The sequence below is a fragment of the Pinus tabuliformis genome, chromosome X, assembly GCF_031772625.1.
Source record: "Pinus tabuliformis cultivar Carrire ecotype Pingquan chromosome X, CPIR1, whole genome shotgun sequence".
Lineage (NCBI taxonomy): Eukaryota > Viridiplantae > Streptophyta > Pinopsida > Pinales > Pinaceae > Pinus > Pinus tabuliformis.
In genome coordinates, this window is record NC_142308.1 from 1,026,071,085 (window position 1) to 1,026,143,173 (window position 72,089).

At 36.6% G+C, this 72,089-nt stretch overlaps 1 protein-coding gene across 8 annotated transcripts; it reads left to right on the top strand.

Moving 5' to 3' along the window:
- Positions 1-39,863: 39,863 nt before the first annotated feature.
- Positions 39,864-47,190, top strand: LOC149143255 (uncharacterized). Of its 8 annotated transcripts, none has more exons than XM_089446630.1 (10): positions 39,864-40,085; positions 40,189-40,289; positions 40,587-40,644; positions 41,734-41,968; positions 44,563-44,796; positions 44,892-44,954; positions 45,154-45,244; positions 45,380-45,514; positions 45,868-45,983; positions 46,122-47,190. In XM_089446630.1, the coding sequence occupies exons 4-5, from the start codon at positions 41,779-41,781 to the stop codon at positions 44,739-44,741; spliced, it is 369 nt and encodes a 122-aa protein (XP_089302756.1). In that variant the 5' UTR covers positions 39,864-40,085; positions 40,189-40,289; positions 40,587-40,644; positions 41,734-41,778; the 3' UTR covers positions 44,742-44,796; positions 44,892-44,954; positions 45,154-45,244; positions 45,380-45,514; positions 45,868-45,983; positions 46,122-47,190. The 8 variants fall into 8 exon arrangements, 6 of the variants coding, with proteins under 6 accessions (XP_089302756.1, XP_089302757.1, XP_089302754.1 ...); XM_089446631.1 differs by having other exon boundaries at positions 45,163-45,244; XR_016264073.1 differs by lacking the exon at positions 45,154-45,244 and adding an exon at positions 42,189-42,253 and having other exon boundaries at positions 39,870-40,085; positions 46,122-47,176.
- Positions 47,191-72,089: the final 24,899 nt, after the last annotated feature.

Here is a 72,089-nt window from a genome sequence, read left to right on the forward strand (position 1 = left end):
TTTTCCTCTCTCTGTTTGTGTTTTGTCTCATTTATTTTTGGTCACCTCACTAGTGATTGACTCTATCTAGGGCATTGTATTGAGTAGGGCCTGACTCAATGTAACTTCTTCCTAGATCATACTAGTCACCATGAAATTTTCTAGTTATCTCTTCTTAAAAACATTGGTATTGGTTGTTGCATCCTCTAGACTGCAACTAGGGGATTGCTTCCTCAACCATGTATCCAATGTAGTCTTCTCTAAAATACTTATTCTTTACTTTGCTAATACTTCTTTGGTGTGATCGCTACCATTCTTTCCTCCTTCTCTTTCTATGTTTCTTCCTTTTTTCATTCTTCTTTTCTCATTCTCTCACTAACTACGTGTTGATTTCCAAGATTTCCATGTTCATTTGTACCTCAAAAGAATTGTTGTCACTCATCCCCCATCTTGTTCCATGCCAGTGTTGTCTGATGTAGCATTTGCTGATGCCTCTTAAAGTCTTTGTCTCTTGTGCAATAACTACATTTGTGCTAGTATTTCTAGATCTTTCTTTCATGGATGCTCCACCAATCTTCACATTTCTTGCAACCTTGCTTGCATTGCCAGCCATTACCTTCATAGGTATTTCAGTTAAATGCATATTGGTTATTTCATTTTTTAGATCTTTCTTTACAATAACCATGTCTAACTTTTTATCATCATGAAGTGGAATCTCATTTTTAATATGGTGTGTCCTCAAGATACCTTGCATTGTATCTCAATAACTTGGGTAAGTGTAGGTTTTGTTCTCTTAAAATGTCCATCTTACATTGTATTTCAACATTTATTTTCATAGACTAGCTATTGTTCTATCCCCATGGTAGTTATGTTTGCTATTTCTTGTTTTAGTTCAACACTTACATATGATAGTTCAGTTGTTGTCTTAATATTGTTGTCCTTAAACTTATTTCTTTACTCTCCTACCATTCTAAGCTTCAAATAAATCTTTGCTAATTCCATTTCTTTTTCTTTGCCTCTATTTTGCATCTTATTGTTTACATTACAAATAATCTTGTAGCTTCCCCTTATATTGACTACTAGGGTGAGGAAGGTGTGGTAGTGGTACCACTTCATAGCTTTGTTGTTGTTTTGCTAGCATTGAGACCGCTCATTTCCCTTTCTAGCGGCAGGTTGGCATGGTTGGTTCTTGCCTTAATTGGTTCTTCACAGATGTAGTGACATCCTTTCACTTCTACACTCACCTTCACTCATTTCTTGTGCTTTCTAAGGAGGCGGTGTTGCCTCCTCCTATACTCTAGCTAAAACAATAACTTTATCATCGCCGATATATTGATTAGACAATGAAATTACAATGTTCACAATTCTGCGTGCTTCAAAAACTTTTGTGCATAGGTAAGCACATGTATCATTTTTCTAAATCTTTTCCCTTCTTTTTCACATCTTGTCGATGGATGTTATTGTATTTTTCTCACATATCTGTCACCAACATGTGAAATTATAGGGTCTCATTTTTTGAATGGCGTGTCTTTAATTGGCTCTTGCATTGCATTGCTCCCATTTGGGTAAAGTGTAGGTATCATTTTCTTACATTCTCCCTCTAATGTTGTGTTTTAAATTTTAATTTCATAGTATGACTAAGATTCTAACTCTATGATAGTTATGTTTGTTGGTCCTTGCCTTGTTTAAGCAGTTGTGCATATCATAGTTTGACTATTGTATTAGAATTGAAGTAGTGAGTTATTTGTGTTAGTGAGTCACTTTAATGGTCATTTTTGGACATTTATTGAAGTAGGTGTGCATATCATGGTTTGGTTATTGTATTAGAATTGAAGTAGTGAGAGTTATTTGTCCTAGTGACCTATTTCAATGGTTGTTTTTGGGCACTAACACATTTAATTTATTTTTTCTACTCTATCCTCATTTTCAACTTCACATAACGTACTGGCTTCTTCCCATTTCTTATTTCTTTGCTTATACTTTCTTATCGTCATATTGCTTACAATCAATCCTTGAAACTTTGTTTTCCATCAATGATTAAGTATAAAGTTTCAAAATGAGATTTGGTGATCTAGAGCTAACCTATAAAGTTTTCCTTGTAATGATGGCATTATTATTTTCCATTTCTTCCATTTTTCCTCTCTCTGTTTGTGTTTTGTCTCATTTATTTTTGGTCACCTCGCCAATGATTGATTCTATCTAGGTCATTGTATTGAGTAGGGCCTGACTCAATATAACTTATTCCTAGATCATACTAGTCACCATGCAATTTTCTAGTTATCTCTTCTTAAAAACATTGGTTTTGGTTGTTGCATCCTCTAGACTGCAGCTAGGGAATTGCTTCCTCAACCATGTATCCAGTGTAGTCTTCTCTAAAATACTTCTTCTTGACTTTGCTAATACTTCTTTGGTGTGATCGCTACCATTCTTTCCTCCTTCTCTTTCTATGTTTCTTCCTTTTTTCATTATTCTTTCCTCATTCTCTCATTAGCTATGTGTTGATTTCCAAGATTTCCGTATTCATTTGTACCTCAAAAGCATTGCTGTCACTCATCCCCTATCTTGTTCCATGTCAGTGTTACCTGATGTAGGATTTGTTGATGCCTCTTAAAGTCTTTGTCTCTTGTGCAATAACTACATTTGTGCTAGTATTTCTAGATCTTGCCTTCATTGATGCTCCACCAATCTTCACATTTCTTGCAACCTTGCTTGCATTGCTAGCCATTACCTTCATAGATATTTCATGAAATTTGCCACCTTTTGATGCATTTTCTTGACTTGCATGTGCATTTCCGCCTGTCATCTTCGTTTGCACTTCACCACTATTACTACCTCTAATGTTTTCTTCTTTCTTTTGATTGCCTCTTGTCATTCCTAGTGAGTTGGTCTGACCTTCGGTCCTCCACATACACTCTTAATGTTGTTATCATCGGAACATAGCATAGTTTGGTAAAAAGATTACAATGCTCACATATTTCACATGCTTCTACAATCTTAGATTGGTACTGCATCTTTGTATATACAATGAATGTATGAGGACAAAGTGATGTAATATGTAAACACGTAAATTTAAAAATAAAATACATCATCATTGCAAAGAAGAAGGAAAAGTACATGGGGGCTATGATTCTGTAAGAGAAGGAAGCAATTTGGCATGCGGTTCTGAAAGTGACCAAACATAAATTATAATATTTTATTCCTAGTTAAAGTCCCAACTTATGTCATTCTATGTCATACCCAACCTTAGTTTTAGTGGGGAAAGCAAGTTATGTGGGTTTCTTTGGGAGCCATGTGGTTAGTTGTGGACATGCATACATATTACATGGATATTGGATATTGTGCGAGAACTCTTGATCCTTTCCATGGGTTGTAGGAGAGCTCTCTGAATGCTAAGTCAACATGTCGCAATTGAAATAAATTATGTCAGAGTAACCCATGTGAAAATTATGCCCATGTGCTATGAGAAATTACTGGCATTGATAAGAATTTGTGATAGATAAGTATCGCTATAATTCCTAGGAAAGAGTTTTCTAGATCAATTTATGTTGGAGTTAGAGACTTGTGAGTAGCTAGGATAGCCATAGTTATTGTATTGTAGGGAAGGGAATCCTTTTCTTTGAAAGTTGACATTAAAGAGGAAAGAGAGTTTTTGCGTTGAGATTGTTTTTAAAGTGAACAAGCCACAACAGTTTCAGTTTCGAAGTTGGGATGTGTTTCTCAAATTTAGAGAAAACAATAGGTTTTTGTCCTTATGGCCTAATAGCCCCATCTCAAGGGTGGCCTATTGTAAAAATATTAAGTGCAAGAGTGCCTATGGTTGGGTTGAACATTCAATGTTTATATGCATTCGATACCTCATTTTTAAAAGGATAAGTGTTATAGTTCATTTCCTTTGTTACTGTAAAATTTAACAAACTAATGGAAAGTCTTAGTAGACACTCTGGAGCTAGTGAAACAATGAGATCACCTACCACTTTCACTATAGTGGATGTTTTTCAACTCTTTTGTTGATGGATGTTATCCCCCCAATGGTGACTCCTCAACAAGCCGTAGAGATTAAGTGACCCAAAGATTCCTAGGCTAAATACCCTCTAAGGAATTTGTAATAGCCAAGAAATATATTCTATAATGTAAGGAACTAGGTCAAAATGAGGAGTGTAAGGAACCAATTGCCTAAGTCTTGAGGGCTAGTATAATTCTTGGTGATGTTCAAAATAGTTTCCAAACACATCACCATTAATTGAGGGATTGCTATTACAAAATAGGGTTTGAAACCAAGACATTTTAAAGCATGCAAAATTTATGACAACAATGATAGATATCTCACAAATGATAATTATCAACAAAGTGATTAAAGCTATTGAATATGTAAACAAGAGAAAGGATAAAACATATTTTCAATAGCTGAAAATACACAAAACAATTACGAAACTAGTTGTCAACCCTAGAATTATGGTTTTCTATGGTTGAAAAATGCATAAGATGATAATTTTTCGCTTTTCAACAAAACAATTACCAAACCTTAGACGTTAGCCCTAGAATTATGGTTGAAAAATGCATAATTTGATCATTTTTCCCTTTTCAATTTAGAAGATGCAAACCCTGGCTCTAGGACAATAACATATAATGTGAGTTAAGCTAATAAATATAGATTTTTCCAAAACCTAACCATAGTTTACCATATAAGTATAAGAAGAAAATAAGTTTTATAAGATCCACATATATAGACTAGTGCCTTTCATTGATTGGGTATACGGAGTCAGAAATGGTGAGGTCAAAAGTGGAAGACATGGAAGACCTTGGATGGAGAGGGAGAGGGAGAGGGAGAGGGAGAAGAGAACTTCTCAGCCAAACCCTAGAGACTTTCAGTAGGAGTCTTAAGGTCAAGGAATGCAACTTTGGTTTCCTTTATGGATACTTGGTGACAAATGTTGTTAAAAGAAGTTGACATTGATGTCAAAGGTTGTCCAAGGAAAAGAGACTTTGATACCCTTTCTTTGAATGCATTTCTACTCCATTTATCTAGCTCAAATTGAAGCATAACATAGATGGTTGGAAAGCTTATTCCGAAACCCTTCCAAACAGTATATGGGACTCCCTCTAACTCCTCACTATTTAGGAGATATGAACTTTTGATGTTTGTTAATTATGCTGCCTTTGACAAGTCGACCCCATAGTGACTATTTGGACCCCAAAGAATGCTATATATAGGCATGAGGAGGTGGTATTTTAGCAATTTGCTCAAGGAAAATTTGGATTTGTTTAAGAAAGCGAAGAACAAAAGCTTTTATGGGGTTCATATCTCATGAACCAAAAGTAAGGAGAGGCTAGATTGGAGAGGCTATCTATGGAAGGGCTTTTTGATACATTTTAAAGGGTTTTGGCACAGTTTTTGAAGTTTGTTTTGGCGCATTTTTAAAAACAGTTTTGACACACTATTTGAAGGTTGTTATAGGCCCACACCTTGGACAACATGTACAACTGTAGCTTTTCTTGTGTAGTTTATGTGAGAGGGCCAATATCCTTGGTACGAGAGCCCTTATTTCTCTTTATTAAAGAAAGGGTGGCAAGGTGGAGCAAGGCAAGGGAGTTATAGCTTCCTTTAGGTTGAAAGCCTATAAATTAGGGGGATGGTGCCTCCTTCTAGCTGTTGGTAAATTAAGGGGGGGATGGTGCCTCCTTCTAGCTGTTGGTAAACTAAGGGGTTGTTGCCTCCTTCAAGTTGGTACTTATAAACATTGATAAGTTTCATGCATAAATTAATGTGTCGTTGATAAGTATTATTTGCATGTTGTCTTTAAAGTTTTAAACAATTGTTAAAAGTGTCCAATATTGATTCACCCCCCTGCCCCTATCCCCCTCTTAGTATAGGTAATATTTCCAACAAATATTGCATATGGATATGTTAGAGTCCATATGGATATGAGAGTCCAGAAAAGATATAACATATTATGAATAATTAATAAAAACCCAAATTTCAGTACATTAGAAAAATGCAAGAAAATACTCACAATAAACCTGCACCATTCATCAAAAGCATTACTTCATTAATCTAAAAAAGTTCATCCATGCAATTTTATTTCCCCAACACAATTTACTATTGACAGAGAGAGAGAACTAGTGTGCACCCCTACAAAAGAGAAATGAGAATTGAGTGTGTGACAAAGATCTTCCTAATTAATGAGGGAAACCAAGTCAAATTTGGGAAATAATACTTTCACATTCCTTTCTGCACCTTGTTTATGAATCTTATTGTATACTACTGACATCTTTGCCCCTAGGATGTGTAAACAAGGATTCACTTTTCAGGGGTCATTCCTTGAATTGACTCTTACATTACATTGGTCATGTTTGGGTAAGTGCAAGTATCATTCTCTTACATTCTCACTCCAAGATAGTGTTTTAGCATTTAATTTTGTAGTATAACTAAGATTCTACTTCTATGAGGGTTAGATTCGTTGTCTCTTCCCTTATTTCAATAGTTGCATATCATAGCTTAGCTATTGTATTAGAATTGAAGTAGTTAGACTTGTTTGTCCCATGATTTACATCAATGATAATTTGTTGGAAATTGATACATTTATCTTCTTAGAGCCAACCATAGGTGTTTGTTCTCATTGACTAATAGCCCTAGCTTGTGGGTGGCCTATTGCGAAAATATTGAGTGCAACAATGCCTATGGTGGGGTGGAATGTTCAATGGTTGTAGTCATTCAATACTACCTTTTTCATAAAAGATAAGTGTTATTGATACATTTATCTTTTTAGAGCCAGCCATACATGTTTGTTCTCATCAACTCATAGCCCTAGCTCGAGGGTGGCCTATTGTGAAAATATTGAGTGCAACAATGCCTATGGTGGGGTGGAATGGTCAATGTTTGTAGCCATTCGGTACTTCTTTTTCATAAAAGATAAGTGTTATGGTCCAATGTCCTTACGATGAGCTCATACGGTATAAAATGTGGATTTAAATGTTGTTATGTTCAATAAAGAATCTACATTTATAGTTTTGAATGCTTAAGTTATAATTACATGAGCCCTCTTGTGGTATTGCATGTATTAATTTGTTGTAAACCAGGGTAATGTATTATTAACTTTCTTTCTTTCTTTCCTCTTTTGATATTTTTTTCTCTTCTAATTTATGGTTATTTCTTTATGGCCTTCAAATCTAGTTGATTATGCCATCCAAGTAAAGTCTCATCTTTCATATGGCACACTCTAAACAAGGTTTTTCATTGCATCGCCTTGCGCTTGGGTACATGCAGGTATCTATCTCCTAATGTTTCCTTTTTACATATTGTTTTGCATTCTTGCTTACTTCCATGCTAGTTAAGGTTTGTACTTTGTGCCTTATTTCAATAATTACATTTCATAATTTAGTTTTTATTTTTATTTTTGACTTGCATCTTTGCTAGATGGTTGGTGTAGTGAAGTCTTTAAGATCATGACCACATGTACATATCTTGCTTCAACAATAAGACTATCACACTTGCATTTTTTGCACATATCAGTAGGATTCTAAATAGACAATGCTTGTTCTTAAGTACATGTAAAGTATTCTTAGATATTCTCCATTTCTTTTCTGCATTTTGTTTAATTCATTTTCGGATATTGTTTTACAATAACCACACCTAGCTTGTTGTCATCATGAAGTGGACTCTCATTTTTAATATGTCATGGAATGAAGAGGCCTTGAATTGTATCTCAAACATTTGGGTAAGTGTAGGTTTTGTTACTTTAAAATCTCCATCTAACATTGCATTTCAACATTTATTTTCATAGACTAGCTAATATTGTATCCCCATGGTAGTTAGATTTGTTATTACTTGTTTTAGTTCAATATCTACATATGACCATTCGGTTTTTGTTTTAATATTGTTGTTGTTAAACTTGTTTCTCTACTCTCCCATCATTCTAAGCTTGAGATACATCTTTGCTTCTTCCATTTCCTTTCCCCCCTCTCGTAACTCTCTTATATTGATTATTTGGGGGAGAAAGGTGTGGTAGTGTTACCACTTGATAAGCTTATGGGTGTTTCACTAGCGTTGAGACCACTCATTTCCATTTCTAGCTACAGGTATGGTTTCTTCTTGGCTTAATTGGTGCTTCACTAATGCAGCTACATCCTTTCCTTTTATTCTCACCTTTGCTCATTTCTTGTACTTTCTAAGGAGACGATGTTGCTTTTGCCTCTACTCTAGCCAAAACTTTATCATTGTAGATATGTTGATTAGACAATGAGATTACATTGTTCACATTTTTTCCATGCTTCAACAACTAGATATCTAGTTTTGGTGCATAGGTAAGCACATGTATCATTTTTCTAAATCTTTTTATTTTCCTTTTCGTATGTTTTTTAAGAGACTTCAAGACCCCATCTGGATCATATGCCTCTGACCCACTCAACACGAGGGTTTTCTTTAGCCAAAACTTTATCATTGCAGATATGTTGATTAGGCAACGAGATTATAATGTTCACATTTTTTTGCATGCTTCAACAACTAGATATCTAGTTTGGTGCAGACGTAAGCACAAGTATCATTTTTCTAAATCTTTTCACTTTCATTTTTGTATGTTTTTATGGATCTTATTGTATTCTACACATATCTCTGTCCCTAGCATGTGAAAGTGAAAATAGGGTCTCATTTTTTGAATGGCATGCTTTTAATTGGCTTTTGCATTGCATTGCTCGCATTTGAGAAAATGTAGGTGTCATTTTCTTATATTCTTCCTCTAGTATAGTGTTTTAGCGTTTAATTTCATAGTATAGCTAAATTTTTTCCTCTATGATAGATATGTTTGTTGCTCCTTGCCTTATTTATGATATATTTGTTGCTTCTTGCCTTATTTAAGTAGTTCCATATCATAGTTTGGCTATTGTAGTAGAATGACATATTTGTCCTAGTGACCTACTTCAATGGTCATTTTCTGGACATTGATACATTTATCTTATTTTTTCTACTCTCCTCATTTTCAACTTCACATAACCTATTGCATTCTTCCTATTTCTTTTTCTTTGCTTATACTTGCTTGTTGTATATTGCTTACATTTCAATCATTGTAACTTTGTTTCGCATCAATGATTAGGTATAAAGTTTTTTATATGAGATTTGGGAATCCAAACCTTCCAAACCTAACCTATAAAGTTGTCTTCATAATGATGGAATTATTATTTTCCATATCTTCCATTTTACCTCTCTTTATTGGCCTTTTGTCTCATTTATTTTTGTTCACCTCGCTAGTGATTGGTTCTGTCTAGTCATTGTATTGAGTAGGGCCCGACTTAATATAAGTTCTTCCTAGATCGTATTAGTCACCGTGCTATTTGTGACTCGTCTCTTCACAAAAACATTGGTATTGGTTGTTGAATCCTCTAGACTGCAGCTAGGTGATTGCTTCCTAAATCATTTATCGAATGTGTTCTTCTCTAAACCCTTGCATCTTGACTTCGCTAGTACTTCCTTAGTGTCGTCGCTACCTTTCTTTCCTTTCCTTTATCTATATTTCTTCTTTTTTTCATTCTCTCATTAGCTACAGATTGATGTCTAAGATTTATATCTTCCTTTGTACCTTAGAAGCATTGTTGTCACTCTCCCCCAATCTTGTTCCATGCCACTGTTTCCTATTGTAGCATTTGTTGATGCCTCTCTAAAGTCATCGCCTCTTGTGCTATAACTACATTTGTGCTAGTACTTCTAAATATTTCCTTCATTGATGTTTCACCAATCTTTTCATTTCTTGCAGCCTAGCCAGCATTGCCATCGATTACCTTCATAGGTATTTCATGAAATTTGAAATCGTTGATGCACTTTCTTAACTTGCATGCACATTTCCGCCTTTTGTATTCGATTGCACCTTACCACTATTATTACCTCCAATGTTTTATTCTCTCTTTTGTTTGCCTCTTGTGCTTCCTAGTGCGTTGGTGTAACCTACGATTCTTCACAACACACTCTTAACATTGTTATGGTTGAAACATACCATATTTTGTTAAGGAGATTACAATACTCACATATTTCACACGTTGCAAGAAGCTCCAACTTTGATTCTTGGATTCACAATGCATATTTGTATATATGATGAATGGATGAGGGAGAAGTGATGTAATATGTAAACTCATAAATTGGAAGTAATCATAATTAAATACATCATTGGTTGCAAATAAGAAGGACAAGAACATGGGGCTCTGATTCCATGAGAGAAAGGAGCAAGGGGGCTCGAAGTAACCATGCACAAGTTATAATATTTTATTCCTAATTAAGTCCTGTTGACCACTCCATGTCGACTACCCCATAGCTATACATCTTTTCACGCATGGATTTCCATTGTGTCTGAGCACTCAAATGATCCACAAATTCATCATTATCAGCTATATGTACACTGGAGTTTCGTAAACCCATTCTGCTTTTGTAATGTAAATGATCCTAGTAAGACAAATGTATGTAACAACTTAGGTAAATTTATTTTTCTGATGATGATTTCTATCCTAGGAGGTTTCTAGTCTCACCGATTCATGTGTGTTTCTAAACACGGATGATTGACAGAGTTTATCGAGTCTTTGTAAAAGTGATTTGGGAACAATTCTAACTATTTGGTTAGATTATTTTATTACAAGTCACTTAGTCTACTAGATCATATTTTGTGTCGCAGAAATGGGTAATTATTGAGGGTTTATAACGAATGAGTGTTCCCCCGTCATGGGTTAGAAATGTAATATTTCATATAAAAAATATTTAGTGCATGGTCCCTCATAGTTAGACACCATGGCTAAATATTAGAGGGTTGGGAAAATCAATAATCCCCTCATGAATCAATTAATTAAAATTTCTGGCTAAAATAAACTAAAATGTTAAAGTCAGAAATTTAATTAATTTAGGTTCTAGGAAAAATTAATTTCTCCAACATTTAAAATTCGTGCGTTTTAAAGTTTTTAATTTTTGGAGGTCCTCGACCAAGGGAATACTGAAAATTTAAGATATTTTGAACCATTGGGCCATAGTAGTTAAGTCAAAGTCAACTTTTTGCGGCAATTAACTCAAAATAATCATTTTTGAGTTAATTAAAAGGAAATTAAAAGTGAAATTCGAATTTCCTCAAAAAGTAACTTTATTTCAACGGTGATGATTAAAAGATCATTTGATCTTCATCAACGGTTGAGATTGCTTTGATAGGGATCAAGCCAACTAGCCATTGGGGAATTTTCATATAAATGAGAGGCCTCTCTCCATTATTTGGATTCGATTTTTGAATCTTGTACTTACTCTAAGAAAGCTCTTGTAACTTTTTCTGGTTAATAAAATGCAAAGACTTTGGAGTTTCAGATCGTGGTGTTCCTCTTTCAGATTTATGTGGTAATATTGTTCTTAATACTTTGTTGTTTTTATTTGTATTTGTTGGTTAATAGCCTTTGAGGATTGATCTGTGTACAGGTATCTTGCACAGATTTCTGGGTTTTTTAGAATATCATTTTAATTTGATAGAAGTAGCAAGCATCTTTATTTCTTGATAATTTTATGATCATTTTTTAAATCTCTATTAATCTAGCAAGCAGATTTAAGTGTGCAAAAGTTATCATTTAGAATTTGGGTGTTTGGGAAAGTCCTCAGTTGGACCAATTGACTCTCAGTTTACAAAATCTAAAAGAGCCCACTATCTTTCTAATTTCTGAAGTCATTTTATAAAATATTTTACTTGTACGGTTTTTCTTGGGCTTGTGCCTCTTTAAAAGTTCAAATTTATTTCTAAATATTGTGCAAAAAATTGTTTAAATTTGGCTAATAGAGGACTTTGATTTGCATATCTGTTAGATCCGTAGAATATTATTGTAGATTTGTAAATATCAATTTTTTTAATTCATTGGGGTTTTGGGTATTTCATATTTTTGTATATACATGCTTTGGGGTTTTTTCTATCTTTTATTTGTACAGGAACAGATTTGAAAATTGCAGGTGATTTTTGTGGATTCCGGAGAGAGATCTAAGCCCCAGAGGGCATCTCCATTTTGTTTGCAGGTTGAAGATAAATTTCAAGAAGATCGTGGGCAATTTTTTTTTAGGGCCTTGAGGCCCTGCGCTGGCCATCTCTAGCCTCTTTCTCGGCCTCCCTTTCAGCCTTATGGCCTCCCTCTTTCACCAAAATTCTCTCACTAATTTTTCCTAAATTTTTTCCTAAAAATTTCCCAAAAAAAAATTAACAAAGTTTTTCACAAAAAAAAAATAAAAAATTGAGTTGAGGATTTTCAGTGATTCGGGCAACATATCTTCAGGTGTCTTCAAGCCCCTAAGGGATGACTGGTGCACACTCTCTAACCTTTCCTCATTTCATTTTGAAAACAAGGTTAAGACTATCATAGATTTGCAATTAGCTGGAGTTTAGCAACATATTTAATTTATATTTTTATTGTTGTATAATAGCAGAAATAGAGGGTAGCTTTAGTAACTTTTGCAAACAAATTTTTGAAAGTTGTTTTACTGCTGTTCATTAGTTTATTTCTAAGTTTTTAGATCAAATACATCAACAGATCAGAAAGAATTAAACTCAGAAATTTTCTGAATTGTAATTATCAGTTTGTCATTTAAATTTTTATGCTGTTATACATAGAAATTTTTGAATATTGCATGGTTACAGGGCTGTTGTTTTAGAATATATTGTTGGTTTTAACATTTTATGTAAGAGTAGATTACTAGACTGATATTTCATTAATGTGATCTGAGTTTAAAATAATTTGTTTTAATTTATGAAGTTCATTTGTTTTTTACATGCTTATGCAAGTAGGACTAATCTAGTTTTACTTATGCATCTAATGATCTTGATTGAGTATTTCATACAAATGAATTTTTTGAATTTAAAGGTGTTTTATTCCAACATTTTACATTTCAGTCCATTGTGCATTTCAATGATTATTTGTGCAAATTTTACATTTTGCAGTGTTGGTATAAGTACCTGCTTTCACATTTAGATCACCACCTTTCTGAGCCTTAAGTTAAGTAACATTTAAGATATATTTCAGAAATAATTTTAGGCTCTCATTTAACTAAAATTAACCAAGTCCTTGCATTTCACATAGTTTTAATTTTGCATTTGCATATGAGACAGTCGAGTCTTTTCAGCAACAATTTCTCATCCTTTACTTGAGTCTTATTTTCTTCACAAGATAGTTGACTCCATAAGGCACTGGTATCACTTTCTTCAAATCATTTTGAATCCTTAAAATCTTGCGCAATCTAAAACAAGTATTGGTTGCTTAGCTGTGTCTCCTAGGTTGGTTGGTTCCCAACTAATCTTTCATTTTTCCATTTCCATAGGGTCTACCCCCCTTAGTCTGCTATTGGGAGACAACTCAAATGGAGTGATTGGGGATCAGTGTGACAACCCCCAATCTGAGTCGTTGTTGCGGTGCTTAGACATTCTGTGTGAAATCTTTTTTTGGCGCTGTTGCCGGGGATAGAGTTTTTCTGTCCTTGGTCCTCACGACATTTTTTCTAATCTTCTAATCTCTTTTGCCATTCATTAGCCCGTCAAGCGGCACAACATTTTTTGGCACCGTTGTCGGGGACCAATTTATTGGACCTTGGCTTTATGACATTCATCTTCATATTTTCAGTCTTTTAATCATTTCTTATCCCATCAACGCCACATTTTCTGGCGCCATTATATTTCTTCATCTTTTCATCACCTTATCTTTCATCTACACTTTTAGCACCTGGACATTTCGGTTGGTTTCCTGTTTGGGTGGCGACTCCACTTATTCATCCATTATTTCTCATACAAGAAAACTTCCCTTATATCCATCTGCTTCTCCTTGACTGACCTTTCGGTTTTTTCCTTTTGGATCTTAGAGATAGATTCATGTTCAAGTGGCGACTCCACTTCTTTCATTTCTTACAAGAATTTCTGCTAGAAGCTCGCTTCTTGGGGATCTCTTGATTTTCTTGAGTAGGGGTTTATCTCTGGCATTCATTTGGTCCATCCTTATCCGTTTAAGAAAGTCATGATGGATGGTTTGTTTGCCCCGTGTCATTTTACTAACTTTCTTCATGATATGCCGGAAGATGCCATTCATAAATTGCCTTTGTTCTCAGGTGGTGATTCAACCACTGCTAGAAAGCATCTCTCCAGGGTTACTCATATAATAACTAGATATTGTCTTCCTTCACAATATAATCATGAAGATGTCAAGATGTGTCTATTTGTCTTTTCTTTAGAAGGTGATGCTTTGGATTGGTTTTGTAATTGTCCTGAGGATTCTTTCGCTTCTTTAAAATACATCATCAATGCTTTTAAAGATAGATATGGAAATCAAGGTGGCTTGCCTTGTGACCCTAGTATTATGCAAAACGATGAGAGCGATCTTATAAAGAACCCAACTATCAACAAAATATTTCAAAACAATTCTCCATATCAAAATATGCCATATTGCAGGCATTGTGAATGTTCTCATGATGAATCCAATTGTACCGTTGCAAGACAAATCCATGATAATGGAAAAGCATAAACAAGTTGTCAAATCAGTATCGACAATGAAAGGGAAAATGATAAGCATATTATTAAAGAACTAAAGTAGTTGGTAAAAAACATGGAGCTTAATCAAGAAAAAATTATAGCTGATTACACCAAGGATATGAGAACTTTGTACACCCAAATAGAAAAACGTGATGAGGAGATAGAAATCATGAAAATTAATCACTCTGATCACATAGCCACTGTAGTAAAAAAGTGTGCTCAGAAGATGGAGGCTATGAGGAATGACATGCAGAATCATCATGAGAAAGAAATGAGTACTATACAAGTAAATCATAACATAATGATGAAGGACATGGAAGCTGGTCAGATTTCTCTTCAGAACAGATTGTTAGCCATGGAGGAAAAGCAAGTGCAATTAATGAAAGATATGGAAGCTTGTCAGATATGTTTTCAGAATAAATTATTGACCATGGAGGAAGGCCATGCCAAGGAAATCAATGCTATGAAGGTTGAACACTCTAACCAGATTGATGCCATCAAAATCGAAAATACCACTCTTCAAGATAAGCTGCAAATGATGAAAAATGCACAAGTTCCAAGATTTCAGGTTAGACCAAAGCACAAAGGGTTTGTCACGACTCACAGATCTCCCGGTCCACCGAATCATTTCCCATCTCATCGCAAGGAGGTTACTTTTCCCATTAAGGACAAGTCGACTTTGGTTAAGGAAGACCGAGCTTATGTATCACCATTAACAGAGTATATTCAGAATAAGATTGGGCATACTTCAGATTCTTCAGATCTTTCGTCCAAACATCTTCAAGATCAGGACAAGAAATCTATAGTGGTCTCATTGTTGACATCACAACCCACCCAGAAGAAGAGAAAAAAGTAGAAAAGCAGAAGGAAGCGATTTGATGCATCTGATGGCCGAGAGCAACTCGATTTTCGGATAAGACATAGTCCTACAATATGCAGGATCGGGCATGGCACATCCGAAAAACAACCAACAGATTTGCCAGAAAGTAGGCAAATGCTCAATATGCGTTATATTGAACACATCTGATGCCATGGGGCATCCTTTGTATTGTATTTCTAACCCTACACCTTGTCATTTTAGCATTTTATTTATGTTCTTAGACTAAGTTTACATTTCATGTTTGTAGAATTGTTACAGAGCTTCTATTTTATATAATGTTATATGATGATTTTTGGATTATATTTGGATGGACGCTACTTATGTCATTTTGTGTTTTCTTTGGGTGTAGATTCTGGATTCTCAAATTCCTTCGATGAAGCAACATGTCCCAAAGTAAAGCCAGATGTTGACCACTCCATGTGAACTACCCCATAGCTATACATCTTTTCATGCATGGATTTCCATTGTGTTCGAGCACTCAGATGATCCACAGATTCATCATTATCAGCTATATGTACACTGGAGTTTTGTAAACCCATTCTGCATTTTGTAATGTAAATGATCCTAGTAAGACAAATGTATGTAACAACCTAGGTAAATTTATTTTTCTGATGATGATTTCTATCCTATGAGGTTTTTAGTCTCACCGATTCATGTGTGTTTCTAAACATGGATGATCAACAGAGTTTTTCCCTCCAGCCTCACCCCAAAGCTAGGGTGGATTTTGTCGTAGAGATTTTAAATGAGTCGTAGTGTTATTTATTGAGTCTCTATCAAATTTTGGGAACAATTCTAACTATTTGGTTAGATTATTTTATTATAAGTCACTTAGTCTACTAGATCATATTTTGTGTCGCAGAAATGGGTAATTATTGAGGGTCTATAACGAACGGGTGTTCCCCCTTCATGGGTTAGAAATGTAATATTTCATATAAAAAATATTTAGTGCATGGTCCCTCATAGTTAGACACCATGACTAAATATTAGAGGGTTGAAAAAATTAATAATCCTCTCATGAGTCAATTAATTAAAATTTCTGGCTAAACTAAATTAAAATGCTAAAACCATAAATTTAATTAATTTAGGTCCTAGGAAAAATTAAATTCTCCAACATTTAAAATTCGTGGATTTTCAAATTTTAAATTTTTGGAGGTTTCCGACCAAGGGAATATTGAAAATTTCAAGATATCTTGAACCCTTGGGCCATAGTAGTTAAGTCAAAGTCAACTTTTTGCGGCAATTAACTCAAAATAATCATTTTGAGTTAATTAGAAGGAAATTAAAAGTGAAATTCGAATTTCTTCAAAAAGTAACTTTATTTCAACGGTGATGATTAAAAGATCATTTGATCTTCATCAACGGTTGAGATTGCTTTGACATGGATCAAGCCAACTAGCCGTTAGAGAATTTTCCTATAAATGAGAGGCCTCCCTCCATTATTTGGATCCGATTTTTGAATCGTGTACTTGCTTCAGATCATGGTGTTCCTCTTTTAGATTTATGTGGTAATATTGTTCTTAATACTTTGCTGTTTTTATTTGCATTTGCTGATTAATAGGCTTTGATGATTGATCTGTGTACAAGTATCTTGCACAAATTTATGGGTTTTTTAGAATATCATTTTAATTTTATAGAAGTTGCAGGTATCTCTATTTCTTGATAATTTTATGATCATTTTTAAAATCTCTATTAATCTAACAAGTAGATTTAAGTGTGCAGAAGTTATCATTCAGAATTTGGGCATTTGGGGAAGTCCTCAACTAGACCAACTGACTCTCAGTGTACAGAATCTAAAAGAGCCCACTATCTTTTTAATTTCTGAAGTCATTTTATAAAATATTTTACTTACATATTTTTCTTGGGCTTGTGCCTCTTTAAAATTTCAAATTTGTTTATAAATATTGTGCAAAAAATTGTTTAGATTTGGCTAATAGAGGACTTTGATCTGCAGATCTATTAGATCTGTAGAATATTATTATAGATTTGTAAATATCAATTTTTTTTAATTCATTGGGGTTTTTGGTATTTCATATTTTTGTATATACATGCTTTGGGGTTTTTTCTATCTTTTATTTGTACAAGAACAAATCTAAAAATTGTAGGTGATTTTTGTGGATTTCGGAGAGAGATCTAAGCCCCAAAAGGAATCTCTATCTTGTTTGCAGGTTGAAGATAAATTTCAAGAAGATCGTGGGCAATTTTTTTAGGGCCTTGAGGCCCTGTGTTGGTCATCTCCAACGTCTTTCTCGACCTCCCTTTCGACGTTATGGCCTCCCTTCTTTCTTTTTTTTCTCGGCAATACTAACTACTAATATATTGATATGTACAGAAAAGACTTTACATCCAAGGAAGCTGGCTGCCCAGGGCCATAAGTGGCTCCCTGGGTGGCATTGACCGACTCATGAAATTGCCTCGCAGGGTGATTTTAGCAAAAAGAGCAAAATGCATGACACTGAGAGTTTTCCGAGTAACATCATGATAACCCACGCAGGGGCACCTCAAAACATACTTGTGACATAAACCATCTGAATGGCCTGAAGACATAGCCATGAGTAAACAAAAAACGAACAGCGACATAAACCAAGTACCAAACACACAACTTCGCGCCCACTGCGACTGTGATGTCCGCGAGCAAGACTTAGCTACATGAAGAACACATACCATAATAAAAAACAGGAAATTGACATTAACCAGACCCCAGAACCCGACATGAGAGGACCCAACCTGGAAAACGGAAGCAAAAGCACGAGAGCGTCGATGGGAGCTAGTCCTCTGACTCTTCCTCCATACTTCTGCTCCCGCCCTCTCCTTCTGGAGCGCCTTCCCACGAAGCCAATGGACTCTGCGTAGGGGATGGCTGATCAGGGCCTCGAAATTGGGGGGGAGGCTGAAGATGCTCTCCTCCGGAAGTGCCCGCAACAGTAGACGGCTCCCCCATATGGAGCTTACCCTTGCCTCTCTCGGAGCTGGCCACTGAATTCGACGGCTCCCCCATTGGGAGCTTCCCCTTGCCATGCTCTGTGCTGTCCTCCGCCAGAACCAGTGACGACCCCTCATCATCCTCCGCTGGAATTTTGGTGAAAAGCACAGAGATATGTGCATTGATTCCTTCATTGTCCCCTGAGCTGCCCAGTGAGAAGATAACCGAGCCAAATGCTGGAAGCCTGGGCTCCCCCTCAACAGAACTGCCAACTTCCATGACTTGGCTTGCTGGGATTGGGTTAGCTCCCATTCTTCTGTAACAATAAACACAGCAACAATGGTGATGAATGTCCGCTGCAGGGGGGCGGGAGGATTCGCCACGCCCAGGACCTCTCCTGCAAGGCATTCTTTCGCGCACCATGATAACCACCCGTTCCTTGAACTGTACACCGGAGCACCTGCAGAGTATGCGAATCCCTCCCGCAGCTTGCTGCCTCCTAAATGCAACCAGACAGAGCTCCAAAGAGTGTGGACACAGGCCAAGAGGCGCAGGAATGAAGCTAACCTCACCCCAGCTCTCCACCACCCAGTCGAGACATAGACAATTAACATTCCCTGAATTTCCCTCACCGCATTGTGCTTCCATCGCCAGCCAACGCTCGTTCTTATGCTCATTACCAATCCTTGTGAAGTGACCCGCATTGAATGCGTAACGCAGGCTTGCCATCATCTCCAGCGGCTCCATTAAGGCTGCCCTGAAGCCTCCTCTATTCCTACGTTTCGACGGCCTGGGGCATTAAAAGCCCATTCCTCTTCACGTGGCAGCCCGTGCTTGTCATGTGGCACTGCCTTGTCCACTCCGAAGACACCCGCATCCGGGAGCCTCCCTTCTTTCACCAAAATTCTCTCGCTAATTTTTCCTATAAATTTCCCAAATTTTTTTTAACAAAGTTTTTCACAAAAAAAATAAAATTGAGTTGAGGATTTTCAGTGATTCGGGTAGCATATCTTCAGGTGTCTTCAAGTCCATAAGGGATGACTGGTGCACACTCTCTAATCTTTCCTCATTTCATTTTGAAAGCAAGGTTAATACTGGCACAGATTTGCAATTAGCTGGAGTTTAACAACATATTTAATTTACATTTTTACTGCTATATAATTGTAGAAATAGAGGTTAGCTTTAGTAAATTTTGCAAACAAATTTCTGAAAGTTGTTTTATCGCTGTTCATTAGTTTATTTTTGAGTTTTTAGATCAAATACATCAATAGATTATAAAGAATTAAACTTCGAAATTTTCTGAATTGTAGTTATCAGTTTGTCATTTAAAATTTTATGCTGTTATACATAGAAATTTCTGAATATTGCATGGTTACAGGACTGCTGTTTTAGAATATATTGTTGGTTTTAACATTTGATGTAAGAACAAATTACTAGACTGATATTTCATTAATGTGATCTTAGTTTAAAACATTAAGTTTAATTTCTGAAGTTCATTTGTTTTTTACATGTTTACGCAAGTATAACTAATCTAGTTTTACTTATGCATCTAATGATCTTGGTTGAGTATTTCATACAAATGAATTTTTGAATTTAAAGATGTTTTATTCCAACATTTTACATTTTAGTCCATTGTGCATTTCAATAATTATTTGTACAGATTTTACATTTTGCAGTTTTGGTATAAGTATTCGCTTTTACATTTAGATCACCACCTTTCTAAGCCTTAAGTTAAGTAACATTTAAGATATATTTCAGAAATAATTTTAGGCTCTCATTTAATTAAAATTAACCAAGTCCTTACATTTCACATAGTTTTAATATTGCATATGCATATGAGACAGTCAAGTCTTTTCAGCAGCAGTTTCCCATCTTTTACTTGATCCTTATTTTCTTCGCAAGATAGTTGACTCCACAAGGCAGTGGTATCACTTTCTTCAAATCATTTTGAATCCTTAAAACCTTGCACAATCTAAAACAAGTATTGGTTACTTAGCTATGTCTCTTCGGTTGGTTGGTTCCTAACTAATCTTTAATTTTTTCATTTCCATAGGGTCTACCCCCCTTAGTCTGCTATTGGAAGACAACTCAAATGGAGTGATTGGAGATCGGTGTGACAACCCCCAATCTGAGTCGTTGTCACGGTGCTTAGGCATTCTGTGTGACAACAAGTCCCAACTTATGTCATTTTGTGTCATACGGTATACCCACCTTGGTTTTAGTGGGGAAAATGAGTTATGTGGACCTCTTTGAGAGTCATGTGGTTAGTTGTGGATATGCATACAGATTCCAAGGATTTAGTGAGTTATGTGGAGCTCTTTGAGAGTCATGTGGTTAGTTGTGGATATGTATACAGATTCCAAGGATTTTGGTTGTTGTTCGGGGACTCTCAATCATTTTCCATGGATTGTAGTAGAGTACCTCTCTGAATGCTAAGCCACCATGCCATGATTGTAATAAATTATAGGTGTGTAACCCATGTGAAAATTATGCCCATGTGCTTGAGAAATCTATGGCATTGAGAAGAATCCATGATTGCTAAGAATCCATTTAACTCCTAAGAATGATTTTTCTAGGCCAATTTATGTGGGAGCCTTGTAATTAGTTGGGAGAAGCTAGAGTGATCGCACTGCAGTTAAGGGAATCCCCTTATTTGGATAGTTGGCATTAAAGAGGGAAGAGCGCTGCTGAGTTGAGATTGTTGTTACAGTGAATAGACTATAATAAATTTGAAATTGAGATGTGTGTGCCAAAGCTAGTTCCAACAACAAGTGTGTCCTTATGGCCTCATAGCACTAGTACATATGGACAGAAAATCCGAAATTGTATTCCGATAATTCTACCATACTATCAAATTTCACTTACATTTTTTTTCTTTTTTTTCAAGCCCAAACATTTCTTTGATATTTAAAGAGCACAACTATCATTGGATATGCGAAGAGCACAACTATCGTTGGATATCCAACGATACGTTCGCCGGATACCTGATGACAAATCAACTAATCGACATCCATAAATATATACACTATCATTATGTAACTCAACTGCATGCATTATTTATGATTCAAGAGACATGAACCTTGATAAGATGATTTCCATATGCCGCATTCACCAAACGTACGATCTGCTGTTGACATTTCTCCAAATACTTTGTAACAGCTTGATAAATTTTGTAATCTTTTCCTAAAGTAAGGAAAAGGGAGGTTGTATTTCGGGAATGAAGGTGTTCCCGAGAAAAGCAACCAATATAACCCTAGCCTTACAAAAATTGCAAGGCATCAAATTCTTTTTGTTCTGCAAGATATAGACTAATGCAAGGGTTTGAGATTCCAAGGGTATTGGAAGGACGACTTGAAGTTTGAAGGAATCCATGGCCTTGAGACAATTCTACAACGAAATAAGGGGTTTGAAGCTGAAGCGTGTTCTTGAATATATAAAGCCAATGCTGTCCAAGGACTTAATCAAGACGAAGGTCACCCAAGATATGGACAATTTCAATGCCAAATACATCCAGACAGGCTTGATCAAGCTACTAAACCATGTTGTTTACGATGGTCTGGCTTTTTCTTATTTGGTTGTGCTGCTCGTAGAGCGTCATCATCTCGAGCACGAGAAGCACAAGAAGGAGCATGATTGCTATTAATTTCAATTTCAGGTCCTTACTCTTGCCTCCTGTACATTCCTTAAAAGTGTTCCTGCCGAAAGAAAACTTATTCATTGTAGATCGGAGAGAATGATAAACGTATGTAATGGGTAATGGATCTTTGAAAAGGTTTAAGAAAAAATGAACCCATTCATTGTAGATCGGAGATAATGATAAACATATGTAATGGATCTTTGAAAAGGTATAAGAAAAAATGAACCCTAGGCGGAAACCCTTTATTTACTTATACAATTCCTCCCATAAATAAGAAAAATAGATAACTTAGGGTATGATTTGAATCGGGTTGTTAAAACCAATGGTCCCAACCTAACCCCAACTAATTTTATGGGTCTTTTTGTTTGCAATGCTTCAACTGGAGTAGTGAGAACAAAGAACGTAGTCGATGCCCTTGATTAACTCTTAAATTAAAGGTCCAGTACAGGAGAATGCACCTGCACATCTCGTTTCAGATATTTTCTGTTTAGTGTTAGTTCTGAAACTGATGCCATCTATAGACTAAAACATGCCTTTTACTACACCAAGAATTTCTTATTCTGTTAGGAAATCCAGTTATTACTTTTGCGTTCTGTATAGTTTTGACATGGTGCCATTTTTTGCAGTCGGTTGCTTCAGTTCGGCCTATGTAAGCACATGTTAAATCCATTAGGATAGAGTACAAGTGGTTCTTTTCCGGCTTGTCAGAATTTGCGTTTCGCATGCTCATGGTTTCTTTTTGTGTGATTAGATATTAGTTAGCTGTGTTTCATGTGAAATTCTGGAATGATTGGTTGACTTAGCACATTGACATTTCCTGTGATTGTTGTAATGATATAGTTAATATAACACCTGTTAACTTCTTGGTTTATAGCAGTAGCGTAATTGTCTCTTAGTGTACTTCTTGATAGTTCAGAGTATTAAGTAGGGTGTTGATGAGTGAACCCACAGTGCTGTAATATTGTCCACAACATTTCCAAAAAATGAACAAGGGTGTTGTAACGTATGTCTAACTCAAATTAGGACAAGAAATTTGTTTTTTAAATCAGGTTTTTAATGACATGTTTCCCCTTCAACCTTCTCGAAATGGTCAAGGGTTGTTGTCTAAATATATCTGTCTGTTCAAACTTCATTGTGCAATTCCTTTGCTTCTTTTGTGTGCCTGTTAGTTACATGATTCCAAATCTTGTCAACATGTTGTATGTAGACGTCCTCAAAAGTATTCATATTTCACAATCTGCCATGTCTTGTTCAATAAGTCAACCAGTCTTGGTTGGCAAAGAGTTAATATCCCGGTCCAATAAGTCAACGAGTCTTGGTTGGCAAGGAGCTAATATCACAGTGCAATATGTCAATCAGTCTTGGTTGGAAAGGAGCTAATATCTTGCCAAAAAGATTAAAATTTAATTTGAGTCTCCATAAATGTCAACCTTGTAAATGCCATGGTCTAGTGTCCTTCTCAATCTATGCAAAGCTGTAGAGAGTCCCACAATCGTCACGGTGATATGACAATGCCTAATTGAAATGAGCTTTTAAAGTAAGTAGGCTTAAAATTGACAAAAAGTGAGGCAAAAGAGCCAAGAATTTGAATTACATCGAGAAGATATTGGGAAAGATTTGGCAAGTACAAAATATAAGTACACACACTCATTTTGACATGCCAAGAAGAGGTTGAGTAGCGTGAGTCTAACGTGGTCCAACCAAGCTATACTCGTAATTAAGTGCCATCAAATAAGTATGGGGCTTTGTCACTTTCGAGGATGGTTGGGAGAAAGGAAATTTTCTCTACAAGATTTTCTAGATTTATCTAATTCACTAATTCTTATTAATTGAGCCATTCTTTCTTCATTGTAATTGATTGATTTCTATTCTCTCCTCATAGTTTCTATCGATTCAATTAGTAAGGCTTTGACCTTGTTGGTTGCCCTTTACTCATTCTTTCCCGTCTCATTAAAAGTATTCATTTAATTATCAGGGCTTTGACCTTGTTGGCTATCCTCCACTCTCTTTCCCTTCTTGTTAAAAGTATTGATTCAATTATTAGAGCTTTGACCTTGTTGCCTATCCTCTGCTCATTCTTTCTCGTCTCATCAAAAGTAACTATGTTTATGTCATTATAGATAGTCCTCCAAACAAGATTAGCCAATTGAGACCAATTGTTAAAATCTATAAGTCTATCTGTTAGAAATTTTATCTGTATTCTTCTGGTTTATTTCTCTTACTTGTTAATTCCGAACAAGTTATTTAAAACATATAAACATCGATATAAACACAATACAATCTCAAACATCTACAGATCAACAACTGAGAGAAATAGCAAACACATAAGTGACACCATTATTTTCGGACAACTCGTCCCCGGAAAAACCCAATGCGGGAAAACAGGTGCAACAATTATGAGGGTTATATTATTATGCAATATATCTTTGAGTACAACTCAGTGCCAAACTGGCTGACCCGACAGAGAAAAAATAACCTGCAGTAATACCTCTTTATTCGGAAGTAGGTATTCAGAAAACCTGCCCCACGAAACCCTCTCTAGCAACATTGAAGCCCTGCGTCAGCCCTATTGGCCTTTGCGTCAGCCTCAGAACCCTCTGCGTCAACCCTTTGAGGCACTGCGCAGCCTCTGGGACCCTTTGCATCACTCCTGTTGCCCTCTGTGTGGATGACGCAGACCCTCTGACCTCTGCGTTGTTTCTGTTGGGCTCTGCGTGGCCTGCTTTGGCTTCTATGTTTGCCTCTCTCCCTGTGCACTGGTCTCTCAGCACTATCTATGCCTCTTTGTCTAGTACTCACTGCCCCTCGCTGCTGATCATTGGTTCAACTTTACTTAGCAACCCCACTTTAGTAAATCGAATGACTGATCACTTTGGTGTATTCTCCAATTGGCCCTCATGCCTCTTCTTATACTTTTCCTGTTGGTCCTTCAACGACCGAGATTACATCTCTAATCAACGGCTAAGATTAGATTTGGCTTGATCCATGACTTTTGGAACGTTCTAACCCAATTTTACATTAATACCCATTAATATTTTATTTTTCCTAAGTTTAGACTTAGGAACTCCATCAAAAATATTAATTATTTTAATATCTCCCAAACCGGGTACAATCTGCCCAAACCATTTATGGGTCTTGGAGATCTCATGTGCTTTAGCCTCTCCACCAATTTTCATGGCTAGAGCACATCCAATGCTACCCCAAATCAACACTCCCTCTTAGTGAGGACTATGCTGTAATAATATTCCTCTTTGAGCATTACTCTGATTATATGGCACCGATACCTGTGTTGATGCTAGGCATCCTCGCCCAACATTCTCTGCACTGTTGCATCCTGTACTGCTGCCCATGGCCCTGCCATTGCCACTGCTGCATCCGTACGACAACTCCCTCTGCATTCGTGCTACTGTTGGTCCTTTCTCCCAACACTACATCTGCACTGCAACCCCCTCTCATCATGCTACATCGTGTTATTGCATACTGCTACTGCACTACAACTCAGTTACTGAGAAGTAAGCAACTAATCCACCCAAAATTGACATCCTTGTCAAGCTAGCATCACTCCCTATGCTGAAGCTCTCTCTGCCGCTAACAAGTGCTCTCTCTACTGCCTCTACGTTGTTGCAACAACTCCATGCATCTTGCACCACTGCAAACCTCTCTGTGCCATCCTGCACTGTTGCAACACTCTCTGTGCCTCACGCACTACTGCAGCCTGCTAGCCTCGTGTTGCCCAGGGACTCCTGCACTGAAGCACTCTCCGTCGCTTCATCCGCATCCGTTTCTATCAACATCCACCATTCTTGCTACTCTCTCTTTGGGGCTCTCGTAGCAAGGTATAATCCAAGAGTATGGGTACCTCAAGGATTCTGTCCCTCATCGCCTGTAGTCTTCTTGAGTACCGCTTGATGTCTCCCCACCTCTTCTCTAGAGGCATATGAGCACTCATGGCACAATCATCATCCTCCTCTACCTCCTTTTCTGTCTTCGCTGGCGGTGCCTTAGATTTAGATGCCTTTCCCTTGTTCTTCTTCCTCGAACACTGGTTCGCATAATGATCTAGTTCCCCATAGTTGAAGCACCTGACCTTAGAGAGGTCCTTTTTCTTCCTCTTCTCTTGTGTTGGGTCCCTAAAATACTAGTGATTACCCCATTACTATTGTATTTATACCCCTTATTTATATTGTTGTGCCCCTATTACCCCCATGTTGTTATTTCTGTGCCCCATAGAATCCCTCTATTGTTATTTTTGTGGCTTTATATTATTATTGTTAGGTCGGCTGGATTATATTGTGACTCCTTAGACTCCTATATATAGAAAGGAGGTTTTGTCATTTGTATCATCCAAGAATTGTTCATTTATGTAATGTAAAGGAGGTTGCCCCTCGAAGAGGCTGAATTTTAAGGCGTTGATCTATCTTTTCTATCTTTTCTTGAGCTGGTTTCATAACATTTGGTATCAGAGCTTTGGATTCTAGGGTTTCGCTGCTCCAAACAGGTCATCGTGGCATTTTCGCTATAACTTTTTTTCTGTGACGTTTCAGAAGTCGCAAAAAAAACCCATTTGAGAAGAAATCGCGCTGAACCTTGGGTCTGAATTTCAGAGCTTTTCGCGCGATATTTGCGGAGATATGATCTGAGGAAGTTGGTCTTTTTGCAGACTCCTGAATTACATTCAAAACAGGTGACCTGGGGAAAATCGTCATAACTCTCTCTGGGGATCAGATTGAAATTTCGTAAGAAGGTAAAGAAAGAGGACGGACTGTAGTTTCTTGTATGCGTGTTTCAGATTCAAAGGTTGAAACAGTGACTCGTGGCACGTCGTACAAGTTCGCTCTACTGAACTAGTCTAAAAGCAAGTCACTGTGGGAGATTTCACATAACTCTTCCTTGGAGAATCCAATTTGGGTCAGACTTGTGGCATTGGAAAGAGGACACAGAAGGCTACTACAGGTCACAATTTCAGAACTTGATGATCTGAAATTACAGAGATACATCAGATTCAATATCAGGCTTCTATAAAGTGAAAAAAGGTGTGTAGTTTTTTTTTAAATTTTTGTGTAAGCTTGGTTTAACGGAATTCAAAGGGCATAGTAAAGCATTATTATCGGTAACTGATGCCCCGAGGAAAGAAAATGCAAACACCTAGTAAGGAACCTGAAAGCTCTAGCATGACTCATGAAGAAGAGGAAGAAATGCTACATGATATATCAAAATTACAAGAACAAGTGCAACAAATGTCACGCTCACAAAAGCTAACAGAAGCTAAGATAAGTGGCGTGGAATCTAAGATAAATGGCGTGGAATCTAAGATAAAGGGCATGGAAGCTAAGATGGATGATTTGAAGACAGATTTGAGGACAGATTTGAAGACAGACATGGCAGATTTGAAGACAGATTTGACAATTTTTCTACAAGAAATACTTACTAATGGTGAAAAGGTTGTAAAGGAAACTCATGATGTGAACAAAAGTAATGTTAATCATGATTCCATAGACGCTAATGTTGGATCGAAGATCCACCATATTCCAAAAATCGATATGAGGAAGTTTGATGGCAAGGATCCCGCCACATGGATATTACAGATGGAGCAGTTCTTCGATCTCAATAATGTGCAAAACACACAAAAGGTACGTATGGCAACTGTATATTTGGAACCAAATCAGTTTGTATGGTATCAATGGCTTTGCTCTCGTAAAAAATTTATCACTTGGGCAATTTTTACGGAAGAATTGATAGCACATTATGAAGATACAAAAAGCAACACTTTTTTTAGCCAATTGATAAGTCTCAAACAAAAGGGTTCAATAATGGAGCACATTGAGGAGTTCCAAAAATTGAACATAAGGGTAAAAGATATTCCAGAGGAGCATAGGATTGATGTGTTCATAGGGTCTTTAAAGGATAATATCCAACATGATGTTCGCCTTTGGGAACCTGATTCATTAGAGAAGGCATTCAGGTTAGCAAGAAAAATGGAAAGCAAAATTATGGCAACCAGGAAGCATACCACTCACAACTATAAAGACGGAAGTGTTGTTGCCCCTAGTCTTCCACAACCTATAAGGTTGACACCACAACAATTGGAAGAAAAAAGAGCAAAAGGGCTTTGTTACAGTTGTGATAGCAAATACACTAAAGGTCATAAGTGTGCTGAGAAGAAATTATTCTACATAGATTGTGAAGAGGAAGAAGAAAAGGAGCAAGAAAGGTCAAAAGAAGAAGATATACTCCAGGAACAAAGCCTAGATGAAGAACAAATAAATCCGACCATATCTTGTAATGCATTGGCGGGAATTACCACTCCTCAAACCATCAAGATAGAAGGACAAATCAAGAAGAAAAAGGTAATAGTGTTGATTGATTCAGGAAGCACCCACAATTTTATTCATTGTAGGGTAGCAAAAGAATTGAATTGCTTCCTATATCCAGCACCAGAGTGTCAAGTGATGATTGCAAATGGAGGAACAATAAATTGCTCTGGAAAGTGCCATAATATCAAGCTATCCATGGGAGAATATGTATTGACTAGCCCAATGCTTTCCATTCCAATGGGAGGTGCTGATGTTGTACTAGGAGTCCAATGGCTACAATCCTTGGGTACAATAGCTTTTAATTTTCAAGAACTTTTCATCAAATTTTCTACGGAAGGAAAGGAAGTTGAATTAAGGGGTATTGCAGGGAAACCAGGAAAGATAATCAGCTCTAATGGTATGACAAAGCTTCTAAAAAAGGAGCAAAGAGGTGTAATTGCACAATTATGTTCGCTAGATGTTTCCACATTGGAATCATCTATTTCTCCAGATCTCCAAAAAGTCCTGGACAATCATTCCAAGGTATTTGAGACTCCCAAAGGTCTCCCACCTATGCGTGATCATGATCATGCTATTCATCTGATTCCAGGAAGTGTTCCTCCAAACATCAGGCCGTACAGATATCCCTATGTCCAAAAAAGTGAAATTGAACGTATGGTTGCAGAAATGCTAGAGGCTGGTATAATTCAACCAGTCAAAGTTCTTTCTCTGCTCCAGTAGTATTGGTGCACAAGAAGGATGGATCATGGCGCATGTGTCCGAATTATAGGGAGCTCAACAAGCTCACTATTAAAGATAAGTTCCCCATTCCTGTCATTGATGAATTACTGGATGAATTGCATGGATCAATTTACTTCACCAAGTTGGATCTTCGTTCGGGATATCATCAAATCAGAATGAAGATTGAAGACATTCCGAAAACGGCATTTAGAACTCATGAGGGTCATTATGAATTTTTGGTCATGCCTTTTGGCCTTACCAATGCACCTTCAACATTTCAAGGTTTGATGAATTCAATTTTCAAACCATTCCTTAGAAAATTTGTGTTAGTATTTTTTGATGATATACTAATCTACAGCAAGTCTTGGAAGGATCATGTTGAACATGTTGACAGGGTGCTACAACTATTGGAGGAGAAACAATTATATGCAAAAAGATCCAAATGTTTCTTTGGAGTCCAGGAGGTGGAATATTTGGGTCATATTGTATCTCATGAAGGAGTTAAGGTAGACCCTAGCAAAATTAAAGCCATTAAGGAATGGAAAATCCCCACATCCATAAAGCATCTGCGAGGATTTCTTGGGTTGACAGGGTATTATCGCAAGTTTGTTAAGAATTATGGGAGAATAGCAGCACCTCTAACAACATTATTGAAGAAAGATGCATTTTCATGGACTCCGGAAGCAACAAAGGCCTTTGAACATCTTAAAGAGGCAATGTGCCAAGCACCGGTCTTAGCTACACCGGACTTCACAAAAACCTTTATTGTGGAATGTGATGCTTCAGGAAATGGAATTGGTGCTGTTCTAATGCAAGATGAAAGACCCATTGCTTTTGAAAGTCGTCCAATCAAGGGAAAGTTTTTAAGCAAAGCTATTTATGAGAAGGAAATGTTGGCAATACTCCATGCACTTAAGAAATGGCGACCCTACCTAATGGGAAGACACTTCAAGGTAAAAACGGATCATGATAGCCTTAAATACTTTTTAGAACAAAGATTATCCTCTGAAGAGCAACAAAAGTGGGTCACAAAGATGTTGGGTTATGACTTTGAAATCATCTACAAAAAAGGGAAGCAAAATGTGGTGGCAGATGCACTCTCAAGAAAGGATGAGGATGTGGAAGCATTGTTGTGCGCCATTTCTATTATCCAACCAGATTGGATAAACGAAGCAAGGGAGGAATGGAAGAATGACGAAGAAGTGTGGGCACTTATTCGAAAGCTACAACAAGATTCCAGTACGTCTGATACATTTAGCTGGCAAAATGATTCGTTATGGTACAAAGATCGCTTATACCTCTGTAAGAATTCCCAGCTAAAACAAAAGATTCTTATGGAATTGCACACTTCTCCCTTAGGAGGGCACTCAGGATTTTTAAAAACTTACCACAGGGTTAAGAAGGAATTTTTTTGGGATGGCCTTAAATCAGATATTCAAAAGTTTGTGGCGGAATGTTTGGTTTGCCAACAAAATAAAGTTGAAACAATTAAGACACCGGGTCTATTACAACCTTTATCCATTCCAAGCCAACGTTGGGAGGAGGTTTCAATGGATTTTATCACAGGTTTACCCAAGTCTGAGGGAAAGAGTGTCATCATGGTGGTAGTTGACAGACTTACCAAGTATGCACACTTTTGTGCATTATCACATCCATTTAAAGCCAGTACAGTTTCTACTGCATTTATGGAAACAATTCAAAAGCTACATGGAAACCCAAAGATTATTGTAAGTGACAGAGATCCCATTTTCACTGGAAATTTTTGGACAGAATTATTTTCTTGTCTTGGTACTCAGTTAGCTCATAGCTCATCTTATCATCCTCAATCTGATGGGCAAACTGAGATAGTAAACAAATGTTTGGAAGGATATCTTCGTTGCTTTGTATCTGATAAACAGACACAATGGGTCAAATGGTTGCCTCTGGCTGAATGGTGGTATAACACTTCCTTCCATACAGCAACAAAAATGACCCCATTTATGGCACTTTATGGGTATCAACCACCATCCATCACATCATATTTAAGAGAAAATTCTAAGGTTCAGGCAGTGGAACATCACATCGAACATCAACAACAAGTCCTCCAACTCTTAAAGGATAACCTCGTGTTGGCACAAAATAGAATGAAACAACAGGCAGATCAACATCGCAGTGAAAGAAGTTTTGATGTAGGTGATTGGGTATTCCTACGGCTACAACCATATAAGCAAATGTCCCTAAAGCAAGCTAAGAAGGATAATAAATTATCACCAAAGTATTATGGTCCGTACAAGGTGTTGCAAAAGATTGGTACTATGGCATACAAATTGGAGCTTCCTGCAGCTTCTCGATTGCACCCAGTTTTCCATGTTTAAAGAAGGTTATAGGCGACAAGCTCCCAGTTCAAACAATATTGCCAGAACTTGACGAGGAAGGAAAAATTATATTGGAACCGGAAGCAGTCACAGAAACAAGAACTCGACAGCTACGAAATCGATCAATTTCAGAGTATCTTATCAAGTGGAAGAACTTATCCGCTGAAGATTCCACATGGGAGGATGAGAATTTTATGCAGAAGTATCCAGAACTACTCAAGCGTTGAGGACAACACTTTTTTGAAGGAGAGGGGCATGTTGGGTCCCTATAATACTAGTGATTACCCCATTACTATTGTAGTTATACCCCTTATTTATATTGTTGTGCCCCTATTACCCCATATTGTTATTTCTGTGCCCCATAGAATCCCTCTATTGTTATTTTTGTGGCTTTATATTATTATTGTTAGGTCGGCTGGATTATATTGTGACTCCTTAGACTCCTATATATAGAAAGGAGGTTTTGTCATTTGTATCATCCAAGAATTGTTCATTTATGTAATGTAAAGGAGGTTGCCCCCTCGAAGAGGCTGAATTCTAAGGCGTTGATCTATCTTTTCTATTTTTTCTTGAGCTGGTTTCATAACATCCTGCTTTCCCATAGATGCCAGAGCTACATCCTTTTCCTCTTCCTTCTTGATCCAGACTCCTTCGTTGCTACTTTCGGTCTTCCTCAATCGTCTGATCTCTTCTTGGTGAAGAGCCGCCCATAATTCTTTCCAATTTGGAAGATTCGCCATACCCAGAATTCTCTGGACAAATGTCTCCCACTCCTCGGAGACTGCGTTTAGAGCGGTCCTCACCAACATCTCCTCATCTGGTGTGGCCCCTATGGAAGTCAATTGGTCCCAGATCTCCTTCAATCTCCAGAAGAAGTGATCTATCTGCTCCCCCTTCTGCATTTGGTATGACCGTAGCTGATTCTCAAGTAACATCTTCCTCTGCACGGAAGTATGTTGGTACAACTTCTTCAAGGCGTCCCACATTTCCTTTACTGTCTCCTTCTTGGCAATATGTTGGACCACATGATCCTTGACCCCATCAAGGATGATGCATTTCGCCTTGGCCATTGCCTCCTCGTACTTCTCATTATCAGTCGGGTCAACTGGGATCGCCATTGTTCTCAAGGCGAAGGCCTTGATGCGATGTCTATCTAGAATGGACAGGATCCTGGCCTTCCAGACCACAAAGTTGGATGCCCCGTCTAGCCTATCCTGATCCCTCAGCCCATTCATGGCCATCTCTCTGCTCTTCTTGTCGACTCCTCTGAGTCTCTCTACTTCCCTCTGGAAGTTCTCTCTTCAACTCCTACTGAGTCTCTCTACTTCCTGCCTGGAAGTTCTTTGCTAGACTCCCTCTGAGTCTCGATTTCCCTTCTGGAAATCCTCCTGCCAATCGTCAAGTCGCACCTCTCTGATCTTTTGTGCACCTGCAACACTGATCTGGATTCCTTGGCTAGAAATCCGCCTCGGTAGCGACTCCCTCTACCTTGGTTTTGCCTTGTTAGGTACTATTCTGCCGACAACACCCCACCAACTTCACTCACTGCAAACTGCCCACATCTTCCTATGCCCCACCAACTGAAGGACTGAGCCTCTAGGCTTTGCGCAATCCCGACACTGGCAAAAGGCTCCCTCAGCCAACTTCGTCCACCCTCTTGGTCTCTGTGTGGCTCTGTGTGAGCCTTTTTTTGCCCTCCTAAGCCTCTGCGTTGGCCTCTCTCTAGCCCAGACTAATGACACAGTCCCTCTGCATCAACCCTTCTTTTGTCGCTTTCTGCAAGGATCAACTTCTGTCACTCGGGACAGCTGATTCTGCTACAAATGCTCTGCTTAGCTGATGCCTTCAGCTCTCCTGTGATCTGCAACCACCCTCTGATACCATGTTGAAATTTCTAAGACTATCCGTTAGAAATTTTATCTGTATTCTTTTGGTTTATTTTTCCTACTTGTTAATTCTGAACAAGTTATTTAAAACATATAAACATCGAAATAAACATAATACAGTCTCAACTATCTACAGATCAACAACTGAAAGAAATAGCAAACACACAAGTGACACCGTTATTTTTGGACAATTCTTCCCCAGAAAAACCCAATGCGGGAAAACCAGTGCAACAATTCTGAGGGTTATATTATTATGTAGTATATCCTCGAGTACAACTGGGTGCCAAACTGGCTCACCCGACAGAGAAAAAATAACTGGTAGTAATACCTCTCTATTTGGAAGCAGGTATTCAAAAAACCTACCCCACGAAACCCTCTCCAGCAACACTGAAGCACTGCTTCAGCCCTCCTGGCCTTTGTGTCAGCGGAAGTAGGTATTTAGAAAACCTGCCCCATGAAACCCTCTCTAGCAACACTGAAGCACTGCTTCAGCCCTCCTGGCCTCTGCGTTAGCCTCAGAACCCTCTGAGGCACTGCGTAGCCTCTGGGACCCTCTGTGTCACTCCTGCTGCCCTCTGCGTGGATGACGCAGGTCCTCTGGCTTATGTGCTGTCTCTGCTGGGATCTGAGTGGCCTGCTTTGGCTTCTGCGTTTGCCTCTCTACCTCTGCGCTGGTCTCTCGACACTATCTCTTCCTTTCTGTCCAGTACTCACTGCCCCTCGCTGCTGATCACTGATTCGACTTTACTTAGCAACCCCGCTCTAATAAATCGAATGACTGATCACTTTGGTGTATTCTACGACTAACCCTCAAGCCTCTTCTTATACTTTTCTTATTGGTCCTTCAATGGCCGAGATTACATCTCTAATCAATGGCTAAGATTAGATTTGGCTTGATCCATGACTTTTGGAACCTTCTAACCTAGTTTTATACTAATACCCATTAATATTTTATTTTTCCTAAGTTTAGACTTAGGAACTCCATTAAAAATATTAATTATTTTAATATCTCCCAAATCGGGTACAATTTGCCCAAACCATTTCTGGGTCTTGGAGATCTCATGTGCTTTAGTCTCTCCACCAATTTTCATGGCTAGAGCACATCCGATGCTACCTCAAATCAACACCAATTACCATGGAGGATTGATCAACCCTTTAAGATTTTCTATTGGTTCATAGATTTGCTCTCATTTTAGGTAGCTTGCCAATAATGACAATTACCATGGAGGATTGATCAACCCTTTAAGATTTACTATTGGTTCATAGATTTTCTCTCATTTTAGCTAGCTTGCCAATAACTACCTTGAAGGACCCCTCCTTTTTGATGGATGCTCTTGGTCAACACACATAACCATTGCCTTTTCCAATAAAAATTTTTAACTGTGAAGTTGATATCTTTTGTACCACTGTAATGAGTTAATAGCTCTTTTTTACTACAAAGGTTCCATGGATGCAAAATGTATAGAGAAAGGCATTAAATAAACGCTGAGGAAGTGCAACATACTATTAACACTACACACATTCACTCATCATAAGCCATATTGTTTCAGCAAGGAAAAATCTTTTCATGTGATCATCTTGTTGGTGGGATTCTACATTTGCTATGTGACAATTTCCACAAGGGCACTGTGCATCATATTGTAAACTGACAATAATGGCTCGTCCAACATCAAGATACCTGCCACAAGGAAGATGAGTATCAAGAAATGAATTTGAACTATTAAGAGGTTGAGAGCCCTGTTTGACCAATCAGGTAGTTTTGCTTCATTTGTTAGAAATTCATAGTCATAAAATGCTACAGAATACTAAAAAACTTACTTAGTTGGCCATGTGTTAATAGATCATGTTAATACTCCAAGCCAAAGCTTTGATAACAAGAAGAATTCCCTGTCAATCTTACTAAGTTAGTTGTGATTATATTCATCCGTAACCTCATTAGCTTCCCCTTGATGATCTTCTTTATGAAATGATTTTAGATTTTAAATCTAGATTCTATATTGCTATATTTTGGTGTACATCATAGTTTTGTCATAGATTGGATCCCTGTTTGTGCTCTAAAAATTAATCTTTGGGAGTGAAAAAGGAAAGGAATCCTAGAATCCAACCTCGTTGGAAAAGTTGCACATAAAAAGATGTTTGCTTACATGGTCACTAGCTCTACATTTAGTTTAAAAATAAGACACTCAAACACATATATGAAGTATTTCCAGTCCGAGGGTTAGCTGAGTGGTTTGACATGCAAAGCAGAAGCCACATCAGCTAAGGAGGTCATGAGGTCAAATCAACCTAGGTCTCTTCAGATTAGGAATACATCAGCATTTACCCCAAGCACCATCCACAAAATTAATGTGAAAATAAAGATTGCTTGTAGGGATTCCCATGGAAATATATGTGTGTATGTGTGAAAAGATGCCCAAAATGCAGTTCGGGTAACCAACATATTTTCAAACCTACCTTTCTTTAGTGCAAATGGCCAACGCTCACACACATCATAAAACTTTACAAACATCAAAACCTTGTTTTCTACATGGGGTCATAGAGTGATGCTGGAGACATTTTAACAAGTTAGAAAATTCTTGGAATTGTTTCGCAATGCAAAATTTTCCACTCCTTATCTGGGCATGCCACACAACTTCAACATCTTTAGGACAATCAAAAAATATTTGACACAATGATAACACGTTTTGACATTGTTAAATTGGCAACTAGGGCCAAACTCCATGTGGATCAGCTTATTTATGACAGCTGATATTTTTATTGGATCCCTCTCGTCGAGAGGTGTAGGATTGATCCAAAGATCATCCGATTCCGATAAGTATTTATGGAGATATGAATTTATTTTGTTTATATAATTATTACCAAGCCGACCAGCAACTTGAGTAGGCTCAGAAGCCCAATAGACGTGTCTATTCATCATCTACGTTCTAGTATAAATTGGTGAGGATTTGAAGTCATTTGAACACACATTCTTGGTGTGTTCTCCTCCTCTCCACGTCTTGGGTTTTTGGAGAAAGAGGGACACCTAAAATATGCATTTGCTGATGCCCTAGCCGCAGTAGCTGATGCCCTAGCCGCAGTGCAGATGATGCCCTAGCCGCAGGCTTATAAGAAGATCTAAATGCAGATAAGAGGAGACTTATGTGCAGCATGAATAAGCCCCTATACGCTGTCTCAAGAGGCTCAATCCGCAGATGAGAGGAGGGCTAATATAGGCCCTAAATGAAGGTCTGAATCCATTGTCTATTGACCCTATATGCAGCAAGAAAGAGACTCCTTATCCACAGTCATAATCTGCCTTAGCCGCAGTCAAAGAAGGAGGTTCCAGCCACAGCAAATGGAGGTCTTAAGCAGCTGTATAGTAGTGCCCTTAGCCGCAGTAAGGGGAGCCCTTATACGCAGCTCAAAGAGACCCAGTTGCTGTCACCTAAGCTGCTGACATAATGCTACATTGCTGTAGGTAACAGCGTGGCCTATTTCAGGATTGTTTGGGCATAATCAAGCTGTTCTTGATCTTGGTGTGCTGAGCAAAAGAATCCGCAAAAAGGAGGAGCTAGGGACAGTAGTTTAAGGAGCTGTTTGGATCACTGTTTGAAGGGACTAAAGTTACAGTCCACTGATGGGCTAGGCCGCAGGCCATAGCCAGCAGTTGGAGGCCTTTATTTAGTAGCTGCGTTCAGAAGGTAAGCAGCCCTATAAGGCAGCGTATCATTGGAGGATTGTATGAAAGCTAGCTGCAGTAATCAGGTGAACTGTGGGGCATGGTTAAGGTGTTGTGGCTCTCAGAGGGTGCCCTAACAAATGACCAGGTCTGCCATGCACCAGTCCTTATGAAAGGTACCAGATTAGCAGCCTTGACATGATCAGTGAATCGGCAAAGGAAGGAGAATCTTATGGAAGGAAAACTTCAGTAATATGGGTAACTGACTGAGCTGTTCATCTGCTACATATCTTCAGTCCTTGGGATCAGATCTGCAACCTCATTGTGTCATCGTCAAGGTGAAGATCTCTGATGTCTGATCTCCTATTTGGCAAGTCAAGTATTGACTTTAAATCATTGTACTCTATCTCTCTCTCTCTCTCTGCTGAACTTTGAAGATAAAAGAAGATTTGATCAAAGGGTTTCCCCACACATTGTGGGGTTTGTCCCTGGCTTGCGCCATATCTTGTGTCCTCTTGTCTTGGCTTGTCTTCTGCGTTTTATATTTATGTTCTATCTGCAGTTTATCATAATGCTGATGTGATTGCCAATTGTGAAAATTTAAATAAATTGCTCTAGCATAGAACATACCAAAAATTAACAGACATGCTTGAGACATATCATCAGGTTTCAAACACATTGCAGCCATAATCAATTGAACTTGTCAAGTGATTTTTTTCTCAATGTAATAAGAATTGGACCAAAGGCTATAAATGGCTACAAGTTGGTCAACACTCAAATTGTAGTTTCAACTATGATGCTAAACTACCATAGATTTGGGACGGTAAGTAGTTTCAACTTTGAATCTGCAAGCATTGCTGTTTGAGACAGTATAAAACTTTAAAAGTTAGTTTACTCCTCTAGTCCAAAAGGTGATAAGTTATTCTGTGGTACTGTAAAGTTCTAATGTGAACGAAGTTGTCATCATGACAGTAGATCTCTTATTAAATAATTATATACTGAGAGAAACAATTACAGAGAAATACATCAGAGGCTCTTGTTTTGACCAATTCTGGTTGGCATCCACTCAAGTTTTATGTAGAAACCTGATGCTTACATAATGGACATTTTCCCAAGCAAAATTCAAACACGGAAAATAGGAGGTTTCCTGACATGTTTTCATGTACTTAATGACCAAATGCTAATTGTTATTATGCGACTACATGGGACATCTTGACTCTTGAGGTAGAGTCTTCGGTAATGTTACATAATGTTGTGCTTCTAGGTTTGACGTATCTCCCTTCCTCAAGTTTCTTATTAGGTACTAAAATTTAGGCTTAGGTGAGAGAAAACATTGTCAAGAAATCAACAGTGACAAAACCTATAAGAGAAGAAACTGCAAAACAATATATTAGCAAAAGCAGCTGCACTCAGATCATGCAATCAATGTTGACCACAATATTCTCTAAATGATTCTAAGCCAAAGATAAATCACATGCATTATTGTGTAGAAACTCAATTTGGATACACAAAAAAGGAGTTGCACTCAGAGCACACGCTCAATGTTGACGACAATATTCTCTAAATGATTCTAATCCAGAGATAAATCACATGCATTGTTGTGTAGAAACTCAATTTGGATACACAAGGGGCTGGCAAAAAACTGCATAAATTGAATTAGCAACTCAAGAACCATCTCAAGAACACCAATTGCAAGTGAAGATACAGAAAGAGCCATCAAGACTATGATAACTATTGTCAGAGGAAATGTAAGTGTCCACAGGCAACAAGAATAAATGAAAAATGTCCCACCAAGTGTAACTTATTTGTCTCCACATAACCTATCTACAACAAAATGGAATTCTAACTCTTAACTTTATTCATGTACAAAGAGTAAATGACGCAGCGCCTTAATTGCGTGGGGAGGGTAGACTGTTCCTGCGTAGTCTTAGTCAACCTCCATTTATAACTCCATCCATTAGTTCACCACTTGCAGTGCCTATACCAAATCTCAGCTAATCCTTTATCTGCTTAGGGCATCTGTCCATCATGTGCATATAAAGGAAACATATTTTTGATGATAAAATTTATTGAGATGACACATTTTGTGTCTATGATTAATGAATGAATGAATGTTATATGTTAATGAATGATTGCTATATTTTTGATGATAAGATTTATTGAGATGAAGTATTTTGTGTCTATGATTAATGAATGACTGCTATATGTTTCTTTATATACAAAACCACATATGTTGCTTTATGAAATTTTTGTTTTGCTTGTGTCTGTGAATCTTAATATGTTGCTTTCAACTATTTTCTAGTAGATAGATTGGGTACTGGGGAATTGAGAGTGACGTTGAAGAGTGGGGGGGAGAGCGGCCATAAAAGCTTCCACCTTCACGCGGTTGGCCTTGTTTAGTAGAGAATAAATTAGGATTTGGATAACCTTGGAGCAAACCTCCCTTGATACAAAGTCAATGTTGACTTTGATGTTGCTCCCTCAAATTGAAGGAGGTTTGCTCCAAGCTTAGACTACTGCAATAAATTATCCTCGAAACCAAGAGGAGCTCATTCAGGTATCCATGCACTCAAGTCTTTTTAATTAATATTTAGTCAAAAAAAATGTTTGTTAATTTATTTTATTATTTTGCTGATTCTTTTAAGTGCTTTAGGAACACTTTGTAGACAAGCTTTTGGATCTAGACAACTCCATATGCTTCAGATATACATGCAATGGTCAATCATCATACTCACAGGAGCTGCACTTTTATTGTCCATTCCATGCAAAAATGCAACGGTCAATCATCATACTCACAGGAGCTGCACTTTTATTGTCCATTCTCTGCTTTTTTGCAGAAACTATATTTAAACTGTTTGGCCAAACCACTGCCATTGTTGCTAAATCAGGACTTCTCTTGAAATGGATGCTTCCCTAACTGTTTGCATTTGCAGTAAATGTATTTATTCTGAAGTTTTTACATGCACAGAGTTTAGTCTTACCTATAGTTTGGATCTCGGCAGGAGTGCTAATCTTGCGCTATATATTCTGTTGGATAACTGCCTTTAAACTAAAACTAGGCCTCATTGGTATTCTCATGACACATAATGTATCGTGCTGGCTTATGACCATCATTGAGTTTCAATACATAATGCGTTCTGCTTTATGCAAAGCTTATTGGATGGGTTTCAAATTATTGCCATCCGCCAACGTCCATCATTCTTAAGACTATCTTTTTTTTCAGCCATAATGGTATTGTAAGTACTCAGCTCTTGTTATCTATAATAGTCACTTACTTGCAGCAGTAGGTTATGTAATGCTTTCAATGTTCTCACTGCTTTCTTCTTTGAATCATGCTAGGTTATATAAATCAGTCTGCAGATATGGTACTATCAGATCCTCGTTTTTCTTGCTGGGACATTGAATGATCCAGAAGTTGATAAAGATGCACTTCCCATAAGGTAGTTAATCCAAATGCTCCATGACATTGCTTATCAAAGGTGATCAATTATGTTTTTGGTTAAATTGTTGTCTGCATCATTTTTAATATTTATCAATAGCTACCAGATTACAACGATCTGTTTGATAATTCCTAATAGATTTTGGACTTCTAATAGTTTGAAAACCTTCAGTCAGTGAGCGTGATGGTCAATTTGTGATTTAACAGAAACTGCATGATAAATCTCAATTCGTTCCTTTTTGAATCCAAAACGAGACTGGAATCTTAGTTTGAATGGGTTTCTCCTTTTAAATTGCAGCATTAGTATGATACTTCTGGAGATGATGATACCACTTGGCTTCAACCTTTGCTATAAGGTGAATTTTAAACCTGGAGAATTTTTTTTTATGTGCTTTATTACTCATTTTCCAAACAGAATATTGAAAATCTGCTACAAATTTTTTGTTATCGCTAGTCTGAACGTGAATAATGCAGATCTTATTTCATTTCTCTCTTGTTAGACTTACTAGATTTAGACAGTATAATATGAATGATGTATTCTCTGCTTTGATTACAAACTTAAACTCTGATCTACACAACAATGCCAATGTACAAAATTCATACTTGTAATTTCCTTGGTCTACAGTGACCTGAAATCAGTGACACAATTTCTTGATATCTGATGTAGTTGGACATATTTCTCTCTTACATCTAGAGATTGGGCATATGAAGAAAGTGAGGCAATAGTTGGAGAAAACTTCTTGGCTAGTCTATTGGTTTTCATCCATTATAAATTAAGGCAACGTATGTTAAATTGGAGAGAAACTTCTAAGGCAGGCATCTGATTGATATAATTATGTGAACAGGCTCGTGTTCAAAGTCAAGCTAAATCAGTTGGTCACGGCCACAAGCGGCCCTAGTACTGTTAGAATCCAGTGCCCTAGATCTTATTTGAAATTTCCAACTTAAGCATTTTATTCAATGACAATGTGAAAGTGTATCTAAGCTGAAGAAGAAATCTTACTTCTCTGTTATCAAGCTATTCCAAATTTCCAACTTAAGCATTATGATTCAATGACAATGTGAAAGTGTATCTAAGCTGAAGAAGAAATCTTATAATGGAGCTTAAAGGTAGTAACATCATTCCTAAAATGCAGTTCGATATGGTTGAGGAGCTATATAATTTGCTTACTGTTCATAAGCATTTTGAACTATTTGTGTTTCACTTGATTGTTGTTTAAACTTTATTCTATTAAGAAAATCTGAATGCACAGCCCATGTGCACTACAAAATCTTGTACAGATACAAGATAAAATCAGGGTCATGCCATATGATATGCCTAATGGTTTAGTTGTTTACTAGCTATATTCCTTGGGTTTCATAATTAAACAATTTCTGTAATATATGACTGCCATATACATTATGCTCCAGATGTTCCCTACTGTTCATAATAATCCCTTTTGCAGTGTAAGGGTCTTCAATGAACTTGGTGCTGGGAATGCTGAGGCTGCATGCATTTCAGTTTTTGTTTCGGTTGCTACATCCTCAATTATCAGCATATTCTTTGCAATAGTTTTTCTTCTTTGCAAAAATTGGGTTCTCTCTTCACGAGCAGCTCGACTGTTGCAGAAAGAGCCTCAGAGTTGGTTCTATTTCTTACTGCATCTATCCTTCTTAATGGAATACATGCAGTGCTGTCAGGTAAGTACTTAACATCTGCACCGCTGATGATTTTTTTATTAATTAACTATTTGTTACATGGTTAATTAAATAACCATGCACATTAGAGGGAAATTATAAAAGGAAATGGAAGCTAACATTTAAAACCATATTTCATTAGGTCTGGCGATAAGATCTGGTTCACAGTACTATGTTGCTAATGTGAAATTAATATCTTGTTATATGGTGGATTTTCTGCTAGGCATACCCAAATGTTTCAAGTCTGGATTGGGGATAACTGTAACTATTCAGCGTCCCTTGCTATAGGTGAATTTAATCATTTGTAATTGCTTGTATTTATTGGTCTTTACTTACAGGGCCCCTTGCTATAGGTGAATTTGATCATTTGTAATTCCTTTGTATTTATTGGTCTATGAGACTTGTTGCTTGAATGATATTTTTTTTCTTTCAGACAGTTTTTCTATATTCATGCTTGGATTGTTTTTTAAACAGTTTTTCTATGTTCACCATTACTACAGTGAGATAGTTGAAATGTATCAAAAGTCAAATCAAGAACACTAAACGGCAGTTTACATAACTGTAGTTTGAATAGCTGCTGCAGTTTAATAATGAAGGTTGCAGAAACTGTTAGTTCAAACTTTTGTCCTTTAAGCAGATGATGTTTCTGTTATGAATAAAATATTCATAACAAATATCAATTAATAAATAACATTAAATAACAAGTATTAATAATAATTAATTAATGTCCATTAATTATGAAGGGACATTGGTCAAAAGATGTGACCACCCATCTTCGTGGCACCCTGCCACGAAGAATGTGACCACCCATCTTCGTGGCACCCTGCCACGAAGATGGGTGGTCACATCTTTTGACCAATGTCCCTTCATAATTAATGGGACATTAATTAATTTAATTAATTTTTTTGTAAGCTTGGCAGGACTTCACATCAAAGAGTGCCTTAACAGAGCACCCGATCACCGTCTATCCAAGAGCCCGTGGACAACTAATTAATTATTATTAATACTTGTTATTTAAGTTTATTTATTAATTGATATTTGTTATGAATATCTTATTCATAACAGTTTCCAACAATGTTTCTTGTTTTGCAATAAGGTTTAAGAGTTCTACAGCCTGTTGTTCATTTGTTCTCTTTCTGTTTTCTGTGTTCACTATACTCTAGTTAGATTCCGAACATGGTGTCAGAGACAAGTTCTGATTGATGAAAATGAGCTCCTAGTAAAATTATAAATCAAATTTTCAGACCTGCATATCTTGAGGACAAGAAGTTTGTAAGTGGGGTGCATTGTAATGAATGTGAATGTCACAGTAAACAATGGCTGCCACCATGGAGTATTGTCTAATTGAGAAGTTTGATAGAGAAAATCAAATTTTCAGACCTGCATATCTTGAGGACAAGAAGTTTGTAAGTGGGGTGCATTGCAATGAATGTGAATGTTACAGTAAACAATGTCTGCCACCATGGAACATTTTCTAATTGAGAAGTTTGATAGAGAATATTGTGGCTGCCACCATGGAATATTGTATAATTGAGAAGTTTGATAGAGAAAATTGAGTCTTTGGAAACTCAAGATGAATGATTCTTGTAGATAGATAGAAAGAAAATATATTGATTTACACAAATGACCCATAATATGTCAATGGGACTCTCTTTCTTGGCTTAAAATGGTCAAGGAAAGTTTGCCAGAGTATTTGGGTTACAAGAGGTGAGGCAGAAAGGCTCTTGATGTGATCTATTCGAAACTTAGAGACTCATTTGCTTCATGCAAGTCATGTAGAGTTACCAAAGACGCTGGGTAATTGGGATATTTTGAGCAGTGCTTTGAGACATGGAACACATCAAATATGATCTCTCTATGCTATAAATTCTTCAACCTGAAGATGAAAAGAGACAAATAGGGAAACACACACTGTTATCAAACCAGAAATGTAAATTAGGTACAGTGTGGGAAATAATTTTTCTGAGATTTTGCTGCATCAAATGTGCCTTTTTTTTGAAATATATGCAAAACCAATTTAAAATTTTGAAAAATTGCAAATCCTTAGTCCTAAGCTTGTAGCATGTATTCATACCATGTGTTTGTGCCCTGTGTCCATCCTCTGTACCTGCACTTATACTCTTCTCTATTCCCATACCTATTACCAACGAGTGTGCAACATTGTGCCTAGACTCATGCTCCTTCCTGCCTCTACTGCCATTGGAAGATTGAAATTGTTGAAAAAGTGATTGCTATTGAAAGAAGAAATAGAAGAAACTGATTAAGTGTTTGTTATAACATATAATACTAGAAAATTATAGAAGAAATTGATTAAATGATTGTTATAGAATAAATTGATTAAGTGAGTGTTATAGCATATAATATTGGAAAATTAACAGCATATGTGGTAGACATTTGGAGATGTGCTATTTCTTTCTCTGTGATGATGAATTAATTTGTGGGTAGGTCTCATTCATTAGTTAGCTCTCTTTTTTCCAACACTATAATATTGGGTAGATTGCTTTGCTCCTGTATTTTTAAATATATGTGGTTTTATTTTTGTACTTTAGATGAACTATTTGATTGCTAATTTTGTTTGTCTTGCTGCTCTTTGACAGCATCCACCAGTAGTAGCTTTTTCATATCCAATGGGTCGTTGGCAGATGCACATGCTCCACAAAACCAGGGGGAAGCTGAAGTCCTGCTGCTGTTGCTGATGGACAACACTGCGACTGGACAAAACTTGTTGGGTGAAGTCTTGAAATCAAGTAGTGTGCAACAACCACCGACTCTGTAACCTCCACATGCAACTACTACAACTCTTGTAACAATGCAAGGACAATCAATAGCTGGTAATTAACAGGATATTGCTTCTGTGACTCAGACATCTGTTTTAGGGGTCTATACGTCATTTTTAGATCCTATTCAACTCCTACTGTGATTGTAGGCAATGCATCAGGTTGGGATGATGTTGGAGGATTATATATATGCGTACATTGCTAGTCAACAGGTATGCATTCCTTGTCTTTTTACAGGTGAATTTTTTCTCAGTTATTGTTTATGCAAATCCATATGCATGCACTAGTAATTGAACTATATTATAAATTGCAGGGTGAAGGATCTATTATTTCTTAGTTTAATACTGCAAAATAATTAATGTCTAGCATACATTGCCGCATATACTAATTTTAGCAGAATGCAAACATTAGAGATTCTAGAGATACCAGATCAAGTCGAGCCAATCAAGGTCGGGGTGGAAGTGGGGTTGTCAGAGGAAACTATCTTCAGTGCTATCATATTGTATGAATTTTTGTGTTTTCGTGTGAGCTTTATTGTGTTTAACGGTTAACCATAAAGGGGAAAGTAGAATGTTGACGTGTTAATAGAAAACACTACAGATAGAATTTATACAATTCTTTGTATGTTTACATGCAGTTGTTGGTAGGGGCTCCAATATGGCAAGGGAGAATGGAGGCTACCAAAGTATAAAACAAGGGTAGCTGAAACTCTGCTTTCCCTTCTCCCACGACCTCATAGAATGTTCAAACTAAGCGGTTCTCCCGTATCAAGGTTGGGTATTCTTAAATTTCTCAGATGGATTTTACTTTCATATATGTTTAAAGAAATCTGGAAGTTTTGGCAATGTCTAAGAAATCTGTAGCAAGTTGCAATGTCTCTCCCTTCTTCGATTGTGTTCCCACTTTTAAAGCAATAACTGCTTATGTGATAGACATTTGGAGATGTGCTATTTCTTTTTCTGTGATCATGAATTAATCTGTGGGTAGGTCTCATTTTTTAGTTAGCTCTCTCTGTGACACTATAATGTTGGGTGGATTGCTTTGCTCAAGCCTCTCTCTTTTTAAATATATGTAGTTTCGTTTTTGTACTTTAAATAACTATTTGCTATTTTGTTTGTCTTGCAGCTCTTTGAATGTCTCTCCCTTTTTCGACCGTCTTCCCATCTTTGAAGCAGTTGCTTATGTGGTAGGCATTTGGAGATGTGCTATTTCTTTTTCTACGACGATGAATTAATCTGTGGGTAGGTCTCATTCTTCAGTTAGTTCTCTCTTTTTTCAGCATTGTAATGGTGGGTGGATTGTTTTGCTCAAGCTTCTCCCTTTTTAAATATATGTAGTTTTATTTTTGTACTTTAAATTAACTATTTGCTTTCTTGCAGATCTTTGACAATATCCACTAGTGGTACCTTTGTCATATCCAATGGGTTGAGGCAGATGCTTGTGCTTCATAAAACCAGGCAGGAAGCTGAAGACCTGCCGCTGGACAAAACTTGATGGGTCATGTCTTGAAGTCAAGTAGTGTATATGCAACTCTCCATTACGGAGAGGACAAAGCAGCAAGGAAAATAATAATAATAATAATAATAATAATAATAATAATAAAATCCTCTGTTGCGTGGACCTCAACTCAACAACTATATAGTTGACTCTGTCAAGTGCTTATGACACGTTTCAGCATTTTTTTTGCGGGGGCAGTTCTGCTTATTGCATACCTTTTGATTAAAATCATTATAATCATAGTTAATCTGGGGTTATTAGTCACAATTGTGTTTATGATTCATGACACATTTCAGCATTTTTTTTAGAATTTGTTTTGGTGGGGCAGTTCTGCTTATTGCATACCTTTTGATTAAATCATCATAATCATTATAGTTAATATGTGGCTAATAGTCACTATTGTTGGGCATGCTTATGATTCACCAAATATGGGACTATTAGTCACAATTTCCCATATTAGTCACAATTGTTGGGCATGTTTTATATGGTTAATATGGGGTTATTAGTCACAATTGTGTTTATGATTCATGAAATATTGTGTTTATGATTCATGACTCATTTCAGCATTTTTTTTGGAATTTGTTTTGGTGGGGCAGTTCTGCTTATTGCATACCTTTTGATTAAAATCATTATAATCATTATAGTTAATATGAGACTTAGTCACAATTGTTGGGCATGTTTATGATTCACCTAATATGGGACTATTAGTCACAATTGTTGGGCATGTTTCTGATTCACCAAATATGGGATTATTAGTCACAATTGTTGGGCATGTTTATGATTCACCAAATATGGGACTATTAGTCACAATTGTTGGGCTTGTTAACGATTCACTAAATATCAGAGTATTAGTCACAATTGTTGGGCTTGTTTACGATTCACCAAATATGGGACTATTAGTCACAATTGTTGGGCATGTTTATGATTCATTAAATAATATAGTGTTGTGACTATGCTCATCAATATTGCACTATTAAAGTTTTTCCGGCTTTGAATGCTTATATTTGTTATCTTGTTTTTAGTATATCTGATTTTTTATGATAGATATAAATAGATGAAAACAAATGAAAAGCAAAGGAATCCTTTCAAACAAGAAGAGAAATTCCTCTGGAGTATGAGGGGATTGGCACTTGATGTGGAAGTCCAAGAGAAATTATCCACATCAAGGGAAATTAGAAAATCGAGGTTGATATATATAGGAAATAAAAGGTGCAATGGAAGATTCTATTGAACTTCTTAATATAATGTTTATTAAGACCTTAATAAAAGATTCCAAAGCCTAAAAGGGTTGGATCCAATGGCAGAAATTGAGGAATTTTTCACCTCTAGGAAAGGTTCAATTCCCATGAGGGCTTTCCTAGAGCTATGGAGCACCTTGAGGTCGAATGTGTGGTTGCGCATAAAGAGCTCATGTGTATATAAGTGGATGAAATGGCACCTTGAGGTTGAATGTGTGGTTGCGTATAAAGAGCTCATATTAAACAATTTTATGAACTATGCGTACATAAGTGGATGAAACCCAACCCCATGTCCTTTTAAAGTTGTTTTTTGCCATCAGGTAAGGTTCAATTCCCATGATGTCTTTCCTGGAGCCATGGGGCACCTTGAGGTAGTGGTTGAATGTGTGGCTGCACCCAAAGAGATCATATTAAGCACATAAATGGATCAAAGCCCACACCCTTGTCCTCCTTTTTAAAGAGTCCAGTGGTTTGGTGAACAATTTGCTTCCCCAACGACGTGAGTTTAAGTCTTTGGATACATGTAATTGGCCCATTTATGGCATTTATGAAATAATTGTATATGGCGTAATAATGATAATTGATCTTTGAAAGTTACCAATTCCCCAGAAATCCTCATCCCAGTTAAAAATAAATAAATTCTCGTTCCAGTGAAAAAAAATATAGGGGTCTAAGAGCCTTAACATAGCTCCCCTCTTTTAAAAAAAGCTTTGCCCTCAAATATTTTGTTTGATTTTTCATAAATCTCTGATTTTCCTATCTAGTTTTCGCTAGAGGTTGGCATCATTCAGCCTTAAAGTTCCTTCTCTTTATTAATGGTAATGGTTGCAAAAAAAGATAGTTCATGACATATTTGTACAAATTATAGATGACATTTCAATATTTCAGTCTTGTATTTTAATCATTATCCCGACTATATTCAATGTTTCAATTTTGTATATTAAATCACTATACAAACAATATAATATATTCTTTACAATTAATTACATAAACAATATGTCTTTAATACGTAGACATTGGTTAGCCAATAGACATAAGGATGCAAAATGACAATGTCTTTAATACGTAGACATTGGTTAGCCAATAGACATAAGGATATTACGTAGACATTGGTTAGCCAATAGACATAAGGATGCAACCTTGTCATTTTGCTTGTAAAGTGGTTACCTATGTGTTTAGACATAAGGATGCAACCTTGTCATTTTGCTTGTAAAGTGGTTACCTATGTGTTTTACCTCTTTAACAGTTGGACCTTGATATATTTTATTTATTTTTGCTTGAAAATTATTACGGATTTCAAATTTTGTTGAACTTTACTTTTTCAATTGGGATATGGAGTATGTTGGCTATGTAAAACATAATATGCATAGAGACTCTATTGTAAATTTTCAATATTTCAATATTTTAGTTTTGTATTTTAAATCATTATCCAAACTATATTTAATGTTTCAATTTTATATATTAAATCACAATTTTGTATATTAAACCACTATCTAAACAATATAATATATTTCTACAATTAATTACATAAATGGCATTGATTAACCAATAGACATAAGGATGCTACCTTCTCATTTTGCTTGTAAATTTGGGATAAAGGTACAATCGTCTTATCGATGTGTTTTACCTATTTAACACTTCAGTTGGACCTTGATGTATTTGACCTATTTTTGATTCAAAATTATTAATAATTTCAAATTTGGTTGAACTTTATTTTTCAATTGGGATTTCGAGGTGTTTTACACTTCAGTTGGACCTTGATGTATTTGACCTATTTTCGATTGAAAATTATTAAGAATTTCAAATTTGGTTGAACTTTACTTTTTTAATTGGGATTTCGAGATTTTAGTTGGACCTTGATATATTTTACCAATTTTTGGTTGAAAATTATTACGAATTTCAAATTTTCTTAAATTTTACTTTCTCAATTGGGATATGGATATGTTGGCTTTGAGGCATGGGGTATATGATGCATGGGGTATGCTGGCTATGGAAAACATGGCTATACATAATAATTACAAAGAATATGAAAACATCTTTTAAAGTCATAAGTTCTGAAAAATGATGTCTATATGGAAAACATAATAATTATAGATTAATATCAAATTATCTTTGAAAAATCACAAGTTCAAAGAAATGATGTTGTATTTTACTTTATTAGAACCTTGCTTCTAAGTTGAAGAACTTGCCAATTAAAAAATGGCATGGATGAATAGACTAATGTAAAAACAATGCTTTTTTTGGACTATAAGTTAGAGAACTTGCCAATAGACTAGGGTAGAAACAATGCTTCTTTTAACTTATAAGTTGAAGAGCTTGCCAATAAACTAGGTTGAAGAACTTGCCAATAAACTAGGTTGAAGAACTTGCCAATAAACTAGGATAAAAACAATATTTGCCATTATAAAATTAAATTTGCCATTATAAAATTAAATATTTGAAATTATCACTAAAACTAAAACGCATTTTCTAAAAACATATATTCTAAATGCAAATTAAAGACAATATATAAAATTAGTTTAAATAAAAAAATAATTATTTATTTTATTTAAATAAATTAAAATATTTTATTTTTATATTTAATTAGCTTTAAATTAAAATTAATTATTTACTCATAAAATAAAATGTTTTATATTTATAAACAAATATTATTAAAATTAAGATTAATTAATTTATATAACTTTAACAGTATATTAATATCATTAAAATAATAATTTTATTTATTAAAACTTCTAAAACTAATGGAGTTGTATTGCCCGGAAGGTAAAAAATGGTTAGAATCCAGGAAAAAAATTTCAAAAAATCTTGTAGAGGCAGTATTTGAATCGTGTTTTTGATGGTGGAAATGGATTCAGCACCATCAAAAACCTCTAAAAAACCCAAAATTTTGAAGTTTAACAATTATAACTTGGATTTACAAAAATTCTTCCAGGATTTTTTTTTAAATATAACCAAAATTTCCATAACTTTCCAAACAACTCCTCTGCCTCAGTAAACTACACAAAAACGAATTATTTTTATTATCCGGTTGGATTTTCAAAACAGAACCATTTGTTCAGAGGTTCCGTATGCACTAAACCGAATCATTTCCTTTTCTTCCACCGCCTCTATCGGGGAATTAACTGACTTAGTTGGAGCTTTCCAAACCAATAGCAACGTTTGGGATGATTCTAGGCACATCGTATTTTATAAAATTCTAAATTAAAATAACTCATCAAATTTACCAAACAGGGTGGTTATGGGCATTGCATTATTTTTCCGTTGTTCAATCTCCCTGCTATGTGAACGGCAAGTCGGATTGGGAGCCGAGGCGTGCTTCAATTCGCTCTAGTGCCTCAGGAGTTTTTTAGGGTGATGGAGTGCTCTCTTAAAGCACTCATTGATGTGAAGTTATGGTTCAATTCCTTGCCCTGATCAGGGTGATATATTGGACATGATGAAGATGTAGTCCTACCAAGCTTACAAAAATAAAAAATAAAATATTAAAAAAAAATATAAATTAATCTTTACATTATTTTATAAAAAGTTTAATAATTAAATTTTATGTTTGTTTGTTTGTTTTTTTTTAAAGTTAAGACTAACCTAAGTACCCAGGGGGGATTTGAACCGATGACCTATAGCAAGGAGTGCCTTAACAGCGCACCCATTCACCGTCAATCCAAAGCCCCGTGGGCATAATTAAATTTTATGTTAAAAGTGTCATCTAAATGTTTTAGTTTTGCATTTTTTTGGTATATTCTATAATGAAATTTTCCAAAAATCAAACTAAAAATTATTGGAATTATAGATTTTGGAATTGCATATTTGAGTTATTAAACACTAATAAATTGATTTGTAGATTTTGGAATTGCATTTTTGAGATATTAAACATGTATAAATTGAGTGTATGGGTTTTTTTCATAATTTTGAATTTATTTATATATTAAAAAATTCATTAATGACAAAATAGTAATCTCACTCAAAATTGTATCATTTAATTATGATGAAAAGACAAAGATGTAGGATAATTAAACTTCGTCTTTTTAAAACTCTTCCATTCCTAATTTTCAAAAAGATTAAATTAAAAAAAAAGAAAGATAAAAATAATGTGGAGCAAAAAAAACTTTATTCTATAAATAAAAAATATGAAATTGACTTTACATTAGTACTTTCTAAATCATGATTAGCATAATTGTATGTAATCATCATCCATTAAATCATTAAAAGTTAGGATATGCATAATTTAATTAATAGGGGAAATGATCATTTTCTGAACAATTTTGTCCAAAATCTAGTAGAGATTTTTAGAAATCACAAGTTTAAGTTCTTTAATCTGCGAAGTTCTACCGCCTTAGGAGTTTTTTAGAGCGTTATCCATTTATGTGTTCAAAAAGTGCATTTTAAACAATAATAAATCACACTTACTAAAAATTGTATTATTAAAGTCTAGCGCAAAAAACCATTTTATCTATTAGTTAATAGTTAAACCGCACCTTATGAAAATACCCATATAAAGAGAAATGATTATCACTCAATAAGTTGGATATAAATAAGTTTTCCACTATCAATGAGTTAGTTAAAATGATTGATTGATATGAATGGTTCAAACCACTTAATCACTCAAAATCAAATCTAATATTAAAATTTAATATTAATATTTTCTTAAAACATTTTTAAAACAACAAATATGGTTATATTTTCACATACATATACAATTCTTTTAAAACAATTAATAAATTTTTTATTTTTATATGTAGCAATTAATTGATATATTAATTAAATTATTAAAATTTTGTAAACACATTTTAATAAATAAAATCTTTGTGTTTACATATCTATTAAATAATCAAAATAGAAAACCATAGATAATCCATAAACACAATTTGAGAGATAAAAAATCGTCTCTTTGCAAAGATGAAAAATATTTCTAAGAAAAGATGCAATTACTTCAAACACATTTACTCTTGCCCCCAAAAATCCCCTATCCAACAGATACTAAAGGTTGCATCTCTTTTCCCTTATTATATTGACCAATAAGCAAATTCATCCCTAATGGTAGAGGTCACAAAGGAAGAACTCTCTAGAGTTTTGGATAACTTTCAGAAAGGGAAGCGCGTAGGTCCATAAGGTATATCAATTGAATTTTACATTGAATGTTTTGATTTCATCGTAATGACCTACTCGATGTAGTGGAATACTCTGTATCCACTAGATAGGTCCTTGCTCCCTTCAATTCCACTTTCAATGCGCTAATCCCGAAATCAAACTCTCCTACCTCCTTGGATCTCTTCTATTCAATTTCTCTACGTAATTCTATCTACAAAATCATTTCAAAGTTCATTGATGTGATATTAAAAGATATCTTATGGGACCAAATCTCAGGTGAACACTTTGGTTTTTTTAAGAACCATAAAATACATGAAGCTATTGGACTTGCATAGGAAGGGTTGCACTTTGTCCATACAAGGAAGCAATGATCACTCCTATACAAATTAGATCTTTCGAATTTTTTTGACAAAGTAAGCTAGATCTATCTCAGACTTATGCTAATCCACCTTGGTTTCTGTTATGAATTTGTCATCTGGATCATGAATTACATTAATACTTCCTCTTTCACCACCTAATAAATGGGGAAACAACCCCCTTTTTCCATGCAAAATATGTTTAAGATATGGTTTTCCTCTATCCCCCGTCCTCTTTTTCTTAGTAGTGGAAGGCCTCAATTGATTAATATCGAATGTTAAGTTAAGAGGAGGTTTTTGGGGGATTCTTATTTCTCTAGGTTGCTTTCTCTCTCATTTTCTCATTGTAGATGATATCTTAATCTTCTTAGAAGGACAACTTAAACACTTGCTATCCCTTAAAAATACACCTACCCTATTTTTTAAAGCAACTGGAATGAAAATTAACATGGAAAAATCCTCCTTATGTGGTTGAGAATTCCAACTGGACTGAAATCAACCATTGAAAAAATCTACTCCACCTCCATTTTTTCTTTGTTGATAGGATTGAAATATCTAGGTTTTACCTTAAATCTTGTCAATTACCTCAAATTTGACTAGCACCAACTATTGGAAAAGATAGAAAAGCATATTCGAATCTAGTGCAATCATCGATTCTCAAGAGTAGGGCATTTGGTTCTATGTGAGGTAATATTGGAAGCTATATCAATTTTTTAGGCTTCATTATCTTGGATCCCAATCGGGATACTATAGAAAATATAGAAATTCATCAAACATTTTTTCTAGGTAGGTAGTGAGGAAAAACAATCGTTTTCTTTGACCTCATGGAAATCCATTTCCTTCCCAAAATATTATGCTAGAGAAGGGATGAAAAATATCTTCTAGTTTCAAAATCTCTATCTGCGAAAGGAGCACGAACGCTCCTTCAGGGGGAGGGATTATGGGCACATGTAATGCATTAGCATTATTGGATTGGTTTTGACTCACTAAAATCTCTCCTAGAAACATGTCAATGATTTGTAAAGTAATCACAAAAACTTTTCATATCATTAATGAACACCTATGCTGGAAAGTATAAAATGGCATAAAAATCAAACTAGGGAAGGACCCTTGGATTGAAAACCAAAACATGTTTAGACTGTTGACCCCCATAATAGAAATGTTCAATGAAAGAGGATGGTATACTCTAAACCATATTTCTAGAGGCCTAGCTCTATTGGGAACCTAAAATTGAGCTTCATTGGAAGACTTCCTCCTTGAAGGATACTTTATTGAAGTTTGGATAGCTTTCACTTAGGCTTTGAAATTTTCCAATGTTTATCTCTTTGACCAAGAAGACAACCCTATTTGGTTCCTCATCCCAAGGGGGATCTATACACCAAAGTTTATACATCTATCCCTCTAAGGATCCCTTGTATAAAATGACCTCCCATGGCAGAGGAAAAAAATATGGAAATTAAACTGCCCTCCCAAATCTATCATGTTCACGTGGTTCCTTCTAAAAAACAAGGCCCCAATTCGGGACATTCTACAAAAAATTGTTTTCATGGGATAAACATATGCCTTTTATGCAGATCAGATTTAGAAACATTATCACATATCTTTATACACTGCTCCTCTAAGGTAGTCCATAGGGAAATCAATGTAATGGAATGTAAACGTTTCTCCCGGGAAGTAAATTCTGTTAAGGAAAATCTAAAAATTTGGCTACAATATACTACTTCTCCAAAGTATAAGACACTTCCCTTATTCATAGCATGGGGCATATGGATAGAAAGAAATCATTCTATCTTCAAGGAAAAAATCACGTTACCATTTAGATTTTCTATCAACAACCTATTTATTGTATACAACTTGAAGACTCCTTTGGGAAATACAACATAGTATTTTCAACCAGAAACTTACATCAACACATTTAACTCTTGGGATATTTTCGACGGGGTAGGACAAGGATCTCTCTTGGTGGGTAGAGCAGGGGGCATCCTAAATGTTGATTCTTCTTTTACTTTTCACATCTTTACAAACATTGGACAACCTACAAATAACTATGCTGAGTTATTTGCTCTAAATCTAATTCTTCAACTGGCAAGAGATCAAGAAATACAAACTCTACATGTTTATGGGGACTATGATTGTTATCAAATGGATGAGGGGAACTATTCAACTACAAAATTATACTCTTCTTCCTCTATATAAATAATTATGTCTCCTAAAATCAACATTCATTGAGATTTCCATTAATCATTTTTGTCGCCATAGGAACACTGAAGAAAATTCCCTCTCAAAGGCTAGACTAGATTTGGATGAAAACATATGAAAGGTTACACAAAAATGTGTGCCAACTCCAAGAATATATTCTTAGCCCTTAGTTATATTTGATCAATTTAGTTTCCATACCCTCTTATCTAACTTTTGTTTTTTGTTTTTTGATAATGATGTACTGAGGCTTAAGGCCTCCTCACAACTAGCTGGTAGTGTTTTGACAAAAATATAATAAATGTTTTGTAAAATGAAAAGTAGTCCATCCAATGAAAAACTATAGTTTTTTTAGTTGGATTGTATGAAGCACATCCTTGAGGGATAATACAACCATAAGAAACTATAACAACATACACGCATGCAATTTTGTTTATTTATTATAAATAGAATTATGGTTTTTTTTTTTCTTGGGAAAAAATATTTATTGTATAATGCCTCATTTCCCCTGATCGAGGTTAGGGTCCATGTTGGAGAATGTAACTAGATTCGGTCTCCATAATGACCTTTGTAAACATGACATTGTATATTTTGTATATAAATAGAGAAACATATTTTTTATTTATCAAAGCACGAGTTTCATGCTCAAGTCTAGGTCAAAGCATGCTCTTCATGCTTCTAGGGTTTTCTAGGTCAATGGAGAATTTTTGTCATGTATTATAATCCCATTTGGAGTTATTGTAACAAAAAGAAATTAATTATTTTTGAGTAAATAAACCAAATTTATCCTCCAAGGCCAAGTTGGCACAAAGGAAGCCTATTTGACCTCTCAAGAAGGCTATAAATAAAGAGGGCTTAGACTCATTTGAAGCACTCACTCACAATAAGTTCAATATGAAATTAAACAAGAAGAAAAGCAAGTGAGAAGGGAAATAAAGCAAGGAGAAATACCTAGCAAAGGAGGGAAGGACGAAAGAAGACCCAATTTTTTCCACATGTGCGAGGAAAAACTAGGGTTTCTGGGCTAATTGCAGGGCTAAGAATTGCATGTCGAAGTTGCAAATCTGAAGTGGAGGCCGATACCTATTTGGAAGTTGAAGAGGTTTGGTGCTTATTGAATTTTAAGATTTCATCTTTCTTGAAGAAGATGTTGTTGAAAGGCTGACTTGGTGCTTGGGACGATTTTTGACATTGGTCTTTGGGTCTTGGAAGTCTCATTTTGAATTGATTCTATAAGAAGAGAAGTATTCTTTCTGGGTTTTCCCCTAGCTTGGAGCCTATATCTTGTGTAATTTGTCTCTTTGTGGATCTTCATTTTTTTGGTAATTTCTTGATGAACAATAAATAACAAGTAATAAAAGGCCAAATAACATCACAAGTAATTATCAAGTAAGGAAATTCAAGTATAATATACAAGAACCTTGAATTTCCAACATGATATCAAAGAAAAGGTGCAAGAAGGAGATTGAATAACACATCTTAGTTGGGACTTTATTCTCAATAGAAAGGTTTATGAAGAAGGGTTTCAAGTTTCTTAGGAGCCTTGTTGTAACTATCAAAGAATGCATCTTGAAGAACATCTCCAATCCAACAAAGAAGTAATAGATGGAATTTTCTTCTCCCCTCTCTCTGACACTTTCAAGGATGATAATGTGTGGGTTATTGACAGTGGAGCTTCTAGACATATGACATGCGACCGCAGTCAACTCCATTCTTTGTCACAAGGAGCCTCTTCTCATTCAGTCAAACTTGGAGACAAGAAGAGCTATCCAGTGAAAGGAATTGGGTCTACTTTGTTGGAGCTAGAGACCAGTGGAAGTATTCACCTTAACAACATACTATATGTTACAGGTTTGAAGAAAAAAATTACCTTCTGTTTCTTGTATAGAAAATAAAGCTGTCATTATTGCTTTTGTTGATGGAAAATTTTTGGTTTGGGAAAAGGACTCTAGTATTGAACACGCTAAGATAAATGGGATTCATGAGGGGACACTATATAGACTTATTACATCTCTCACTCAAGCCCTAATACACTTAGATTTTAGCCCTTCTGAATTATGGCAAAGAAGGTATGGACACCTTCACTACAAGATATTTAAATCTATGAATCAAATGGTCACTGGAATCCCTAAATCAAAGGAAGATCAAGAAGGAGTCCGCAAGGGATGTGCTCTAGGAAAGAATGTGAAGAAACCCTTTGCAAGAAGTGATACCATATCAAAGGAAATATTATATCTCATACCTCTGATGTGTGTGGTCCTATGGCAGTAAAATATCTTGGAGGCCATCAATATTATGTGTCATTCATTGATGATTTCTATAGGAAAACATGGTTATACCTCCTCAAGAACAAATATGAGGCATTTGAGAAGTTTCAAGAATTAAAAAATTAAATATAGAATCTAATAGAAAGGAATATCAAGACTCTAAGATACGATAATGGTGGAGAATACACCTCCAAAGAGCTTATAATATTTTTCAAGGAAGCAAGGATTAAGAAGGAGCTAATTGTTCCTTCTAATCCTGAACAAAATGGTGTGGTTGAAAGGAAGAAAAGAATAATTGAAGAATGTGTAAGAACCATGCAACATGATCCAAATCTCCCTCAATTATTATTTGGAGAAGAATTGGTAACACATGTCTACTTGCAAAATCAAAGTCCTCATAGGATTCTCAACAATATGACTCTAGAAGAAGCATTTACAGGAAATAAGCCTAATGTGGATCATCTTCGAATATTTGGATATCTAGTTTACATACACATTCCAAAATATAAGAGGAAGAAATTGGATCCTACTAGTACACAAGGCATCTTTGTTGGTTATAGTGCTTCATCAAATGTGTACAAAATATACATTAAAGAGGATCGTCCTATTGAAGTAAGCAGGGATGCCATCTTTGATTAAAATATAGCTTAAAAGAGATCCAAAGATATTCCAGTTGATTCTTATGAAGAAGAGATACCATCTTCGAAGAAATCTCTAAGGATGACAATGTTCAATAGCCTACATCAATTCAGGAAGATGTTGAAGGACCTAGTGAACTTGTGCAACATGTTATTATTCCAGAAACTTGTAAAATACCTGCTTCGTTGAGGAAAACTATACAAGAGGAAGAGGGACATGCAACAACAAAAGGAACCTTTAGAGATAGTAAAATACCTAAAAGGTATTTTGGTTATGCAACTTATATGACTAAGCTCATTGAAGCTAAACATTTCTCCTATGAAGATGCAACTAAACATCAAGAGTGGAGGAATTCAATGCAAGAAGAATACCAATCAATCATGAAGAACGATGTCTGGGAAATTGTTCCTAGACCTAGTGACAAATCTATAGTCACTTCCAAATGGATATATAAGATAAATCACACTGTGGATGGGAGCATTTACAAGTATAGATAAATATTTGTGGCTAGAGGATTTTCACAAAAGGAAGGCATCAATTATGAAGAAACCTTTGATCCTACAACTAGATATACAACTATTAGATCACTTGTCTCTTTGGTTGCCACTATGGGATGTAACATTCATCACATGGATGTTAAAACAACTTTTCTGACTGAACCATTGATGAGGAAGTTTACATTGAGAAAATTCAAGGATTTGAAGTCCATAAGAAGGAGACATACACTTGTAGATTGAAGAAGGCTCTATATGGATTAAAGTTAGTACCTAGAGCATGGTATGCTAGGATGGATGTATACCTACGGAGACTTGGACTTGTCAAGAGTTTTGCAGATCCTAACCTTTACATCAAAGTGGTCTAGGATGAACCAATGATCATACTTCTATATGTGGATGATGTACTTGTTACAGGTTTAGAACATCGAATTCAGGAATAAAAGAGGTAGTTGGAACTTGAATTTGAGATGAAGGATCTTGGGCTTATGCATTACTATCTAGGACTAGAAGTTTGGCAGAAACTAGGTGAAATATATCTTGGTTAGGGAAAATATATGATCAAGATACTGCATAAATTTGGAATTATGGATAACAAGACAATGATAACTCCCATGATTACTAATATAAATAAGTTGAGGATTTAAGATTCTATTCCGGTAGATCCAACTTGCTATAGACAATTGATTGGCTCCTTGATGTATCTTGTGAATAGTAGACCTAACATTTGTTTCACAGTAAATGTCCTCATTCAATTTCAAATGGAGCCAAAACATGACCATTGGATAAAAACCAAACACATCCTAATATATCTTCATGGAACCATAAATCACTACCTTAGATATGTTGGTAATGAAATCCAACTTTTGGGATATACATATTCTGATTGGGGTGTTAGTGAGACATATTGAAGAAGCACTACAAGTGGATGCTTTAGTTTGGGATCTTCCATGATCTCATAAATGAGCAAGAAGCAATATATTGTTTATTTGAGTAGTGTTGAAGCTGAGTACGTTGCTGCAAATGAAGTTTGTAGAGAAGTTGTTTGGCTTAGAAAGTTGCTACCAAATTTATTTGAAGGACCACTAAGCCCTATGTTGAAAAACACAACAAGAAAATCCTAATTTAATTTTTTCCTTGAATTAAATTGTAATTATAATTCTCATAGCAACTTGTAATAGTTAACTAAGTTAATTTGACTTAGTTGGATCAGTTAATTCGAGTTGGGAGTCTATCTAGATTCATGTAGAGTGGTTCCTAAATTTTAGGGGCCCAAGTTGAGTTCTTTTGAGTTGTAATTATTTAATTAAGTTGAACTAATTCCAACTGATGGAGGAATTAGTGGGAGATCCAGTATTGGGGTGTAACTTGCAGTAGTGGGGTGTAACCAATACTGCTCCACCAATAAACTGAAGATCCACTTATAATTAACTCATGCATGTCAGATCAGAGAAAGAGCCAATTGAGATTAGAGTTAAGGGACAATGTACTATCAATTGTAAATCATATAAATTAAACCAATGGTGCATGCAATCAGATGAAGACCTATGATGTATTGTGTAGTTATGGATGAGTAATTTCCCAATTAAATATGGGCTAATTCCTAGGAAATTGCACAAGGAAATAAGAGCTTGACAAGCAACAGATTTGGTTAAGTATTGACTAGAGCTTGTTTGTGAAGTAGTGAGATAGATTGCGATAGTGCAGAGGTTGCTCAAGATTGAGCAAAGCATTGTAATATTCTCATATTTTATGATTAATGTAATAAACAGATAACATGGGATTTTAGCTGTGGCTTTCCTAAAAAAAATATTGTGTTATGTGTGATTGAATTTTTCCTCTTTTATGCTTCATGATTTCATCGATCGTTTATTATTTCTGCTGATGAGTAGAGTAGATTCAAGTCAATTGTTTTAGCATATTACAATCTGCAGTTTGAATCTACAAGGAATTTCTACATGGTCTTAGAGCTGAAATCACTATAGAAGACGAGAATATGAGTTTGTCTTTTGTAAGAGAAATCGAATTTGCAGTATCATACTTCAGAGCCAGCGAGATGACTTTCTACAGATTGGGACTCGAATATGCCCTTAAGGGTAGTTAGAACTATATTTCTTGGAAGGACAGGATGGAGGCAGTGTTGGAAGACAACGAGCTTAATGAATACATAGACAAAGATATTTCTAAGCTAGATGATGCTCAGGATCTAGCAAAGTGGAGAAAGAGTGTGGAAAAGGTGAGAAGGATTATCCTAGAAGGAGTTTGAGATCATATTGTCTCAAACATCCACGGTAAGGAAACTCCATTTGCAATGTGGAAGGCCTTGATAATCCTATTTCAAAATAACAGTGGCCACAAGAAGCTGACACTGAAGGAAAAGCTCATAAATATCAAGATGGAGAAGGGAAACACAATAGAAAAGTACTTGACCAATTTCACCCAATGTCAGGATGATCTTGGAAGTGTCAGTGTTATAGTTGTTGAAGATGATATGGTGAGCCTAACACTTCTAGGACTTCCCAAGAGCTGGCACAACTACCAAGACTCAGTTAATGGGAGGGAGAAGCTACCATCGTGGGATCGATTATGGTCTGATTTGGTACAAGAAGAGATTTAATGGAACACCAATGATGGATCCTCATCAAAGCATGATGATGAGGAGAAATGTGCTTTAGCTGGAAGGGCGAAGAAAGGGAAGGGGAAGTCATCCCATTCCAAATAATATTCCTATTAGGGAGACAAGAAGAAGGACATGTTGAATATTAAATGTTTTCATTGTCCCGAGATGGGACATTATGCCACAAAGTGTCTACACAAGAAGGTCGGTAAGAAGCCCTTAGGAGGATTGGCTGGTGAAGTTCTTGCTTCAGAATTTGAATTGGATTTCACCCTCATCGCTTGCATGGTGACATCAGTGATGGGTAATGTGTGGTACTCGGATAGTGGAGCCTCATTCCATATGACCGACAACAAAGAGTTCTTCAGTGAATTGGAGGAAAAGGACCTCCATATGCACATTGAGTGTAACAACCCTGGTGAAAACTCCATGTAATAAAAGTTAAAAACAATAAAGACGGTTGATGGGACACTTATTCCAAGCTAAAGTTTGGGTAAGACATCCTAGGGGGTGTTCATTTGGTTGTTTATGGCTAAGGAAAGTGACAAAGGCAATGGCTAAGGCTTTCGAAAGGCAAAATGGCATTTTTGACACATTTATTTATGAAAATAATGGAAATTAGGAGAAAAGGGAGGTGAAAGGTCATAGGTTGCATGTGAGGAGGAAAATGAAGGAAAATAATGGAAAACGAAGAAAATAAAGGCCTCATTCATAGAAAGGCTTTTGCGGATCAATTGGTAACATTTTGTCAGTTTAGCTTTGGAGTTCTTTCATTTTTCTCTCTCTCTCTCATACTCTTGAACACTTAGAGTTTTCTTGGACCAATTTGGCCTTGGAGCAAGAAAGGCAAAGAAATTAAGAGGAAGCAAGCATCAAGTAGGGAAAGGTAGGATCAAGCAGCTACAACAAGATTCATTGCAAGTATCGACTTGCATGTGTATTTTCCTTGCTAGATTTGGCATGCATGTAGTTCTTTTCTATCATGGCATGGGTTTCGCCAGGTGTGACAATGTTTTTTAGCCTAGCCTGTAGAAATTCTGGTGCAGGTTAACCCGATAATGCAATATAAATCAAAGCAGAATACTCTAACCTACTTCTACTATCAATTTGCGGAAACTTAAAGACCGAGCTGAACAATATAACCAGAAGAAGAATAATCAGTGCACAATACACATGAGAATACTTTGGGGAAAGCCTCATCTAAAACCCCACTATCTGTATTATCGTACATGGTGGAAATACATAGAGATTATACAAAGCCTTAGCTCTCACAGCTAGCTAGCTCTCAGTACAATCCTCACAGATGCTCACAGGAAATCCTGGCTTCTCTCAAGCGTTCCTCTCTTCCCTCCAAGCTCCTATTTCCTTGCGCTGTTCCTCTGGGATGATTCTCACCTCACTAAGTGGAACATTTCTGATCTCACACACTATCAGAACTACGCAATCCTCAAGGAATGATTCCTTGACTTCATGCATGATTTCTTTTATAAGAAAACAAATGCAGCTGATAGTACACTGTCCTTGTATTTAATCTCAACTGGGTCTTTCTCAGAATAGACATGCATGAGTTTCTGATGAGGGGATCTTCAGTTAACCGGAGTAGCCCTAGTTGGATGCATGCATGCATCAACTGACTGTTAACTCTCTATTAGTTCCTCAAACAGTTTGGAGCTAATTTAACTAGACTTAACTCAGTAAACTAAGTTAAATAATTACAACTCAAATATAACTCAATCTTATCTCCTTAATTTAAGGGATAACTCTTGCATGACTTCAGAAATACTTCTAACTTGAATTTCTACAACTAATTAATTCAAAATGAATTAATCAATTATTTCCAAGTAGTTGTTAAGACTAAATTCGATTTTAATTCACAATTTAATTCAAGGACAAATTAAATTGGAATATTCTTGTTGCCACATTTCAACACTCCCTCTCAACAAGAAATGGATTATCTGCCACCCCGATCCTGTCTCTATGGAACTCGAATTTACACTTTGACAATGCCTTTGTCAAAATGTCAGCATCTTGCTCCTCTGTCGAAATATATTGCAGCAACATGATCCTCCCATCATCAGCAGCTTGCTTTACCTTGTAAAGCCAATGAGAACTCACAACTGACTTGTTCTCCAGTCTCAGAACCACGTCCCAAACACTGTTACAAACTATGGAGTCATACTCCTCCACCATAGCATCAACCCAAATCGGCTGTTGCACTACTTCCTCAAAGGAAGATGGCTCGGTCTCAACACATTCCCCAAAAAGGACCATGTATCCAGTGTACCTCTTAGGCGACCTCCTCTGTCTGCGCTGAGAAAATGGTGTTCCCACATTCTCTCTTGCATCCTCCAACAATCTGTCAGCTTCTTTTGTGTGCTTCCATCCATCTCTGGAAGACTTTGCTTGAGTGGATGTCTCCACTCTTGGAACCTCTGCATGCAGCTGCTCTGCATAAGTTTGAGTCTCCTCCTCCTTAAGAACCAACAGTTCCTCCACAGCCTGTAGTTGGATCTCCCTCTCAAGAGAAACTCGCACGACCTTCTGCTCTTCAAACTTGAGATCTCTACAAACCACTATCCTCTGATTGGTAGGCAAGTGCACTCGATAATTGTGAGGTGTATCAATGTACCCCACAAGTATCCCCAACTCTGCTGCCAACTCAAGATTCTTTCGTGCATCCTTTGTCACATGGCAATATACCAATGAGCCAAAGATCCTGAAGTGACCCACATCTGGTCTCTTACCAGAGAAAGCTTCCTCTGGTGTCTTCATCCCAAGTATGCGATGCGGGCTTCTATTCTGCAAATAGACCGCTGTGTTGCATGCCTCAGCCCACAAGTGAAGTGGTAGGCCTTGGTCATGCAACATTGCCCGTGCTACCCCTACAATAGTTCTGTTCTTCCTCTCGGCCACCCCATTCTGCTGTGGGTTATGAGGTGCCGTCAACTCTCGTTTAATTCCTTCCACTGCACAAAAGTCCTTAAAATCTTGAGAGACATATTCTCCACCATTGTCGCTTCTCAAGGCCTCGATCTTCTTCCCTAACTCTTTCTCGACCAAAGATTTGAACTCAAAAAACTTTGTGAAGGTTTGGCCCTTCTTCTGCATGAAATAAATCCAACATTTATGAGAATAATCATTATTGAAAATCACATAATACCTTTGCTTCACTGTGGATGCCGTCAAGAATGGTCCACACACATCAATATGAAATCACTCCAAGATAGCCTTTGCTCGACTGTCTCGATCATGAAAAGAAGGCTTGATGTACTTTCCTAAGGTACAACCTTTGCATGTGTCAACTTGCTCAAGTTTACCTTTGGGAAGTCCTGTAGATATCTGTTGCATTATCTTCAAAGACCCATGATGTAAATGGCCCAACCGCCTATGCCACAACTCACTAATGTCTTGGCTTTGCACCAATTCTGCTTTCATACTCAATGCTGCACAATCATCTACCTCTAGTTTATAGAGATTCTTCACCCAAATCCCTATCCTCTTGGTCTGATCCGTGGCTATGTGTCTTAGGAACACCTTTCCTTTACTGAAGACAACATCGTAGCCTTTGTCCTCCAACATCGTGACTGATACCAAGTTCTTCTTTAGTCCAGGCACATACTTCACATCTATCAAGGTGATAGGAGCTCCATGCTCCCTCTGAAAAGAAACTGTGCCCACTCCTGAAACACTATACCTTCCATCATCACCCATCTCTATGTGCATCTTGAGGTCTTTCTCCTCCAAGGCACTGAATAAACTTTTATCACCGGTCATGTGGAATGAGGCTCCACTGTCAAGATACTAGACACAACCCATCATTGATGACACCATGCATGCGATGAGGGTAAAGTCCATTTCGAACTGAGAGGCTAATGCCTCACCTTCCGATCCTTCCAAGGATCCCTTCTTGGACTTCTTCGATGGGAAATTAGTCGCATAATGTCCCATCTCGTGACAATTAAAGCATCTCACTTTAGACTTGTCACCCTTCTTCCCTCCATGAGAAGAATTCGATTTGGAATGGGAAGCCTTCCCCTTCCCTTTCCTTGCCTTACTTGCTAAGGCAAGATTTTCTTCATCATCATCCTTGGATGAAGAACCATCTCGTGTGCTCCTCCTGATCTCCTCCTGCATGAGATCCGACCACAGTTGTTCCCAATATGACAGTTTCTCCCTTCCATTCACAGAGTCCTGGTAGCTATTCCAACTCTTTGGAAGGTCAAGGAGAGTGAGGCTCACCATATCATCATCTGCAGTAGTTATTCCCACACTGCCAAGCTCATCTATGTAGGTGGTGAGCTTGTTTAGATATGTGGAAATAGTATCGCCCTTCTCCATCTTGATTCTTCGAATCTTATCCTTGAGCGCCAATTTCCTCTGGCCGCTACTGTTCTGGTAGAGGTCCTTCAATGTCTTCCACATTGAAAATGGAGTATCCTTCCCATGGAGACTCGAGACAATATGGTCTCGAATTCCCTCAATGATGATCCATCTCACCTTCGCCACACACTTCTTCCACTCAGCCAACTCTTGTGCATTAGTTGAAGCTGGCTTTGGGATTTCTTGATCATGAATTCCTTCAAGACATTGTCTTCTAATATAGCCTCCATTCTATCTTTCCATGCTATGTAATTCGAGCTACCTTCCAAGGCATACTCGAGTCTCAAGCCATAGAACGCCATTGGCCAACCTTGAAGTATGATATGAATTCGCTTTGCACCTGCAACCCCAAACTTCAAACTTCAAATTCTCTTCTTAGTATACTGTTCACAACTCCATTACTATGTAGAAAATTTCTACAAAACCTCCTCTGATACCATGTATGTGAAAATTTCTACAAATCCAACTCTGATACCATGTATAAAATTTGCTGGTAGGTTACCCCGATAATGCAATATAAATCAAAGTAGAATACTATAACCTACTTCTACTATCAATTTGTGGAAGCTTAAAGATCGAGCTAAACAGTATAACTAGAAGAAGAAGAATCAATGCACAATATACATGAGAATACTTTGGGGAAATCCTCAGCGAAAAACCCCACTATTTGTATTATCATACAAGGTGGAAATACATAGAGATTATATAAAGACTTAGCTCTCACAGCTTGCCAGCTCTCAGTACAATCCTTACAGATGCTCACAGACAATCCTGGTTTCTCTCAAGCCTTCCTCTCTGCCCTCCAAGCTCCTATTTCCTTGCACTATTCCTCTAGGATGATTCTCACCTCACCAAGTGGAACACTTCTGATCTCACACACTGTCAGAACTGCGCAATCCTAAAGGAATGATTCCTTGACTACATGCATGAGGTTTTTTTATAAGAAAACACATGCAACTGATAGTACATTGTCCTTCTCTTTAATCTCAACTGGGTCTTTCACAGAATAGACATGCATGAGTTTCTGATGAGGGAATCTTTAGTTAACCAGAGTAGCACTAGTTAGATGCATGCATGCATCAACTGACTGTTAACTCTCTATTAGTTCCTCAAACAGTTTGGAACTAATTTAACCAGACTTAACTCAGTAAATTGAGTTAACTAATTACAACTCAAATATAACTCAATCTTATCTCCTTAATTTAAGGGATAAATCTTGCATGACTTTAGAAAGACTTCTAACCTGAATTTATCCAACTAATTAATTCAAAATGAATTAATCAATTATTTCCAAGTAGCTGTTAAGACTAAATTCGATTTTAATCCACAATTTAATTCAAGGACAAATTAAATTGGAATATTCTTTTTGCCACATTTCAACATAGCCTTGCCATTTCCAGATAACCATGGTGTGATGGGGGTTATAATGTTTGGTTGAGCTGGATTGCTGGATGGATTTGAAGCTCAGTGAGGTGGATCTCTGAAATGGTAGAACACATGGCCTAGTAACCCTTGAACCAGACTATGGGTCGCAGTAAATCCATATTTTGTGTTGCCTCAGATGGCCTAGGAATCATTGTCGGTGAATGACAGGATATATGGTAAAGACTAGAGCTGGCTTTCTCTCTGTTGGGCCTAGTAATCACAGGTTTGGGATATGCGGTAAAGCCTATAGAGTGGGTCTCTGTTTAGGGCCTAGTGAGCCGAGTTTGGATTGCAGTAAATCTTGAGAGACTAGGAGACAGGAAAATTCTTCACAGTGTAGGTGGAGAAATCGGTGGCATCCATGCTTGCTTGGCCTAATGATCGGGTGGAGATCACGGTAAAGCATGCTATGATGTGTTTATTGTGTTGGCCTAGTGATCCAGGATGGATTATGGTAAAGCCTGGTTTCTATTGATGAGGGCAAGGTGGTTTGGCATCGGTATGCCCTGGTTGGTTCTTTTGGTTTGAGTTCCATATTCATGCTTGGAATATGGCACGGGGGTGAATGGATGAAGAGAGATTTGGCTCAACCATTCTATGGTCGGGTGGAACGTGGTAGTCCCATCTCTGGTTGGTTCATTGCATTGATTAATGAGAAATTCATTCCCTTAATTTTCATGTGAAAATGTACTCATGTATATATGGATTTTGATGGTTGATATGTTTATGGTATTTCTGTTCCTATTATGCTGGTTATATGTACATTTTGTGACAACAACTATGTATGGATCTTAGCATGTTTTTACTTTTAATTGAATGGATATGGTATCTATGACCTAATAAGTGATAAGGCAACAAATGACATGAGGGAACAATGGTTCATAGCAATTCTCAGATAAGTATGAGATCCCTACACTTAATTTTGCTGTTTACAGCTATAGGTTACATGTTGAAAACATGTTTGATGAAATGTCTGTCATGGCTAGTAGGGGTATAGTTAATTTCTTGATCAACTATTTACTTTTTTATCATTGTTTCCCTGTACTTTACTTGATTTTGAGCTTTCATTCCATTCTAGGCAGTGACCTAGGCTCTGGGCCTTAAAAAGTAGCTTAAATCCCGGGGTTGCCTGCACATAATTAGTAAGTTTGGTCCATAGTTGCTGGCATGTAGGCCTAAGAGAGTGACTTTAGGTCTCTGGCCGCTTCCTTTCCCATATCATGAGAGTGACTGTGGCCTCGGAGTTCCAGAACAATAATGGGACCCAGGGATAGGCTTTCTGAGTGAATAACTTGTCTCCTGAGTGTTCTGCTGATGATGTTGGATGACTGTATGTGATGTTCCATCTGTTCCACTTCCTTAAGGTCACATAGGAGGTTGAATCTGATCATAGTAGCTTCTTGTTTCATGTTTACCCCAGTTGGCATGGTTACTCGGGTGAATGTGGGAGGAGGGTGTTACAGAGTGGTATCAGAGCATGGTTCAACTCTTATACTGGGTGGTTTGAATGTGTTGGTCATGCATGCATGTCAGTTGCATGTGTATCTCTTACAATTATATACTTGTTGCAGTGGCTTGATGTTGGATTAGGATTGTAGCATGGTTATCATGGAGAATTTGAGGTTGATTTTGTGAAGAGTATTTGACATGTGTATGTGACTGTTTGTATATGGTTATTTGTTGCTTACATGTCGATTTTATGTCACCTATTTACATCCTTGTATGCTAGGTTACATTTTGAATATTTTGATTACATGTATCAGTCTTGTAGGCTGATTGCAAGACCTGATCAATTATGTAAGACTACATGCATTTATGCGTATTTGTAGTTGGCTAGGAATTACTTATGCATATTGTCGATTTCCTGTAGCAATGTGTATAATGGATTAATGGCTGTTTTCATGCATGAGGTCATAGCATGCATTGTTGATATGGACTTGCATGGATTAATGGACCCTAATTAGAGTGATGTTTATATGTTGACACATTCATTTGCGTATGTCTATATGTTATGTTTATGTTATACATGTATCATGCTGATTTGGCGATCTTGCATACAACGTATCCTCCCCGAGATATACTAAGGTACGTTGGTTTAATGTGATTTGGTTTATCTGACATATTATGCATTGCAGGAAGAGAAAGATCAAATGGCTAGCAAGGTGGTAGACTATGTAGAATCTCCCTGTGCATTAGATGAGTAGCGTGGTGTGGGGCATAATTTTGATTTGGCCGATACATTGAGAAGTTTGGAGGAAGAGATAAGGAGTTGTAAGGCAGATAATGATCGGATCATACAGACACAAGAGAAGCAGGAAAAAGTAAATTCTATACTTCTTCATAGTTTGTTAGAATTGCAGCGGTAAGGGCCACTTCGGATCCACCATGCACATGAGGATGGGACTAATGGAGCATATGGCAGTAGATCTCTTGGTAGACACAGGTCGGATAGATTTGATATCGTGACAAATGGTAGGATAGATCTGATACCGTGAGAGATGGTAGGATAGATCTAATACCGTGAGAGATGGTAGGTTGTTGGACACTTCAGAAAGGAGGGGCAATGAGTACATGTATTATTCTAGTTCTGGATCTGATAAACATCATGATCGTCACCACTACAATCCTTATAGAAGGAATAATAGGGGATACTTTCCGGATGAATTCAAGAAAGAAAAACACCTACTTTTTATGGAGATGTGAAGAAGTCAGAAGATGCAGAGGCTTGGATACTTGGGATGAATAAATTCTTTGAGTTGCATGAGTACACACATAACATGAAGGTTAGAATAGATATCTTCAACTTGAAAGGTAAATCATACATCTGGTGGGAAAATGTTAAGTGGGTTAGACACATAAGGACATATGACTTGAGTTGGCGGGAATTAAAGAGGCTTTTCAGGAAAAAGTACTTGTCGGAAAGGTACTACGACAGTAAGGAAAAGTAATTCTATGAGCTATAAATGGGATCAATGAAAAATGAAGAGTACACGACCAATTTTCTGGAACTATTGAGGTATGCACTGTATATTACTGATGAGAAGGCTAAAGTTCAATGGTTTGTCAGTGGTTTTCCATTAGCATTTATAGATCGGATTGAGTATGATGAGCCTTAGTTACTTGAGGAAGTTATAAGGAAATTGAAGTATTTCTATGAACAATCAAAGCATAAGAATGTATCTCAACATGGATGGAAAGGAAAGGACAAAGGTAAAGGTAAATGGTAGCCTAAGAATACAAGGCCTCAACATGCAGATGAGAAATAGAATGTGGCACCACAAAAAAGATTTAATGCAGCTAGACAGGAAGATGAGTTGAAGCAGCAGCATAAAGGTGTTGGTACTGGTTAGTCGGAGTGTTGGATGTGTGGCAATGAACACCTTAAGAGAGATTATCCACATAATTAGGGTGGTAAGCCTCAGATATATAGTGCACAAGAGGCACAGACTGCTGGGGACGTTGGTCAGAGTATAACACCATACATCTATCATTGAGATGGAGAATAAGATTTGTGATCAAGTTATTTATATTTTTATTGAACCTGGATCTAATTATAGCTATGTTAGTCCTAACTTGGTGGATAAGTGTGGTTTGAATAAGGAATTGCATGTAGAGTCTTGGTTAGTATAGTCGGCTACAGGTACAAAGAAGCAAGTTCATCATTGGGTAAGAGCTTGCGCATTTGATTTAAATGGTATGCCTATAACAACACATTTAAATGTATTACTGTTGGGTTCATACAATATGTTATTAGGCATGGATTGGTTGTATCTACATAGAACCAAGGTAGACTACTATGAAAAATCTATTGAGTGTGTTGATGACAATAGAGAACCAAGAGTCTTACAGGGTAAGAAGAAAGCTAAATCAGTTAGGATGGTGACAACTATGCAAGCAAAGTGTAGTCACACGAAAGGGTGCAAGCTATTCACAATACACATTTCTAGTGATAAGGGTAAGGAGGTTGAGGATGTAGATGTGTTGAGAAGGTACCCAGTGTTGGAACAATTTCAAGATGCATTTCCTGAGGACATTACAGAGTTTTCACCTCATAGGGAGGTAGAATTTTCTCTTGAGTTAGTGTCAGGGGAAGCTCCAACATAAAAATCACCTTACAAGATGAGCACACCTGAGTTAGTTGAGTTAAAGTTGCAGGTAAAGGAAATGTTGGACAAGGGATACATTAGGCCAAGTGTATCACCTTGGGGTGCACCGATCTTGTTTGTAAGGAAGAAATATGGTACTCTCAGATTATGCATTGATTACATGAAGTTGAACAAAGTGACTATCAAGAACATGTACCCTTTTTCGAGGATTTATGACTTGTTTGATCAACTGAAGGGAGCAGCAGTGTTCTTAAAGATTGACTTGAGATACAGATAGGATCAGGTACGCATCAAAGAGGAGGACATTTACAAGACTGCGTTCAGGACCAGGTATGGGCATTATGAGTTTTTTGTTGTTCCATTTGGTTTAACTAATGCTCCAGCTACATTCATGTGTTTAATGAATAGTGTGTTGCGTCCATATTTATATAAGTTTGTTATTGTGTTCATTGATGATATATTGGAATATTCTAAAAATGAGTAAGAGCATGCCGAACATTTAACAATAGTGTTGATATTGTTGAAGAATTAGTTGTATGCCAAGCTCAACAAATGTAGTTTCTTTCAGACTGAGGTACACTACTTGGGGCATGTTGTCTCCAAGGAAGGCATTGTAGTAGATCCATAGAAGATAAGAGCCATCATGGAGTGGGTTGCTCCTAAGAATGTGGATGAGGTGAGATCTTTCATGGGTCTGACAAGCTATTACAAGAGGTTCATCAAGAACTTCTCATAGATTACTTATCCCATTACATCATTGCAAAGGAAAGGTAAGAAGTTCAAATGAATTGAGGAGCGCAAGGCTAGCTTTGAGTAACTTAAGTAGTTGTTGACGCATGCCCCGTTACTACAGATTGCAAACCCAGATAAAGAATTTGTGGTATTCACAGATGCTTGCAAGAGAGGGCTTGGTGGAGTTATTATGCAGGACATATAGGTGGTATGCTATGAGTCCTAGAAACCAAATGAACACGAGAAGAACTAGCCGACACATGATCTTGAGTTAGTAGTGATTATACATAAACTGAAGATGTGGAGGCACTATCT

Coding starts and splice junctions, on each gene's coding strand:
- LOC149143255 (XM_089446630.1), top strand. CDS start 41,779: ATGCATTTCAGTTTTTGTTTCGGTTGCTACATCCTCAATTATCAGCAT. Junction 41,969..44,562: donor AATACATGCAGTGCTGTCAG/GTAAGTACTTAA, acceptor GCTCTTTGACAG/CATCCACCAGTAGTAGCTTT.